The sequence below is a fragment of the Oryza glaberrima genome, chromosome 2, assembly GCF_000147395.1.
Source record: "Oryza glaberrima chromosome 2, OglaRS2, whole genome shotgun sequence".
In the NCBI taxonomy this organism is placed as follows: domain Eukaryota; kingdom Viridiplantae; phylum Streptophyta; class Magnoliopsida; order Poales; family Poaceae; genus Oryza; species Oryza glaberrima.
The window spans coordinates 6,913,510-6,966,281 of NC_068327.1; the positions used below are offsets into that span (position 1 = coordinate 6,913,510).

A 52,772-nucleotide genomic window follows, 5' to 3' on the forward strand; every position below is an offset into this window, starting at 1 on the left:
ATGATTTTTGGGGCCAAAAAATTAATATGATATGATGGCGTGCTCACCGTACATAATCTGGTGCAAGCCGTTCAAATGACAGAGATGTTGTAACCACCTGATGATACATTTTTAATTAATTGTTTCTGTTGCCAGTTCCTTTCTCTCATAACTTGTCTTGTGAATTGTGATGCTACATCAGCTTCACTCTTTCAAAGCTCACACCTTTACTTGATTAAAAAGTTTAAAGAGATTTTGTTGGTTGTTAATCCTACTACTAGCATTATCATATTTCTGTCTCCATGCACCTGTTTTCTGTTTGGTGATCGACCTTCAAAGATTTTGTAGGGCCATTTTGTTGTTCCTCAGTTTACTTCGTTTAGTAATAATTAGTGTTATTTGGGTTGATCGTCGTCTCTTTTGAGCATGCGAGGCACACACATAAGCATTTTTCATATAATTAAAACAAATGAAGGATTATTTTGAACCATATGAGACGTGAGATAAAGTGGTACCGGAAAAAAATATTGAAATACCACTTTCAAAGTTTTTTTTTTTTAAGGTGAGCTTCCTTAGTACTCCCTCCTTTTTAAAATATAAAAAAATTAATTGGATAAGACTCATCAAATACTAACAAGTGTCACATCTAACTAAAATCTGTTATAATAAGTGGCAGTCAATTATCCATTGATCCCAACAGATAGACCTATCTACGTGGCAGTACACGTGTAGTAGGCAACCTACTGCGTAGTGACTCATGCAGCATTCAATTATGTTTGGAGTAGTAGCTACTCCCTTCAGCAACCGTACCATCGTGAAAGGGAACAAAAGTAAACATGGAATAGAAGAGCTTTACCCCCGAAGCTTGACGTCCCGCAATCGATGATGGTCGTGCAAAAGAAAGAGATTCCATTCTAAAATATAGCAATTTTTAGCTATAAATTTAAATTGCTATATTTTAAAACGGAGGAAGTACATGATGGGGCACGTCTTCGCGCGCGGCCTGAAAGACATCAACACAATCAAGGAGACACTAATTATATGAGAACATCCATGTTACCGATCACACAAAATTGAAGCCTACAATTATATACACCTTTGTCTACATGAGCCCAGATTAAAAATAGAATTAGGCTGCAAGCTGCATTTGTCTACAATCTAATGTAAGTTCCTTGTCAACATCTACATTTCTGAGACCTCACCATCCTCTCCTGCTGAAAGCCCTTTGGGTATATGAACGCCGAGTCGACACAAAGACCACCTTTTGTGTGTGTGCAATCAATCTGCGCCATCGAGAACTTCAGCTTGATAGTTCGGTCAGGCTTTGAGACCACAAAATTGCCAGCATGGTAAAGTACCCAGCTCCCGGGCTCACCCAGGGAACACTGAGATAATGAGTGCTGCCCATTAGAGGTGGAGAGCTGGAAGCGAACAGGCTTCTGGTCCCAACCATGGACATGCTCAGTGCTGCAAGCTCGGCGTCCAAATCGCTTGTAGAACCTCCCGAGATGAATCCTGAAGTACAAGCTGTAGGTTAACACAGGGAAGCTGAAATCGATCTCTCCAACCACTTCAAAGCACCGTATTTGCTGAAGGTATGCCACAGAGTGAAATCTGCATGAACAAAACAAGAAAGCGCAGGTAAGGTTGGATCCAGAACATATGACGTTCTCAACCGAATTGAGTTTGAATAGATGAATACATTTGCATGATGTATCCACAGTCAATATCTTCCACTGGCACAGAGTAGATACATACTTCTTATGCCATCACTTGGAAAGACTACAGCTACATTACATTTCGACAGCAGCAATAAGATATATATTATTCAACCATTTGATTTTCATGTCTCGTGTATTAGAGCAACAAACAACATAAGCAAGTTACAATAACACTATCCCGAACAATTGAGAACATGTTCATACAGCCAAACATATCATTATGTTTCAGAACTAAGAGTACATTTTAATTTATAACTTTGGCTTTACAATATTAGTTACTCAGTAATACTCAGTGGAATAAACCATGGAGAAATATGTACTTTGTCATGAGGTGTGCCAAACAAATAATGGAACCCTTACGCAAAGGTGTCATAGCCTTTAAATCGTAAACTATGTTGACTGTATAAACTTTAGATTTTCACTGTACTATATAGAACAACTAAATCCATACAAGCTGTAGAAAATCCAGCAGGCGATGAATTACTGTATGGTGGAAGGATATGGGCTGAATAAAGGTAATTAGCCCGAGAATCCCATGCAAAAAGGAACATAACACATTTAATTTGTCTAGAACAGTAAACTAGACGAAGGATTGAATTAGACAGATTCATTTATATAAACTCGCATGTAACAGGAATAAGGGCCATCATAAATCAACTCAAGTAGTGGTTTTCAACATGAAACAATGGGAGAATAAAATTATCAAACCTGTAGTTCAGTGACCTAATGACCAGGAATACACACCTCTTGATGCGTGAAAAGCCCAATAGTACAACCTTGTGCTTCCCCTTTGGCTTCTTGCATTTACCATCCTGCTGCAATGGGAGAAGGGGGAACACTCAGAACATCCAATATAGTGATTACACAACACCAAACATCCTGTGTAGTATATTGCTGCTTTCTAAGAAAAGCGTGTTACTTTATGTATCTATAAGATGCTTTTTTTTCTTGAATATCTTTATAAGGAGAGATATGGGGTGTTTTCACCCACATTAATAGTATCACTTGCCGGAGAGATAGAAAGTGTTCTAATAAGAAAATTCCACAAGAATATGTTACCATATCCTACCCCTAGCCTACTGAATATATATAAGCACCAGCTCCTTCCTACTGGCAATGATCTTAGCATTTAGCACTGTTTTTTGTTTCTGGCACCGACTTTTTGTGCCTGAATATGTCAGCATTCAGCACTGTTTTTTTTTATATTTTGGACCAGGAGGTCAACAACCTCATAGAATTGATACTTCTGAAGAACATGCCAAACATACCACTTCACTCTGCACGTCTTTGTGTGAAAATCTGATTAAATGACCAAAATTTGAGTAACATGTACAGTCTATATGTAGTAGGCTTGGGAGATATCAGGAATCCCTGTGGTAACTTCTCCTTCCATGCCTCCTGCATGCAGGAGATGTATCCAGTGAAGAAGGGTGGTGCACCCAGGAACAAGGGAAATGCTTACTCCAAACTGAGCTGCAGCTCCCTAGAAGGGTGATGAGACGAGTTTACTGTTTTTCATAGTAGTCACTATGTAACAATCTACCTCTAATAAATCAATTTCCTGGTGAATACATTCAGATAACAAGTGCATCCCCTAAATCAAAAGAAGGATTGGAGGAAAAGATAGTTAACCAAAACAAATCTGTCATCACAAGAACTTTTTTCACGCTCACATAACTATTTTAATCTAATAGTTAATTAAAATAAATAAGTAAAGTCTTATCAAAGCTGATGAGGAAACCAAGATAATTAATTGTAGAATTCCCAGAGGATAATCTAGTATGTTGTGGCAACTCTATGCTGTAGATGTGACCACACCGAAGCACTACATGCACTGATGATCTTGCATAATGCAGTGTCATTTTATTAAGTATGCGCCTGCTTGCAGTGACCTGATCACTACCCAAAACAAATAAAAAGTAAGGTGGTAACAATATTCAATATATCACTGCTTATTTTTCTTGTCAAATACTCCCTCCATTTTTTAATAGATGACGCCGTTGACTTTTTCTCACATGTTTGATCATTCGTCTTATTCAAATATTTTATGCAAATGTATAAGATGTAAATCACACTTAAAGTACTATGAGTGATAAAACAACTCATAACAAAATAAATTATAATTACGTAAATTTTTTGAATAAGACGAATGGTCAAACACGTGAGAAAAAGTCAACGGTGTCATCTATTAAAAAAGGGAGGTAGTATCTGACCACTGCATAGTAACATGAAAGAGGAATAGCTCAAATGTTTTAGTGATCATATTCCTCATGCAGAGCGCCCAAAATAGATATTTTGAGCTGTGTACTGACCCTCAAGCTATATAATCTGCAGATATAACTGTGCCACAACGCCGCTTGTTGCAACTAAATGGACACCCACTTGATTGGAAGTAATCAGTGCCTATCAACAAAGATAATGCAGGTATGAGGTGAATTTACAGTTCTGATTGGCGAGGGCACCCATTGCGGAAGACAAAGGGAAAAAGATTAGACTATCTAGGGTAGTAAAAATCTAGCTAGTGAGAATCTGATTTTCCTAACCTCTGACTTTTAATTTATTTTATTGATTTAACAACTACAACTTCTTGAAATTAGAATAAAAAACTAAATTATCTAAGGGAGCTTCGAATTCTAGGAAAAGTTGTAGCTGGCAAAAATTTCCCCAAGCATGCCAACCTCATGAAAAATCTACTCCAAAATCTCTATGTAGAATTGTCACTTGAGATCAGAAGTTTCGAAATAGAAAATAATATGTAATCTTATGTTTCAAAGTGATCTATAGAATATTCTTTTCTAATGGGTTGGAATCATATAAAACTCCTATAAATTCCATACAAATCGGAACGGGCATAAATTTTTACTCGCTCTGATCTAAAATGTAGTTGTTCTTTTCAAATTTATGGAACAACGTATCAATATTTTACGACGAAGGCAGCATAGTTTTACTTGTGTATAAATATTCAGGAGTACCGTGGCCGCACTCTACTTTTCAATGTAATATCTTCGATAAGGTGACCCATTTCAACTACCACCTTTATTAAAACCTAATAAAATAAACATTTTACACAATGCGGTGCATATTTACTCCATACATTGACTTTTACTGTCTACAATATATAGTTCATATTAGTCCCTAAAATGTAACCAATGAATCCGAAAACCAGAAGTTCCAGAAGGGTATACAAGTGCACAATATTAGACTATCAACTGGAAAATAGCAACGCAATATATTAAGTATAATCAAATATAATTGACCTGAATCCACAAGATGCTGTCAGAAATCACAAATAGGATAATATGACATGAATATGCCAACATAGCAACAACTAAAAAAGAGACAAACGCATTCTGTTTAGTGTTTACTCATAAGTGCTGAAGTGAAAGGAAAGAATGAGGGCAACCTGTCATCACCGCAAAACCACACGAGTCAACAAGCCAAAACGTGATTCGAACATCAAGGAAAACGACCAATGGGGTTGCAGGGAGGTGCGTGTCAGGCATACTCCTGACATAGTCGATGAACAAGCTGAGTTGATCCCTGATGCAAATGACAAGCTACAGGAAGGAGCTGTTACTGAAGATGGCAAGGAAGAAGCAGGAAGACCCAAGCGTAATAGGAAGCCCAATATCAAGGTCCATGGGCCTGAATGGACAGCGTGAGTTGTCGCCTGCGTGCGGCGTGTGCGTAGCTCGTGAAGGAGTTGGTAGGAACAGAGTATAAAAACATGTGTAGCTGTATGTCTGAAACTTGAGTTGGCAATTGGAGGCGAAGGCGGCGGCGGCTCGATCCTGTTGGATCTGAGAGGAATACATATCAAATTGCCACAATCTCTTGTGTTTTTCGCTTGTTCTTGCTAGTATCTAACAATCTGGTATCAGAGCCTCTCGAATCCCCCAAAATTTCTCTTGATCGGGCTGTAAAATTCCAGTGATAGGTGGGATCCCGCTGCTTCGGTGGTGTGGATCCGCAAAAGTTTCGGCTCCCTTGATCTGGTTAGCTAGATTCGGAGAGGGGAGAAGAGAGAGTTCAATACTAGGGCTGTGAGATGGATCTAGAGGCGAAATTCGATCTGTTGCTCAAGACCATTGCGGAGAATGAGAGGAAGAGGGTGGAAGGGGAGGAGCGCACCCGAGCAGATTATCAGGAGCTGAAGAAATCTGTAGAGGCGCGTATTCCAGCCGTGGAGAAGAAGGTGGAAGAGCTCGGGAAATCTATGTCGGAACTTAGTACAAAAGTGGAACATCTGGAGAACAGCATCAGTCGACCTGGTGCAGAGCCCTGGACCAGCCGCACTTCAGTCGGTAATGGAGGAATCGCCAAGGAGGAACCCGTCACACCCCCAGATGGTATGCATAACACTCACTTTCGCTCCCCAATTCCATTTGGTATTGAATCCCCTTTCAATTCTCCTAAGAGTGCTGGTGAATTAGTTAATCTGAGTAGTACTGTCTCCCCCATGACCTGTCCCCAATTCAATGGTGAGAATCCTCAAATGTGGAAGTCTAATTGCGAGCAGTACTTTGATGTGTATGGGATTCATCCAAATCATTGGGTTAAGATTGCTACATTGAATTTCTGTGGTAATGCTGCATTTTGGCTTCAGTCAGTCAGGAAGCAGATGGAGGGTATTACTTGGGTGGCACTATGTGAACTGGTGTGTTCCAGGTTTTCTAGGGATCGTCAGCAGGCATTGATTCGCCAATGGGTGCGTATTAAACAGGAAGGATCAGTGTCTGAATATGTTGAAAAGTTCGACAGTCTTATGCATCAGCTCCTAGCTTACGACAGTTCTTTGCTTCCGGTGTACTTGGTGACTGTTTTCATTGAAGGACTTCGTAGTGATATTCGTACTGTGGTGTTGGTGCAACGCCCCCAAGACTTGGATTCGGCCTGTGCTATTGCTCTTTTGCAGGAAGAAGCTACTGAAGGAATCAAGTCTACTGTTTATCGAAAACCTGACAATCCTGTAGTGTTTAAAACCACTCCAAGAGCTAGTTTGCCTGGGCAGCAACTGGTATCTCCAAAGGCCAATGTTACACCAGCTACTGAAGATAGAAGGGGTTTAGAATCTGCTCGAGCTAGAGAAGACAGACTAGCAGCACTTAAATCATATCGTAGATCTAAAGGACTTTGTTTTGTTTGTGGGGAACGCTGGTCTAAGGATCATAAGTGTGCTACATCTGTTCAATTACATGTAGTACAAGAGCTCCTTGATCATCTTCAGTCAGATGTATTTGCAAGTGGTGCTGAATCTGCTCCGGTATCTGAGGACAGTGATAATAGTGTTTTGATGGCTATATCTCAGCAAGCACTATGGGGTACTGAATCCTCTAAATCCATTAAATTGAGAGGTTGGGTCCAAGATTTTGAGCTCCTCATGCTTGTGGATTCTGGAAGCACACATTCCTTTATGGATGTGCAAGTTGGATCCAAATTAAAGGGGGTCACTCCATTAGCCAAAAGTTTGTCAGTTCAGTTAGCAGATGGTGGATCACTGACTTGCTCTCATGAGTTAGCTAATTGCCGATGGTGGATGCAGGGACACAATTTTGTCAATACTTTCAGATTGTTGTCCTTGGGGGGCTATGATGTAATACTCGGGATGGATTGGTTAGAACAATTTAGTCCTATGCATGTGGACTGGAGCAACAAATGGATGGAAATCACTGTGAACAATCAAGTAGTTAAGTTGCAGGGTATAGTACCAAACTCTGGTCTCTGCACTGCAGTGTCTCTAGATCAGTGTTTGGGCATGGCCAAACAAGGAGCACTCATGTACTTGATTCAACTGGCTGCAGTGGAATCTCTGACTGACAATACTATACCTCCTGTTGTTCAACCCTTAATTCAACAATTCCAGGATGTCTTTGATGCACCAACTGGTTTACCCCCAAAGAGGAACTGTGACCATCATATACCTTTGCTTCCAGGGGCAGCTCCTGTGAATCTCAGACCTTACAGATTCAACCCTGCTTTAAAGAATGAAATTGAGACTCAGGTGACAGAAATGTTAAACTCTGGGATTATCCAACACAGTCAAAGTGCCTTCTCTTCTCCAGCATTACTTGTTAAGAAAAAGGATGGTACATGGAGATTGGTGATTGATTATAGGAAGTTGAATGCTATTACTGTCAAGAGTACCTACCCAATGCCAGTTATCGATGAGCTGCTTGATGAATTGGCTGGTGCTACTTGGTTCTCTAAGTTGGACCTCAGGGCTGGTTATCACCAAATCAGGATGGCACCTGGTGAAGAGTACAAAACTGCGTTTCAAACTCACACTGGCCATTATGAATACAAGGTCATGTCCTTCGGTCTAACAGGAGCTCCAGCTACTTTCCAAAGTGCAATGAATGAGACCCTCAAGCCAGTTCTTAGACAGTTCGCCCTGGTGTTTTTTGACGACATATTGATCTATAGCCCAGATCTGAATTCTCACTTGGACCATTTGCACCAAGTGCTGTCTTTACTTCGAAAGCATCAGTGGCAAGTTAAGCTCAGTAAATGTTCATTTGCTCAAAAACAGTTATCCTATCTAGGGCATACTATCAGTGCTGCTGGAGTACAGACTGACCATTCTAAGGTGCAAGAAGTGCTTAATTGGGAGACTCCCACTTCTCTTAAGAAACTTAGAGGTTTCCTGGGTTTAGCTGGTTATTACAGAAAATTTGTCAAGGGGTTTGGAGTTATCAGTAAGCCTTTAACTAATTTACTCAGAAAGGGGGTTCAGTTTCTGTGGACAGAGGAGGCTGAGGCAGCTTTTCAAGCTCTCAAACAAGCCTTAGTATCGGCTCCTGTTCTAGCCTTGCCTAATTTCCAGAAACCCTTTACTGTTGAGACTGATGCCTCAGACACTGGTATTGGAGCAGTGTTGTCACAGGACAATCATCCGATTGCTTATATCAGTAAGGCCTTAGGTCCTCGTACAAGGGGGTTATCTACCTATGAAAAGGAATACTTGGCTATACTTATGGCTGTGGATCATTGGAGATCATACTTACAAATGGGGGAATTTTGTATTCTTACTGATCACAATAGTTTGATGCACCTCTCGGAGCAGCGCCTTCATACACCCTGGCAACATAAGGCGTTTACCAAGTTATTGGGACTCACTTATAAGATTTGTTACCGTAAGGGGGCTTAAAATGCAGCTGCAGATGCACTCTCTCGAAAATTCCAAGATGATACAGATGAACTTATGTATATTTCCAGCTGCCAGCCTTCTTGGTTGCAGGAAGTAGAGCAAGGGTATCACAATGATCCTTTTTCCACCCAATTACTAACTGAACTAAGTCTGTCACCATCGGCTAGAGAACACTACGCTCTACAGGCTGGAATTCTCAGGTATAAAGGAAAGATTTGGATTGGTAACAACCCTGTTCTCCAAAATAAATTGATTTATGAAATGCATGCTTGTCCTATGGGGGGTCACTCGGGCAGTCCGGTCACTTACAGAAAACTGAAGCAGCTGTTTGCATGGCATGGTATGAAGAAAATGGTTCAGCAGTTTGTGAAGGATTGTCAGATCTGTTTACAGGCTAAACCAGATCGTGTTCGTTATCCTGGACTGCTACAACCTTTGCCAATTCCTGAAGGTGCTTGGCAGACTGTATCCTTAGATTTCATTGAAGGATTGCCCAAATCGAATCATTTCAACTGTATCCTCGTCGTGGTGGATAAATTTTCCAAGTATGCTCATTTTGTCCCTCTAGCTCATCCCTTTTCAGCTCTGGATGTGGCTCAGGCTTTCATGAAGAATATATTCAAGCTGCATGGACTGCCCTTGGTGATAATTTCAGACCGGGATAAAATCTTTACTAGTCACTTGTGGCAGCACCTTTTTGATCTTGCTGGTACTAAACTTCATCTAAGCTCAGCCTATCACCCTCAATCCGATGGTCAAACAGAGCGAGTCAATCAATGCCTTGAGATTTATCTTCGGTGTTTTGTGCACTCAGTTCCTTCTAAATGGTTTGCCTGGCTGCATTTAGCAGAATATTGGTATAACACCTCTTTTCACTCTGCTATTCAGTCCTCTCCTTTTGAGGTTTTATATGGTCATACCCCTAACCACTTTGGCATTAGTTCCAAGGACTGTATTGTTCCTGATCTTGCTAGTTGGTTGTCTGAACGAAAGCTTATGCAGCAGTTAGTACAACAGCATCTTAACAGAGCCAAGCAGCAGATGAAACATTTTGCAGACAAGCATCGCAGTTTCCGGGAGTTTGCTGTGGGAGATTGGGTGTATCTCAAATTACAACCTTATATTCAAACTTCAGTTGCTGCTCGTGCGAATCACAAGCTCTCTTTCAAGTATTTTGGACCATTTCAGATCTTGGAACGTATTGGTGGTGTGGCTTACAAACTTCAATTACCTCCAACTAGTTCTATCCATCCAGTTTTCCATGTGTCCCAGTTGAAATCTGCCACTGGATTCCAAGCCCCTGTTCAACCGCAATTACCTACTTCTCACTCTGTTTTACAATACCCAATTGCTGCTCTGGACAGTCGACTGGCTAAGAAAGGTAATGACACTGTCTCTCAAGTGCTAATTCATTGGTCTGACTCTCTCCCAGCTGAGGCTACCTGGGAAGACTTGGAGGAACTCCGCAACCGTTTTCCTGAAGCTTTGGCTTGGGGACAAGCCAATTTCCTAGGGTGGGGGCTTGTCAGGCATACTCCTGACATAGTCGATGAACAAGCTGAGTTGATCCCTGATGCAAATGACAAGCTACAGGAAGGAGCTGTTACTGAAGATGGCAAGGAAGAAGCAGGAAGACCCAAGCGTAATAGGAAGCCCAATATCAAGGTCCATGGGCCTGAATGGACAGCGTGAGTTGTCGCCTGCGTGCGGCGTGTGCGTAGCTCGTGAAGGAGTTGGTAGGAACAGAGTATAAAAACATGTGTAGCTGTATGTCTGAAACTTGAGTTGGCAATTGGAGGCGAAGGCGGCGGCGGCTCGATCCTGTTGGATCTGAGAGGAATACATATCAAATTGCCACAATCTCTTGTGTTTTTCGCTTGTTCTTGCTAGTACCTAACAGTGCGCTTACGGATTCGAGGAGGCTGGGATCGGAGGCGGGGTTGGCGGCGGCGGTGGAGTCCCTGGACGCGACGGAGAGGGCGCTGAGGTAGAAGTTGGACGGACACCTACCTCGAACGGCCTCGGCACATAGGGCGGCGAAGCGGATCGGATCGGATCGGATCGGATCGGCGGCGCTCGCTCGCACGCACGCACTGGCGCGGCTAGGGCTAGGGTTCCCCCGCGGCCGCGAAAATGGCGTGGGCTTCGAGCTCCAGCAGCAAGCAAGGGCAAGATGGGAGAGAGAGAGAGAGAGAGCAGCGAGGAGAGAGAAGGAGGCGGACGCGGCGGACCAAGGGCGAGATGGGAGGGAGAGAGAGCAGCGAGCGCGGCGGCGGCGGAGCGAGAAGGAGGCGGCCGGCACGACCGAGGTGAACGCGGCGGCGGCGCGAGGGGGAGGCGGCTGCGGCGTGAGAGGGAGAGTGACGGCTATGTTAGTGCGCGGCACTTTTTCTAAAAAGCCCCTCGACTTTCGTTTTCTACAGCGCGATCCTATTTCGCGTTTCTCCCCTCCTGCGCATGCAATATCCGGATTTTAGAAGGGCCCTTACGCACAACATCGCCTCAGGGAGGACACTGTTCGGCAGGGACCTACTCGGAATTACGAACAACCGGAGGGCCTTTTCGCAAAAAACCCACCCCCATCGTCCGCCCCTTCTGCGCCGCATAATATTTTGCCGATATCTCCCGTCTCGTTGTCTCCTCCGCTCCTCAAGAACGAGTCGCGGGCTCGCGGCTGCCGATCTCCATCTGGCGAGGAGAGCAGATCAGAGCAGGTGAGCATCCACATCCTCTCTCTTTCTGATTCATCTCTCTCTCCCACCGGGACTGCTTTTGTCTGGAATTTGCTTGCGTTAACCCTGCTAGCTTCTCTTCTCCTCCTTAATCTGAGAGTCTTAAACCTCTCTTAAGTCTTAATACAACTAGTAACAGTTTGTTTGTTCACCCAAAAGTGCAAGAGGACCAAGTTTTTTATATTATTATAGGGCTGCAGGGCATATATATGTTATTGTCATTTGTCAATGTGTCTACTCTATTAGCTTGGTAGCTTACAGGAATTCATTGCACTGCTTTCTGATTGCGCATGGGTTTTTCAGGTTGGCGCATGTCAAGTGCCGCAGTGAATGGATTGGCTGGTGCCGGTGGTGGCATCATCGCCCAGATCATCACCTACCCCCTCCAGACTGTACAATCATTCTTCCCTTACCATCTTATGTAGCTCTGCTGTTCCCTTATAGTCTGCTCAATCCTTCCACTTCATGATGATGGCCTGAGCAGGTGAACACCCGGCAGCAGACAGAGAGGTCAGCAAAAAAGAAGAAGGCTAATGGCGCAGCCATCGCCAATACTTCCACCCTCTTCCAGATGCTCCAGGTAGTTCCTCCCGGAATTTTAGTTTATTTGGAATTGCCTCTGCTAATGTTCTAATGGCCAAGTGTGTAATCGAGTTACTTCAGCTGTTCCAAACGGAAGGATGGGGAGGGCTGTATAGCGGCCTCAAACCCTCTCTTATTGGCACTGCTGCTTCACAGGTAAATTCCACTGGTTTAGTAAGTTTGGTGCTACTCACATAATTTTTTTTCTCTAACAATTGTGTTGCACTGTTTGTCAATGTGATGATACTTGGATGAGTATGTATGGTGGTATTCAGGATTTATGGTTCATCCTGTTTGTGGTTGTAGGGAATCTATTACTACTTTTACCAGATTCTCAAAAACAAGGTGGGAGATCTAGCAGTTGCTCGCGGTAAGAAGGGTCTAGGGGATGGTACTGTTGGGATGTTCTCCTGGCTTGGTATTGCAGCTGTTGCTGGGTAAGCCATCACTCTTGCACTGAAATTGCTAAACATCATTTATATGTCAAGTCAACCTGGAGCCCCAGCATTCACCCAAAAAAAATTCGAATGCTTGTCTCCATTTAATGCTGGAATGAACAATACAGTTTGGACAACTGGGACATTATCAGTTGCTAGTGGTCCAAGAGGACATTTCTATAGCATCCTGTCAAACGAATAGCAATAGAGTTCTGATGAATTTGACTGAGCTTGCAAAGGCTAACATAGTGTTGAAACCTGAATTGTTTTGGAAAGGGAGATAAGAAAATGTAATTCATGGTAACGTATGGTTGCCATGATTGTTCGTATGGCCTTGCCTCCTTAGAACTGACTGAAGCAGTGATTAACTTTGAATTTGAAGCGTGTAATCCTTTCCAGTTAAGATGGTTTTTGTTCTGGAAAACCATAGCATTGTGAAATAGTCACCAGTACACTTATTCTTTCTAGTCGTTTATGCATCGATCTATCCAAGGCTCCAACCATAACAAATTCATCAGAAACTTCTTGACAAAGGGATCACCCTTCAATGTTTAATGGGATTTGCACTAGATTGTATTGGATGCAGGGAGAAAATTTAAGAAAAACTTTCCTAACAAGACATGAACATAAATTTGACAATACTAAATGATAAGAATACTCAACAAGGTTAACAAGATTCTATTTTCCTAACATTATAAAGCTCAAACTTCATCAACTTGATTGCATTGTTACAATTCTTCATACAGGTTGTAGATCAGTTCTTTTTCCCAGTCATTTTAATTCCACTAGCCAAGATTGCACTTTGAATGTAATATTGCAACATTGATCCTCGGGCATTCTGATGGACACTTTTCTTTTCTGCAGGTCAATCAATGTTCTTCTTACCAATCCAATATGGGTTCTCGTGACTCGTATGCAGGTAAATTTTGTTTGACAGTCTATATTTTAAAATGACATAAACACCAAAAAAGATCATCGATGATGGGGTTAATGAGTTACTACTATACTGTATGTCCTGTCAAAATTCAAAGAAGAGAAAAAAATCTTCTAATGTATTAGAATATTAACATTGGTATTGCACCCATTGAATTTAATTACAGTTGCTTTTGCCCCCACTTTCTGGTAGCATACTTAACTTCTTTGTACCTGCCTGACTCCAAGCATTAGCTTTGTTTTTTATGATGACAACGATCCATGAAACTTCCGGAGGTGCCGAATCACAAGGATTATTGGTCCATGGCATCCTTTGTGAAATTAGTTGGACCATGGTTGGTTGTAACCAAGCTTGTACTAAAAATGCAACTACTATTAAATTGGAACATTCTAATGTTATTCAAAATATCTGAAAGTATTTTATCATCAGTTTGGAAATTAACTTTATTCCATTTTTCAGACACATACGCAAGCAGAAAAGAAGATCATGGAGTCTAAAAAGGAGCTTTTGCTGAAGGATGTTGCTAGGGCCAATTCAATAGAGGTCTCAATTCTTAAGGATAGGTTGTATAAACTTGATTCTGAAAAGCCTCGTCCATATGGGACAATTCAAGCGGTGAGTAATTGAGCACACTCACATTCCTTAAGTTGCTATACATTATTTTGTATATATAATCCATTTCTTAACAATTATGCAACACATAAAATAAGATAGTATGTGAATCCCCACCCCCACACCCCATCCCTCTCTCTATTTTTTGTTGAGAGTTGAGACCACATCTAGATGTTTAGATAGATTTCTCACTTGTACTATTTAGATAGTACAAGAATTCTTGATTTTTTTTTTACCAAATTGCTTTCTTCCTTCTAGGATTAATTGCTGCTCTTACAGATTTTAAAATTCTGTTTGCAAAAACTTGCGCATGTATACATTGAATAGTAGCTGCAATGGCATTTCAAGTTCTGGGCCCTATAAACTTGCTTTTAACTAATCAAATGTATTTGTCACTTGTCAGACATGATTTTTCTTACTTTTATCAGTAGTATGTAGGTCCGGGAGGTCTACTGTGAATCAGGCATAAGAGGATTCTGGAAAGGACTTATTCCGACACTAATTATGGTTAGTTTATGTTTCTCAAAACATTTGAACTGAAATTAGTGGTTATGTAAGTGACTATTGAGAATGAACCATTTAAATTGCTAGGTATGTAATCCATCAATACAATTTATGATCTATGAAACATTGGCAAAGCGTCTCCGGTCAAAGAGATCTGGAAAGGAACTCCCAAAAAAGAACCTTACTGCTATGGAGGTATGGATTTTGTTTTTTCAAGTTAGCTCTGCACTAGAAATTTCCATGTATCTGTGTTTGTGGATATATGAATTTTTAACAGTTAGATGGCATCAGCTATTTGCATGTACTGTCTTCCTAGGAACTTCATGTTTCTTTTTTATTTCTAGAAATTTGAATTGTATCTTTCAATCCTGTAAATCTCTTCATTGTTTATCCGCTTTGATGCAAATGAAGCTATATTGATCATGATCAATAATATTTGGTTCAATGTAAAAGGAATTCATTGTTGGGATTACTTTAATTACTTTCAAATCATTCGTCTATAATTCTTGTATTCCATAAATTATTATATTTAAAGATGCATGCTACAATTATTTTAGCAAACCAGATAATTTGGCCACATAAAGCGCCAGGACAGAGTAATTTCATATATTTACAACTAGTTATGCAGTCACTTTATGATTCTATGAACACACTAAAGAAAATTTCATCATTATTACTTCCCTTTGTTTAATTATGTCCATAGCACAGACCATATATTTGTTTCTTTGTTCTTCAGATCCAGAGCTAAATAACATCTAAAGCTCTTTGAAATTTCCTTTGATATATTTATATGTCCTATTCTTACCATTTTCTCTTTGAGCAGGTATTCTTATTAGGTGCAATAGCAAAGCTCGGAGCTACTGTTGTGACATACCCATTGCTAGTGGTTAAGGTAAACTTAATATTATATACATGTAAATCATCTTATCCTGTGCAAAGTGTTAAAATTGATGCATTTCTCACTTGTGCATCTGTTTAAGCTCAATTTTTTTTAAGAAATGAGGAATTACTGGCCTGTCAGATCAGCCAGTTATGGGCCACTCAGGATTTCCAAAATATGCCTGAATAGAAACCCGGAAGTCCACATCGATGCTAGAGATTTCTTTTCCATTTCTCTACTCTGTTTCTCTGTTATTAAAACAAATGCTTTCAGCAAACAACTACAGTACTAATAGCTGTCCTACATTGTTGCATACAACAACCCATGAATATGCTGCACGGACCACATTTTTGCTCTCCTTCAGAATATAATTTAATCTTGTGAGACTTCACTCAACAGCGAAAAATATCTAGACCTGCCACGGGTGCAAGTAGTTGCAGGAAATGCCAGTCTATCTGGGTTGAGTGTATGAATGGTTTACATTATCAAGATAGTGTCATGTTTGTTCGTGCTGTCCTGATTGTTGTATTGAACTAATGCAGTCTAGGTTGCAAGCAAAACAAGAAATTGGCAGGAATGTAATGTCAAGATACACAGGTAAATCATTTCCTACCATTTTAACTTACTAGCAGAAAACACTGTTTCATTTCCATATTTGTTGGGACCATTGTTTTTCCATGCTGCTCCTATGTCTTGTGTCAGACATTTAGCTATACCCCCTCCTTTCTAAAATGTAACAACTTTTAGCTACAAATCTAAATATTTTGGGATGGAGGGAATATTTTCTATTATGCAAGTAATATTATGCTGACTGCATGTGCTCGCCAGGTACGATTGACGCAATCATAAAGATGATCCGGTACGAAGGATTGCACGGGTTTTACAAAGGAATGGGTACGAAGATTGTACAGAGCGTCTTTGCCGCCTCAGTTCTTTTTATGGTAAAAGAAGAGTTGGTAAAATTCGTAGTTATGTTAATTGCTAGGAGTAGGACTGTGCTCGGTCCTAGCTCTAAGAGACGATAGGCAGTTCATTTATATCGAAACAATTTGTAACGTCCTCTTTGCAATTATTTACAAGATAGGAAATCCAAAATGTCTCCAAATACTAACGCTTCTCTTCTTGATGGCGCGTTGTACTTTCCATCTTCAAAAAGAAAACATTAGCAGCCAATAGCACAAACATCAACCAAAATTTCAACATGCTGAAGAAATTCCTTGTTTTTCACGACAACAATTCAATACTTTTTTGCACTTCTTGTCTGTCTCATTGACACGTGGGGCTAGGACCCACAATTCAGTGACAGAAGGAGAAAAAGTACAAGATTGCCAAAAACTGCAGTAGCGTAGGTGAAATATGTGGGCTCGATTTCGAAACCAGTTTCTCAGATATTACAGTTATCAATTTCTTTTACAAGACAGAATCCAAATGACTCAATGCTAATGCTTCTCTTCTGCTGGTGCACTCCCTTTTCCATCTACAGGGCAAAAAAAAAAAAAAAAAACCTTAACAGCCAATAATAGCACATTAGCCACCCATTTTTTTTTTCAAAAAAAAAAATCAAGACCTTGAAGAAGTACAAGTTTTCTACTCCACTCCCAATATATGTACTCCCTCCATCCCTAAATGTTTAATGCCGTTGACTTTCTTAAACATGTTTGACCGTTCGTCATATTCAAAAAATTTTAAGTAATTATTAATTCTTTTTCTACCATTTGATTTATTGTTAAATATACTTTTACGTATACATATAGTTTTACATATTTCACAAAAGTTTTTGAATAAAACGAATGGTCAAATATGTTTAAAAAAATCAACAGCGTCAAACATTTAGATAAGGAGGAAGTATCTAGTATTGATTGGATCTATATTTGAGGGAGTCATAACGGACTTATTCCATCTGAAGCTAAAAACATTGGGCTACTGGATCGCTCTCACGGCCCGGCCCGGCCCGGACCAACCCATCCATGCGTTTTCCTTTCCTGGTAGGCATCAACTCTAATTAATCCGGAGGCCTAATCACAATCCTACTTAGATTCACGCAGCACGAATCCAACTCCGCCAAGAACCCTAGCTAGCCCCCATCTCTCCCCCATATATACCAACGCACAGATCGACCGATCGAGATAGATAGATACATCGACAAAGAATCAATCAGATCGATCGATCACCTCGTCGAACAGATCATACCATCGCCATGGCCGGCAAAGCGGCGGCGACGACGGCGACGACTGCTAATAACGACAGCGGCAGCGGCGGTGGCGGCGGCGGCGGCGGATACATCAGAACGGTGACGCTGCGCGGGTTCGACGGCATCCGCGTCCGCGTCTCGGCGGGGACGATGGCGGCGGCGTCGGCGACGGCGAGGGCCAGGCTCGACGAGGCGATCCGGCGGACGCCGCGCCACGCCGCCGTCCCCGACGACGTCCTCATCAACGTCCCGGGCGTCGCCCGCCCCGTGCTCGCCCGCGTCGCCGACTACTGCGACCGCCACTACGGCGGCGGCGGCGAGGGCGGCGAGTTCGCGGCGCCGGAGGGGTACGGGTTCGACGACCCGCTGGCGCGGTTCGACGACGAGCTGATGGACGGCGCCGACGTGGGCACGGTGGTGGACCTCCTCCGCGCCGCCACGTTCCTGCGGGTGGAGCGGCTGGCCGACCTGGCGAGCCGCGAGGTGGCGGCGTGCATGCGCGGCAGGACGGTGGAGGGGATCCGCCAGGTGTTCGGCATCGCCAACGACTACACCGACGAGGAAGAACAGGATGTCCGCAAGGAGAATTCTTGGGCCTTCGACGCCTACAACGATTGATTGATTATATATCCATACTCCATGGATTCTCAATTCTAGAGAGAGAACAAGATTCTATGCATGCAGCATGCAAACTTGACCAAGGCTATAATAATTAATTTTCGTTAGTTTTGGAATAAATTAAATCTATATAAATCTACAATCTTTTTTGTGTATAATGTTTGTGATCATGTCATGTATTTGTTTCGAAGGATTTTATTGCGTGCATCCAAAACCGATTTACAAACAAGGTTCGCAAAACCCAAGCGCTCACAAAAAAACCAAACCAGGGTGTTTTTTTTTTTTTGCTTTTTTTGCAAGAACCATTTAAATGGTAACCGTTAAAATCTGTCAATTTTTATAACAATTTAAAATCTAGTTTGTTTTTTTTTGAACTTGACTATGAAACTGATCATTTTGTGTTCCTGAGCGGTTTCATGAACCCTACTATATATGTGCAAACTGGTCAACAGGTGATAAAAGCATTTAAATGGTTCATTATATGTGAAATCTGGTCTACTACTTAATTAATTATATGCTAATCATGTCTCTCATTTTGCAAGCAGCTAATCATCCGTTCCAAAACACACTTGAGAATAGGGTCTTGTAGGATAATTTTCTATGTGATCCTTTGGTGTGTACAATTTAGTTGAAAGGGTTCCATGCAATTTTTTCTTTTCCTCAAATTCTTACTTTCTTAGGATTTGAACCATGAGCTCAAACCTCATGATTTGAATTCCTTTAGAAAGTCCAAGACACCTACTTTATTTCTATTCTCTTAACTCTACTTTAATGATATGTTCCTCCAAATTTTTTGATTTTCGTGTCAAGTATCCATACAACCAATTCGACAAGTTCCCCTGTTTTCAATTCCTGCAAAATATTATATGGCATAATATTTGATTCCTGTTTATTTTTCTTTTCCTATTGTTTCTTATTTCGTACGTTCCAAAGGAGTACTAAGCCTCCAGTAAGAAAACACGAGGGATTTACCCTTCGCTTATATCTTTTTAAAGTGTGCAGTAAGAAAACATACTTGGGAGATGGATTTTTCCAAACATAATTATGGATACGAGTGGTGGATGTGTGTGTGTTTTATGTAATATACTCCCTCTGTTTCAAAATGTTTGACACCGTTGACTTTTCAGCACATGTTTGACTGTTTGTCTTATTAAAAAAATTTGTGAAATATGTAAAACTATATGTGTACATGAAAGTATATTTAACAATAAATCAAATGATATGAAAAGAATAAATAATTACTTAATTTTTTTAATAAGACGAATGGTCAAACAAGTACTAAAAAGTCAACGGTGTCAAACATTTTGAAACGGAGGGAGTACAAAGAAAGAAATGATGACACATAAGGAAAAATAAGTCTATGTTGGTGGTCAAAGAACCAAGGAAACCAATATCCCATAGTACATATACTCCCTCCATGCCTAAATGTTTGACGCTGTTGACTTTTTTAAACATGTTTGACTGTTCGTCTTATTCAAAAATTTTTGTGAAATGTGTAAAACTATATGTATACGTAAAAGTATACTTAACAATAAATCAAATGATAGGAAAAGAATTAATAATTACTTAAATTTTTTGAATAAGATGAACGGTCAAACATTTTTTAAAAAAGTCAACGGCGTCAAACATTTTAGGATGGAGGGAGTATTAAATTGTTCTTCATACATTAAATTAATCTTTTTATATCTCAATGTATTTTTTTATATCTAACATATATATTGGAGGAGTGTTATCAAATTTTTTCGACAATTTTTTATAATTGTTCAGATGGTTTTTAAATAAATAAAATTACATCTACTCGAGAGATAAAAATAGTTTCCCTCCAGCTAGGCTCCTCAGATGGACACTTAGACTATAGCGTGCTATACTATACAGCTAATTAATTAACTAGATTACACTGGATTAATTAACGGATATATCTAGACCAATTTGCCGGCAAATTCCCTGATGTCCTCGTCCTTGACCGCCGGCGAGGCCATCGCCCTGAACTGCCTGAGCTCCGACGTGCTCCGGCCGAGCTGCAGCGCCACCTTCGTCTCGAACACCTCGCCGTTCTCCCTCCGCTCGACGTCGGCCTCCTCCAGGTTCGCCTCGATGTCCTCCTGCATCTTCCGGTAGATGCCGGCCACGTTGCGGCACAGCTCGAACACCATGCCCACCTGCCCGCCGTGCTCGACGGTGTTCACCGCCGCCGCCAGCGCGCCGCCGAGGACGGCCGCGCCGGACGCCCACGCGCCGGCCTCGCCGGCGGAGCCGATGAAAGCCGCGGCGAGCGCGGCGGCGCCGGCCAGCACCGGGCCCGCCACGGCGAGGCGCTTGTTGACGGCGAGGACCAGCTTGCCGACGGACACGTACTCGTTCTCGTCCTTGGCCTTGATGACACGGAGGATGCCGCGCATCTCCTCCTCCAGCTCTTGGGTCCAGCCGTTCCCGGCCATGGAGGTGGCTCGCCGGCACGCGGTGCCATTGGTTGCCGCTACCTTGGTCGGAGAGCGTTGCTGGTGCTTCTTGGTCGGCGGCCACCACCGGGCGGGCTCGACGGCCTTGGGGAACTTGTCGAGCATGACGGGGAGGAGAGGCAGCGGGTAGGCAGCGTCGAGCGCGAGGACCCTGTCCATGGCGTCGTGGACGTCGGCCTTGGTGGTGGTGGTCGCCGGCGCGGCGGCGTGCGCGAGCGTGGCGCGGACGTGGCGCTCCAGCTGCCTCCACAGCCTGGTGGCGTTCCGCTGCTCCTCGGCGAGCTGCGACGGCTGGATCTTGTTGACGGCTGCCATGGTGACGGCGGCGGAGGCCAGGAGGACCCCCGCGGATGTCTTGAGCGCCACGACGGTCGGCGCGGCGGTGGGCGCGAGCGCGGCCATGAGGGAGGCGGCGAGGAGGAGGGAGTTGTTGGAGTGGAGCAGCAGGTGGTTCCAGTTGTCCCGCTGCCTCCCGATGATGTCGTGCATCTCCGCCCGGTCCGCCGCCGCCTCCGCGACGGCCCGGAGCTTCTCCACCTCGCAGCCGCCGACGGGAAGCAGCTGCAGCGCCGCCACGGCGGCGCGTTCGTCGACGAGCCTGAGCTCGTCGATGCCGCTGCCGGCGGCCACCAGCTGAGCCATGCTCGTACTACTCGTAGCTGTACTGGCACTGACGCTTGCCCGGAGGCCGCTCGCCGCCACCCTACTACTACTCCTCCGCCTCAGCGAGCTCGCCGCCGGCGGTGGCGGGAGCATGACGGCGGCGGCGGCGGTGGCCAGCGAGCGCGCGAGTGCACCCTCCATGGCAGCAAGTGTAGCACTAGCTAGCTTGGTTGCTTCTGATGGATGGCTAGGTTTTCTTGGTTTTTTATAAGAGGAGAGGGAGTGGGCTTGCAATGTTGACGAGGGAAAATAATGGGAGACTTGAAGCATTCTGGATTTGGGTGCGTTTGGTTGAAATTAGCACAATATAACGGAAAAATTGAAAGTTTGTATGTATGGAAAAGTTTCGATGTGATGGAAAAGTTAAAATTCTTTAAGAAAAAGTTTATAACTAAACTCGCCTTGGTTACTGGGTCTCCATGTGATGTGAGAGATTGGGAGAATCGTAGGAGCAGGGGCATGCAGCTGCAGCGTATTGAACGGAACGGAAAGGAATGGAATGGCCCAAACTAGGACGGAACAGGTCAAGGAGGGCAGTGGATTCAACTTGGCTTGACCATGACCATGCACCACCCCTAGTTGTCTCTCAGTCGTACGTCCCCTTCTCAACGTACGCTAAGATCGAACGCTTCTTCAATGTGCGTAACCACAGGAACATCAACTACTTTCTTCGTTTCGTAATATACGACGCTATTATTTTCTTAAGATATTTTATCATTCATCTTATTTAAAAATTTATATTCTTATTGTTTATTTTATTATGATTTGATTTATCTTCAAATGTTCTTTAAACATATGATATAAATATTTTTTATTTGAACAAAATTTTTAAATAACACGAATGATCAAACGTTGGTAAAAAAATTAATAGCGTCATATATATTAAAAGCAGAGGTATTACTTTCTTCTTAATCCAATAACCCAACTAATTTTTTATTATATGGGTCCGTCTATGCTTTATCCTTAATCCATCTACACATCTAATCTCTAATTATATATGTCTTACATGTTGCATAGAAAAATCATATTACTAGTTAAACCAAAACTACTACTCCAGTTGATTCTCTCTATAAACAAGGAAAGAAAACAATAATAGTAGTTGATTGGATGGTGAGGGTATAAATAAACCAAAAGGGAGATAAAAACATTCAGTATTTATTTTGTTTTTTTTCTTTTCAGGAACTGTTACAATTAATTTGTGGTGAGGAGATATGAACTAATCAAGAAAAAGTAATGCTTTTCTTATGGAGGTCTACACTACATACTAGTTAGTTACTCTTGAGTTTGTTTTCTAGAGAAGGGAGAGTTTCACTGTCTCACACTATATATTAGCGAGGGGATTGACATTGAAGTTTGCGAAACTGACTTGGTACATCGCACGGTCAGGATGAATTCTGGCATTTATGATCCGAGATTAACTGTGTTGTCTGAGTGGTGATCTGCGGTGCCAAATTTTATTTTTATGCAGTTCCGCATCGATAATATTACACTATTGTAACATTAACATATATGCTTCACGTCAAATTCACTGCTATCGTATACTCGCTCCATATTAAAATATATATAATTATTAACTTTATTCAGTAAAATGTTTAAAACTTTAACTATTGATAACTCACACAATATTTATAATCTGAAAACATATAGATCATTTAGGTAGATTTTTTATAAGTAATTGTACAATATTATAATTTTTTGTTAGATATTATCTTCATATTATAATTAAAAACAGAGTATTTTTTAGAGACCATATAAAATCAATGGTATCATCATATATTTATAAATATGGAGGTAGTAGATGGATAGGTCAGACCTAAAAATAACATGATTTCATTAAACATCAAATATCTATGAACATATTAAAAATGTAGTACAGCTCGGCAAAGGCTAACTTGCAGTTCGGAGCAAGCTAGAATTGCTTGAAGCAGGTGGTGTAAATTAATTAATTGTGTGGTTTTTGTTTCTTCCCATATACCACTATACCGCCTCTTCTTTTTGAAAATATTTGTTCAGGCCTTTCATACAAGAGCACAGAAAACTACAGTAGTATTCAATAGAATCAGAGAAACTTTGATACCATTGCATATATATTGTTTCCTCCGATATTTAATATACGACATTTGTTAACTTTTGAATGCATGTTTGACCATTTGTCTTATTCAAAATTTTTGTTAAAACATATTCTTATATATGCAATGTTTAAAGAATCTTTAATGATAAATTAAGTTACAATAAAATAAATGATAAAATAATAAGTATATCAGGATATGTTTCCCTCTAATGAAGGCTAATATTAATATACAGCAATTTTCTATGCCCCTACATGGCATGGACAAATACTAGAGCGAGTAGTACCGATTAACTGGTTGCTTAATTTGTATATTCTGAAATCTAACGTACCTTAGCTACCATGCTCTCTTCCCAACCAAACCTTTTTTCTTTCAATCGAACCTGGTTTCTTTAATAATTGTAATATATCCTACTAATTGACCACTAACAATCATCCAAGAAGATGATAGAGTACACTTAAACACCAATCAACGAGTCTCCTCTAAACCACTCCTAGCTACCATGTTACAGTACTATAATACTATACATATAGTATATGGATGAGATTTGATCGATTCTTCTAGCTTATTCATATTAATTCATGCCTGCCCTGAAGAATATTCAACCTTTTAGGTATCAATTTATGGATGGATGCATGAATTTTGTCTCAACTAGATCAAGTTGATCCTACTCTTGGCAATTTAAGTAGCAGTACTAATCACTCTGCAGCCACATGTAGTGCCTTGGTTTGGCCGACACTTCATGTACTCTGAAACCCTTGGACACACGGCGACAACTAATGCATATGCTGTACTTAATTTGGCGAGAATTTGTGATTGTAGACGATATCTCTGTCCTCGAACCAAAGGAAACGTTTTGGAGCACAAGAATTGCATAATCACATCTAATTTGATCGTGTTTTGATCTTTTTTGTGGAGGTTTCCCGGCCCACATCTGTGTACATTTTGCCACAACTTGAGTTAGCAAAACAATTATAATATTACCCGCTAGCTTGTGCATTCATTTGGCTCTAGCTATAGTAACAAATACTACTCCCTCCGTATTTTAATGTATGACGCCATTGACTTTTTAACAAACATTTGACCTTTCATCTTATTCAAAAAGTTTATGTAATTATCATTTATTTTATTGTGACTTGATTTATCATCAAATGTTATTTAAGCATGACATAAGTATTTTTGTATTTGCATAAAAAATTTGAATAAGACGAATGGTCAAACTTTGGTTAAAAAGTCAACGGCGTCATACATTAAAATATGGAGGGAGTATATTTGAGTGAGTCAGCGAGGAACATAGGCTTGACTTCCTTTTTTTTTGTGGCACTGGTTTTAAATTTACAGGTTAGCAACATCCTATGGATACATGGATCCTACTTGGGTTAATTTATAAGTTTGATCATTCTGACCAGAACTCAATCTGACTAGAGAACAATTCAAGGCAGCTATTGTGTGTGTACATGTACATGCATGATGCGACACATCACATGACATCGACCCTGTTTTACTACAATTAAGTGGCTAATATTCCTTCCGTCCCAAAATAACTTCACTTTTCATCCTCGTCTGTAAAGAAAGGTTGAAGAAAAGTGACCAAAGTGACTCTCATTAATTAAAAAAAAAACGAGCAGTATTCGTGGGTGGTATTGGTGAGAGCTTCGTAAGGAGTATCAAGAACTCATTGATTTGTAAACCCATGGTAGAGTATGATAATAGAAGTGAAACTTATTTATTTTAGAGCCATTTGAATCGCAGGGTAGAAAAAACGGAGGAATAGGAAACACACAGGATTCTGACAGGAATTGAAGTATAAAACAGAGGATTGCAAAACACAGGAAAAATACAGGAATTGTCATTTGATTGGAGCGCAGGAAAAACACAGGAATTGAATGAGAGAGATAGACTCAAAGGAAATTTTCCAAGAGGTTAGAGCTCTTGCTAAATTTCCTCCAAAATCCACATGCATTGTGCCATTCCATAGGAATTTCATAGGATTTGGAAACCTTTAATCCTTTAAATCAAAGGGCCAAATAGGAAAATTTCCTATAAAATTTAAATCCTATGAAATTCCTATATAAATCTTTTGATTCAAAGGATATATAAGATAGGCTAAATATAAAATTGTTTTGAGACGGAGTGAGTAGTTGGCAAAGATTGATTTGAACATTATAGGGGCAAGTCATTCAAACATACATAAACCTTAATCGTACTGCTAATATATCGAGCATTTGGCACAAATCAGTTGACAACCCAGCTGGCAAATTAATTAATATATCGACTGATAACGCCGTGTAATATATTATCCTGATCAGACAGATTGTGCACTGGCATAGAACATCGACAAAACTAAAGATAATTACATTTTCATCCCATCGCGGACTCCACAAATAACTCCTCCTGATGTGACCCCTCGGATCACTTATCGGCTACATTTACAACATGTTTCTCATCATTCGTATTGTTCACTTCAGATCAGAAGGTAAAAACTTCAGTCGTATCCTCATTAAAACTGACTATTGAAACCAAAACAGATGTCTACTGAACTTTCTTTGGTCTTGGAACAGAAGTGGCCAATTCTTTACTAGATGATCTGATGATGAAAAGAACCGTTTCCATCAGCATGCCACCGACTAATCCTAAGATGCCTCCAGCAGCATTCTGGAAAGTCATAAATAAGGTTGTTATTATAACACAACTCACAAGGTTTGGAGAAAGTCCTGTTTTAAATGGTTTGGACAAACACACAAAAAACTTGTCAACATTCAAAACCAGGAAGTCTTCCCTGTGCCTTTACCCACTAATGTTTACCAGAAACACCACTAAGATAGATAATGCAACTTTACTAGCCTGCTTAGTCATAGAGTTTTGCAGGAAAGAAATATTATGCCAACTTGCCAAGCCAACACAATATGATGCCAAAGATGGTGCAAGAGGACAAGAGAAATAGTGGATGCACCATGTAGTGTGTTTCTTGCGGACTTACCATTACAGGACTGTTGTTGAACAGAGCTCTGAAAGCAACAAATCCAACCAAATAACCCGTGAACATTATAAGAACAACATGAAGACCTGAAAATAGAAGCACAGCAATCAATTGTACAGTGGAATACCATACAAGCTGATATTAGCAGCCCTAGCTCCAGGCTGAAGGTACATTAAGTAGTGAGATTTAAAGAGGATTAAGTGTGCTATAATTGGCATGCTGGTTCACCTATCTACAGCAAAGGAAGGGTCTAACCCTGTTGTACATGAAAATGCTATACTAAAAGAGTTATACACAGTGAAATATTATCCTCACAGTGGAAAGAAACTAATTTTATTGGATCCATCAATTGTAACACTTTTCAAGAATGTGTACTGAATAGATGCCTCTAGGTGATTGAAGTGACCAACAAGTGCGAGAACTTGGAAGTAATTAGTCCAACACAATTGTATGCATGTGTGTGCAAGCTTTGAAATATGCAATTTACTCTAAACCTAGTTAGAAGCAAGCTGACAGGAATTCTGATTATCGTAGTGCAATAACATTATAAGAACAACATGAACACCTGAAATAGAGGCAAAACAATCATTGGCCAGTGAAAGCCATACAAGTAAATATTAGCAGTCCAAGTTCAGAGCAAAAGGTACACTAACTAGTAAGATTTAAAGAGGATTAAGTGTACTAAAATTAACACGCAGATTCATTCACTTGTCTAGTTGTCTTACCGCAAGGAAAGTTTGAACTTCATTGTTCATGAAAATACTACTCCCTCCGGTCAATATTAGCAAATTCTACTAAGCGCAAGTCAATTCCACTGTCTGAAACATCATATATTTCGGTCCCGAGGGAGTAATAGAGTTGTATGCAGCGAAATAGTATTATTCCTTATATAGTTAAAAGTAACTAATTTTGTTAGAACTAACTAGTCAAACATATTTGCGCGACTGAACAGACAATTACGCACACATATGTGAGCGAGCTTTAAAGTGTGCATTTTACTGTAAACCAAGTCAGAAACTAAGATAGTAAAGGAAGTTGTTAATGGCAATGTCATGGGAATATGATGATCTTGGCACAAAGATAATGGTACCAAATCCAATCTGGTCCTTGTAGGAGGAGAAGAGCTCGGGGCTGTCCTCCTTCGCCGGCGGCGCGACATCCCTGACGAGTTCGGCGTACTCCTTCCTCTCCTGCATCTCCCTGAGCTTGTCCAGCCTCGCCTTCAGCTCATCGCTCTGCACAGCCAGATCAAACCACAGATTAAAACAAAAACAGAAACACTAGAATTTTCTTTTCGTTGCTCGATGAGTGACCGACCTTGTCGCGTGGCTTGGGGCTGGAGAGCAGGAAGTCGGCGCCGTGGAGGAGGCGGCGGAGGGGCGGGCGGGCGCCGGGGGAGGCGGCGCACCAGATGTCGCGGAGGGAGCGGTAGGGGACGGCGGAGCGGGCGGCGAGGGAGGAGGCGAGGTCGCGGAGGTCAGCGGGGAGGTCGTGGGAGGCGGCGGCGGAGGCGAGGAAGGCGCGGAGGGGGTCGGTGGCGGCGACGACAAGGCCCGACGCCATGGCCGGCAATCTCGATCTGAAAATCTCCTACGGAGTGTAGTTAAGTCAGCTGATGGAGGAGACGGGAGGGAGCAAGGCAGGGGTGGAGAAAGGGGTCCGCCGCCGCCGGCGCCGCCGAATCGCCGGTGACTTTCCGGCCGCCGGAGCCACTTCTGCGCCTGGGTGGGAAGACTTGGGAAGGAGAGGAAGGATGGCGAGGGGAGATAATTTTTTACAAAGGTAATTTAGGCAAATAAACTTATAATTAATATTGTAAATTTCACAAAATCACATGTAATTTGATCAAATTATCAGGAAACTACAGATTAAACACAAAATTTCTCACACAACTATAAATTTAAGATTGAATATCACAAATCTACGGATTTACAAGTCATCACAAAACTATAATTTTAATGTCAATTTTAATCACAAAATTTGGGTATTTTATAACTCAAACATAATATTTAAACCCCAATATCTATAGTTTTGTGATAATTTTGTTATTTATACGTAGTTTTGCCATACTTAGCCTCAAACTTAATCTATAGTTCTATAATAAAATTATTGTTAAGTCTGTAGTTCTATTATATATCAGCTTAAATCTATAGTTTTGTGATAATTGACAAAAGTATTCTAACTTAATCTATATTTCTATGATAAAATTATTGTTAAGTCTGTAGTTCTATTATATATCAGCTTAAATCTGTAGTTTTGTGATAATTGACAAAAGTATACGTAGTTTTGTGAAATTTACTCAACTTAATTTGAAATTCTCAACGTTAAGCAAATAAAAAACAGAACGTGACATAATCCACTGTTAGGCTTAGCTGCTAATGCTCTTGGAATTTTTGGCCAATGGTTAATACTTTTATATGCCGAAGTATTTTTTTCTCATGAAGATATAACCATTAAGAAAGTGACATAATAATCCATTGTGGTTTAAACTTTTTTGGTGGACGGTTCTCGGCCCACATCTATAAATATTGTGCCACACTTAGCAACTTAGCAGTTGAGTTGGCAAGAGTAATATATTTACTACCAAAGCGGTTGTAGCTATACTACAATATTTGAGTGAGTCGTCTGCTAGAAACATAGGTTTTAATTAAATTTACAAGTTAGCAACCCTAGTACCGATCTAGGGATGTAACTTGGATTAATAATTTACTACGTTTGATCATTTTGATCAGAATTTAAGCTTGGAGTCTTGTGTATTCGAGTGTGGTCATGTACATGCATGGTGTGACGCATCGCATGACATCAACCCCTGTTGTATGCGTCTGATCTGATTGATCTGGGAGAACATTAATTATTAATTAATTAATTGTAGAGGGTATGCGAATTGAGTGCTAAAAAAGTTGAGGCACGCGAATTTGATGGTAAATACTCTAAATTCTCATGGATCCACACAAGCCTTCTTGCTTGTTTCCTAGTAATTTCCTTCTGTTATTATTCCAAGTTCGCTTTGAGTTTTTATTTGCAATGTTTGATCATTCGTATTATCTAAAAAGATAAAATTATTATTTGTTTTGTTTGTGACTTGCTTTATTATCAAAAGTACCTTAAGGCTGCGTTCGGCAGCATGACATTGTGAGTTTGTGTGTTTCATTTTCTGCGCGCACGTTTCCTGAACTACTAAACGGTATGTTTTTTACAAAAATTTTCTATAGGAAAGTTGCTTTAAAAATCATATTAATTTATTTTTGAAATTTAAAATAGTTATACTCAATTAATTATACGCTAATGGCTCACCTCGTTTTACGTATCTTCCTAATCTTCTCAATCATCTTCTCCTTAAACTCAGCTAAGTATGACTTATCCTTTTTTATGTTTGCACTAATTTTTTTAAATAAAACAAATAGTCAAATGTTGCAAGTAAAAAGTCAAAGTGACATCTATTATGGGATGGAGGTAGTAATTTTTAAGCTCCTATATTCCTATTTGCTTGCTTGCACTGTACCTACACTTGAGCTGCATGGATGCCTGGATAGACTATTATATGTACTCCCTCCGTCCTAAAATATATATAGTTTTGGATCCTGACACGGTTTCCGAGATACTACCTTGACTATCAATATCTATAAAAGTAAAATGTTTTAAATAAAAAGAGTTATATATTATAATAGTTTGTTTAATGATAAATCTAGTAACATCAATTTGACATGATTGATCTTTTTTATTCTTTCTATTAATGGTCAAAGTTAAAAATATTTGACTTATCAATATGCTAAAAATACTTATATTTTAGAACGGAGGGAGTACTTGTCACCAGTGGATAAGGGGAAGGCTCGTGCTTATACAAATGAAATTGAATATAATTCTAAATGGTTTAGTTCAAATTTGAAAACAGGAAAAATCCTCAGCCCAACCATCTCCTCCCATCAATCTTTGCACCACCTCGCCTAGTGGGATTTTTACATACATGGCGGATATCGAGCTAGTTCTACCCGGCTTGGCTCGTTTAGCCCGTGAGCTAGATATGGGCGGAAGACAAGCATGGGCACGGGTGATCAAGTTGGGTTAGCGGCGCGAAGCTGAGTAGGGTGACCGCACAGTTGGCGCCACATGCGGCGTTGGTCGGACCTGTGCAGAGTCAAATGGTGAAGAGGATTGTATGATCAGGGTTGTTCTTGTCCATCACCTATAGGAGCAATCACCAGTACAGAGGATGATGACTAGATAAGGTCCCTGGCGAATGGGGCGTCGACATTGCGACCTTATGTAGCGGGAGCTTTGTGCACCACCTCCCTACCAAAACAAACGCCTTGTTGTTGCATCCAAGTACTTTTAAAGCACAGATAAAGTTGATGACCGCCCGATCTACACCAAACAGAACCTCTCCAACCGAACCGACGTCTCCCGCACTTGCCATGGAGCTCCCCATGACCAAAGTCTGAAGTAGAATAGTCAAAAGAAGGGGAAGAGCTCTAGGGAATGGGAGAGAACTTAGCCGGTAAAAGGAATCCCCCGATGTCGAGCAGGGCTCCATCCAAAGTGCTATTCATTATGTCCCGCGGCTTTCCATATGAACAGACGAGTAAATTTCATCTTGAACCACCTATATTGACCAATGTAGCATAATGGGCTAGGGATAAGTTTCTCTTTTCACTTAACACCACCTAATTTTACCATCTTTTTCAGGTTGGACCAGGTTTACGGCATGGGCTGCGCTTTGGCCTAATCCACGCGAGCAGATGGTGTTTGCTCATGGTGGCGGTGGTACGCGATACCAGGAGAGTGTGCGACGCGTCGGGGTGGTCATCGGCGAGGGCGAGCATGTCATCGTCTAGTGGATGCGGACCCTGTGGTGATCATGCTCAGCCCCGTCGCGCTCAAAACAATACTACGACACTTCTTATTACGTTGACAGGATCCGAGACCATACCAGAAGTCCAGAACTATCCCATTCAGATCATGCATGAGAAGCAAAAAAAAAAAAGGCTATTCCATTTAGCAGTAATCAAGATCCGATCTTCTCTTTTCTTGAGAAAATTTGACATGTTTCCGGTTACCAATCGAGGAACACGTACGGATTAATTACTCTAGTTTTTTCGAAGAGCAGAAGAGAAATATTGATTACCCCACAAAACCCAAATCTCATAGGAATTACTGAATACATTGCTTTGTTTCACTCTCCAACTCCCAGGGTCAAAACTTTTCTCCATGGATTGCTCCATGATCGAATAGCAGACGCATACCTGTCTGCCTCATAAACCCAAGAAGCATGCTAGCAACGAGCCAGCCAACAACCCCAGCGATTCCATCCTTAGGAAGCCATCGATCGAGGTGGCATGGGTGTCCAACAGGCAGAGGTCCTTTGCCCTGACGCTGGCGACACGGCCGGGTGACGAGACTTGCTCCACCTTGGCGCCGACGACCACCTTTTCACCCCAGCCGTATGCAACGAGGGTCTTCAGCTGGTGGACGGTGGCGTTTGTGTGTCGATTGTTGAGTTCATGTTGCTGCATAACAGTCGCGTGTCAAGGGAGACTTTTTTGGGTTGGGAGGGAAGTACTCGTACGGTCGTACCAGAGAGGGAGACGGAACCGCCGTCGAGGGAGCCCTCGACGGTGCCCGGAGACGGGGACTGCCGGCCGCTAGTAAACGCACACCTTCTTGCGTGGGTCGAAGCCTAGTCTAGTGGCACAATCAGTAAACCTGGTCCAACTTGCAAAGGATGGTAAAAATAGGTGGTGTAAAGTGAAAAAAGTGACCCACCCCTAGCCCAATGTGCAACTTAGGTCAATATAAGTGGTCTAAAGTGAAATTTACTCCAAACAAAAATTCAACGACCTCTCCAAGCGACAACTCTACTAACCACCTACCAACATCTGTTCCACCCCACTGACCACCTCACCAGCCATCACCGGATAGTACGAGGCACTAGAAACCTGGTCTCCTGCATGGCTACATCACTACAGCAGAAACAGCCTGTAGAGACGGGTTTTATATGCGGTAGAGACGGCTATACCCGTCTCTAGTAGAGGTAGAGACGGTTTTAGTACCCGTCTCAGAGGCGTTGCCATAGCTCCCGTGTCAAACGATTAGAGACGGTTTAAATATCCGTGTGTATAATCTAGAGACGGTCAATAGATACGGTTGGAACCGTCGCTACACACATAACTCGAAATTCAAATCAAATTTGTAGACACATGGAAAACCGTCTCTAATTTAAATTATGACCGTGTCAAATTTGAAATACAAATTTTTGGATTGATCATGTAGAGACACTTGATGATCTTAGCCACGGTTGTTTCCGTGTCTAGCTTATAGTAGATACATCTACGTTTTCTCTAGAAACAGTCACAACCGTCTCTATTCATAATGAATTTATTACTTATTTCTTTCCTAGAGACAATTTCTGCTTCTATAGACACGGTTGTGCCTGTATCTACACTTATTATTTATAGCCCCGCTATTGGTCACATGCCAACAATCAATACATCTTTCATTCAGAAAACCCATAAACAAAACAATACCAACAGATTGAATTACCATCAGACCACATTAACTAGACTTTTAACGCCAGTAGCTTGTCATTAAAATCAAAAGCAATATCTATACATTGTTCACAATGAAAATACTTCAATGTCTTTTCTGATATAACAATGAAACAATAGGTTCAAACAAATTAACACAAAAAATAATTATATTCTAATGCAGCAAGTAGCACGGAATGGTACAATTGCTATTGTAAATCACTCTTCTTCACTGCAAGACTGAGATGATGCTCTAGCACTAGAGGATGGAGTAGTATTTGGTAGCTGATTTTCATGGTTCTGATCAAATGGAAGAGAGGATGTAGCAGTATTTGGTGGCTGACTTCCTTCGTTCTGATCAACCTGAAGATACATGCATGAATTTGTTATTCTGGAAGCTTATGACTATATAAGTTACAACATTTAAAATTAGTAATTTTGTGGCCATACCTCTTGTCTTGGAATGACCCTAGCAACTGATGGTGGCAACCTAGAAATCAAATTATCCTCTGGATATTTCTCAGCCAAATATGATACTATAAAACTAATGAAACCATTTACATTACTGGAGCTACTCCCTTCACTGCTTCCTGATATATTCGAAAATCTTCCACCATAATAGTTTGTTGGAGTAATGGTTGGACCCATGCCTCTAACTCTACCCCTATGATCCTTTCCAAACACTTCTAACATAGCTTGTTCAAAATCAGCTTCAGTGAGTTCTTGGCCATCCACTCTTTTCTCAGCCAATTTCATATATACTTCATTCTACGTTGGAAAAAATTGTAGACTCTTAATGTAGTGTATTTTGTTTTACAAAGAGTTTATATAAGAACATCAATATGGCATACCATTTTTTCTTCAGTAGCATCGTTAACATATCTGCCATCTTTCGTCTTATGGCATTCATCAAAGAAGGTTGCTCGGTCCACCTCTACTCCATTAACTTCCTGCAGATTATACATCTCTAGTGCATGAGGAATTGAAGCAATAGTGAATTAATATATGAAAATTGCTTAAAATCTTACCAGCTCTTTCCTCTTTCTTGCAAAACTCTTTCTTCCTAATATGTGTGGATGCTTAATATTCTATGCATTCTCTTTGTTTTTGTCACTGATTTTCTAATGATACAACATATAGCATCAATGAGCTGATATAAATCAAAATGATGGTCATTCAGTCACTAAAAAGTCCCAACATATATTTACCTTAGAGTCCTCTGAGTACCAGTAAGAAACTAGGGTGGCCCTTTGAGATTCAGCAACAGTTTTGGGCACGGTTTGCAATACTCGTTCCATAGGTAAGTTAGGCTTGTAATAGCCCTTTTTCAGTTTTGACTTGTACTGCCTCCATTTGCCATCTAACTGGTGGAGAATCCAATTATTAGCTCTTCCATCAATTGCAAACTTTCTCTAGTGCATATGAAAAATAAAGAGTGAATGGAATTATATTGGAATCACCATAAGAATATGATTTAAAAAGCTGTGAAAATTAAAGAGCAATACCTCTACTTCAGAAATCATTTTTGGATGATATACTCTCTTATAAAGTTTATGATTCCATTGAAGAATGTTCAGTGGAGCTAGATGTGGTTTCCTGACAAGTGTTCCTAAATAGGATCCAAGAACTATAGCAGATTGGGAGCAAGGTACATTGAAACGATCCAGTTTGACAATAATCTTAACACCCTCTGGAAGATTTCCAACATTTGCCAATTTAGTTGGTCCTCGACGTCTTTTAATGCGGCCATCAGGATCTGTAAAATTTTAAAAGTTAGTCTGTAAGCAAAAGTTTTGAAGCGAATAAACAAATACATCTTACAATACTCATAGCAATTTGTGCGCCAATCTGTGTTTGTTATGTTCTGTTCTTCAACATAATGATCATTTGGGACCAGTTCTTGATTTTGTACTCCATTCTCCAAAAGCTCCAAGCCTTGTAATCTTTGGGACCTTGTTGCTATTTGCACTATATTTAAAAAAATGGATTATAATGTTATTAATAACAAAACCTTTGCATATCAGTTAAAATGCCAAAATGAGAACATGCAAATCTTCATATCTCAAGTTGATAAATGGAAAATTTACCCTTCATAACAAATTCTCATCTTTGTTTTTTTTTCTTCTTTGTTAAGTCATATCCTTTCTATGGTTTAGTGCAAATTAATCCTATTATAAATATGAACAGGAACTCACAATCTGTGTCTATGAATAACTTTAGCCAACCAAAATATCTATGAATAGTTTTGCTTAAGTCTTTACTACTTCAAGAAAACAACTTTGATCACAAAAGCATATGCAGTATACAATTTCCATATAATAGTCACACGAGCAGTGGTAAATCACCTCGATAGTACTCCCTCCGTTTCAAAATGTTTGACACCGTTGACTTTTTAGCACATGTTTGACCGTTCGTCTTATTAAAAAAATCGTGAAATATGTAAAACTATATGTGTGCATGAAAAGATATTTAACAATGAATCAAATGATATAAAAAGAATAAATAATTACTTAAATTTTTTGAATAAGACGAATGGTTAAACACGTACTAAAAAGTCAACGGTGTCAAACATTTTGAAACGGAGGGAGTAGTTGACTGGGATCAAATTGCCCAAATCCACAAAAGCAAAGACCTGTACACATACGAAATGAGAGATGTTGAAATACACCGCCATCTCTGTAAAATGAAATGATCATTTACGTAGAATGTGATTAACAGCAAGATTACGTTACTAATTTAAATTAGATCTACATGATTAGTGCCCAGGTTAACGAGAATGTGTTTGGCAACCAAATTTTGGATGCTAGCATACCAATGCATCAATGCCGTTCACATCTAAATTGATCAAAACTTGATTTACAATAATTAAAAAACAGTGCGTTAACCTCTTTCTGGACTTGCTTGTGTAGAACAATCATTGTGCAGCCATTAAAAAACAAAGTGGTAGCCGATTAAACAACAAAGTGGTAGCCTCGCCTGCTTGCTACTAACAAATCAAACAAGTGATGATGCCGGCGGATGCAGCTTGCGAAGCGGTAATTACCTTGGACAGCTTCAGCAGGATACGATCTGGACAATCGCTACCAGGACGCACTGCCTGACGGCTGTAGGGATGTCCACGCGACGGAGGTGGAGCAAATGTGATCTGGACGACCACTGAGGGACGCGCTGGGCAACGGCTGCACGAATATGCGCGCCGGAGCTGGCGGTAGGATGCACGTGCCGGACCGACGCCGGGGCGCGGCAACGCTGCAAGCGCACGGCAGGCTGGAGCCCTGCCGGTGGGCGGTGGCTGGGCGGCGTTCCTAGGAATTGGGTATTGAAAGATTGAAAGAAGTGGATAATAGATTGGTTTTGTACCTCAGTTGGATCGTAACCACCTCCGACTTTCCGAGTGAACGAAAAATATCCCGCGAACTTCATCAGAAAACGCGCGTAGATTAAAAAAATTTAGCGAACGGGCGCCAAAAACAAATCTTTTCACACGCGTTTGACGCGGTTTTTCTACACCCGTCAGAAGGACCGTGTCTACGGATTTTAACCCCCGTCCTATCAAATTTTCATCAAACGGATTAATTTAACTATAGAGACGGTTCATTCATCTGTCTCTTCCATCTGTATCTAGTAATAGGGTGGGATAGGAGGTGGGCTTTGGTAAAGACGGTTTCCCAAGCCGTTGCTTTGAAAACGTCTCTACAGGAGTGCATCTTTCATATCTAACCTGTCGACCCCCTCTACCTCCACCTCCCCCAACCACTAACATCTCGCCAGCCAACTATACCTTCACCTGCATCTCCTCCCCTACCGGCCATATCGCCAGCCACCTGAAAGTCCTCCTCCATGCGCCAACTCTACCTCCAACTGTATCTCTTCAACTTGACAGTCAATTCCACCTGGACTGCTAGATCCAAGATAGGGGTGGCCTGAGAGGCCAATTTTGCTATAGCCCCCCACCCCTCAACTTTGACCGATGATGACCATCGCTGAAGCACCTCACCGTTGGGTTACCACCGCGCGTCAGCTCCTTCCCCCCACGTAGATTTGGGCCAACCGCCATGGCCGTCTGCCCACCATAGTTGTCCTTGCTCGCAACCACCAGAGTGAGCAACTGGGCTACAGCGCGGCAAGAGGGAGAATGTGACAATGTTAGTGTGCACACGGGGAGCAACTCGGGCACACCTCTCGATCGATCCATGTATTCTTCCATTCTTACAGAGCTATGCATTCTTCGATTCTCACAATGCTTTGCTAGTCATTTGACTTTTATCCTTTAAGTTTAACTAAGTTTATTGAAAAATAAAATAGTATTTTTAATATAAAGCAAACACATTATCAAAATATATTCAATGTTAATTTCAATGCTAATTTTTTATAAACTTGGTCAAATCTAACGAACTTTAATTAGAAAAAAAGTCAAACGACTTATAATATGAAACGAAAGGAGTAGCTTCGAGTTATAAATGAGGTATTTAATCCTTTGCAATTCATCTCAAGAATTAAATACGCTACTTTACGATCTGAGAGATGGTCGATTGTATAGTAAAATCGTAACGCCTATTCATATATACTTCCTCCGTCTCAGGTTACAAAACTTTTTAACTTTGGTAAAAGTCAAATTATTTTAAATTTAACTAAGTTTATAGACAGATATAGTAATATTTATAATACCAAATTAGTTTATTAAATTAATAATTAAATATATTTTCATAATAAATTAGGTTGAAAATGTTATTATTTTTTCTATAAACTAAGTTAAATTTGAAGTAGTTTAACTTCGATCAAAGTCAAAAACATCTCATAACCTGCTGCGACGGAGGCAGTACAGGACTTTATTTTGAGGTTGCCTGACAGTGCCAGCTACTCCAGCTAGCTATTGTCTGCTTTCGTATTGACTTGGGGTAGAAAAGCAAACTGACTATTTTTTTCATTGTTGCTCTTTATCGAGGTGATCATACTCCCTCTGTATTCGTTGACTTTTTCTCACATGTTTGACCATTCGTCTTATTCAAAAATTTTATACAAATATATAAGATATAAATCACACTTTAAAGTATTATGAGTGATAAAACAACTCATAACAAAATAAATTATAATTCCGTAAATTTTTTGAATAAGATGAATGGTCAAACATGTGAGAAAAAATCAACGACGTCATCTATTAAAAACCGGAGGCAGTACTTCTTTGTTTTACTTCCATCGATGGATCTCGCTCACAATGTCAACCGTATATTTTTCGCAGTTTGCACACACCACTTTGCGCTACTTGTCAATTTGTCAGCTGGCTTGTCAACCGCTTTGTGCCAAATTAGATGTACATTGCCCAAGATTTTCAGCGAGTGAATGCAGCGATGGCAACGATGGTGAGATGGCCGTCCCTCGGCGGCGGCGCGTGGACAGCAGCACTTTCCGTTGTCTCATTTGCTCAGCCACGTCATTTTCTAGCCGATTGAGGGCACAGTGTGTGAAACTTGGAATGAACTCAAACTAATGAAATAAAGAATTTTAACTAATTCGGATCTTTACAAAAGAATCAATGGAATCCCTAACCTATATATGCACATCTCGCTCAAATTCGAGCCTCTGAATTAACCATCTACCATTTTCAAATGAGGTAGATGTCTAATAAGTGAGTGATTAGAATTTTCTTTTGTTTTAGAAGAGTTTCCCGGCAAAATCCTTGACGTCGTCGTCCTTGAACGACGGCGACGCCAACCTCCTGAACTGTTTCAGCTCCGACGTGCTCCGCCCGAGCTGCAGCGCCACCTTCGTCTCCAACACCTCGCCGTCCTCCCTCCTCTCGACGTCGGCCTCGCCCAGGTTCGCCTCGATCTCCTCCTGCATCTTCCGGTAGAACCCGGCGCAGTTGCGGAGCAGCTCGAACACCATGCCCAGCTGCCCGCCGTGCTCCACGGTGTTCGCCGCCGCCGCCAGCGCCCCGCCGAGGACGGCGGCGCCGGACGCCCACGCGCCGGCCTCGCCGGAGCCGATGAAGGCCGCGGCCACCGCGGCCGTGCCGGCGAGCGCTGGCCCCGCCACGGCGAGGCCCTTGTTGAGGCCGAGGACCATCTTGCCGACCGTGATGTACTGGTGCTCGTCCTTGGCCTTGATGACGCGGAGGATGCCGCGCATCTCCTCCTCCAGCTCCGGCGTCCAGCCGTTGCCGCGTGCGCCGCGGCGGCGGCTGCTGCTGCCGAAGCTGTTCGACTTGTTCACCGGAGCGCGCTGCTGCTGTTGCTTCTTCTTCGGCCACCACCGGGTGGGCTCGACGGTCTTGGGGAACTTGTCGAGCATGCCGGGGAGGAGGGGGAGCGGGTACGCGGCGTCGAGCGCGAGGATCCTGTCCATGGCGTCGTGGACGTCGGCCCTGGTCACCGGCGCGGCGAGCGCTAGCGTGACGCGGACGTCGCGCTCCAGCTGCCTCCACAGCCTGGTGGCGTTCCGCTGCTCCTCGGCGAGCTGCGACGGCTGGATCTTGTTGACGGCGGCCATGGTGACGGCGGCGGAGGCCAGGAGGACCCCCGCGGATGCCTTGAGCGCCACGACGGTCGGCGCGGCGGGCGCGAGCGCGGCCATGACGGAGGCGGCGAGGGCGAGGGAGTTGTTGGAGTGGAGCAGCAGGTGGTTCCAGTTGTCCCGCTGCCTCCCGATGATGTCGTGCATCTCCGCCCTGTCCGCCGCCGCCTCCGCGATGGCCCTGAGCTTCTCCACCTCCACCTGAGCTCCCGGAGACGACGTCGGGACGGCGACGACGCGCGGGTCGACCCAGTCAAGGTTAAGCCTGAGGCTACTGGGGCTCCCGCTCCCCGACGACGACGACGACGGGCTCTGCGCCGTGCGCACGCCGCCGCTGACCGCCGCGCGGCAGGGCGCGGCGATCCGGCTCGGCCTCAGCCGCCGCCGCTGCTGGCCGGCGCAGGTAGATGCCAAGAAGAGGCGGTGGTGAGCCTGGACGGCCGCCATGGATGTACCGAGTGACGACAGAGTGATCACCGACAAGTGAAGCCGGCGTCGACGTCGATCGACGGCGAAGTGGATCGGTTGCGGATGATCAGGTGGAGTTCGCCGGAGCTGAAGTTGATGTGTGAGGAGAGGAGAGGAGATGGAGGAAGCGAGAGAGAGAGCGAGGTGGTATTTATAGGGAGGTTTGGTTTGGTTTGGTTTGGTTTGACCGGGGTTGGGTTTAAGTGGGGGGCTTGGTCAAATTTCAATTCAGGGAAACCGTGGTTAGATGGAGGATCGCGTCCAAAGGAGACCTTTTCCGGCTAAAGTGTGTGTGATCAGCTTGACGGGGTTTTGATTTGGGGACAAAGAATGGTACGTCCGTACACCCTCCTCCGTGGTCACTGGATCCACACTAGCCTTCTTGCTTGTTTCCTTCTATTATTTTATACTCTTGTTTGCTTGCACTGTTATGTACGCTTGAGCTGGATAGAGTATTATATACTCTCCTCTAAATGCTTATCGTTTTAAGCTTTTGTTTATAACGTTGGCACATTCTTCTTATTCAAAAGATTATAAAAGTATTATTTAATTTTGTTTGTAACCTACTTTATTATAAAAAGTACTTTAAGTATGACTTATACTTTTATATTTACACTAATTTTTTAAATAAGACGAATGATCAAACGTTATAAGAAAAGTCAAAACAACATTTAATTTGGGATGGAGGTAGTACTTATTTCATCTAAAAGTCTAGGATATATTTCTTTTGGCACCACAATTAAAAAGGAATTAACCCATCTCTTATGTAATAAAACCAAGTAACTATGGGTACACATACAACCAATTAATGAGTATTAAGTCTATTTTGCTTCTGATCAATAATTCAATTTAGCACATGAAAACTACTAATATAGCCATCTTATTTGAAAAAAAAAACAAAAAAAAGGAATATGCTAAGACTTTTGGATAGAGAGTATTTTGGGGAGGGGGGAATGCAATTAACTGAATTCTTTACATCACTTTCCTAACTCATCTCTCTCGTTTTCCGCGCGTATATTTTTTAAACTATTAAACTGTGTGTGTTTTACAAAAATTTTCTATACGAAAGTTGCTTTAAAAAATATATTAATCCATTTTATTCAAAAAAATTAACTAATACTTAATTAATCATGTGTTAATGTGTACATCGTTTTACGTGCCAGAGAACCCCTCCTCCGAACACAGCCTAAGGCTGTGCTCTTCCCCTAGTTTTTCCAACTTACCTCTCTCGTTTTCCGCACGCACGCTTTTCAATCTGCTAAACGGTGTGTTTTTTGAAAAAAAATCTATATGAAAATTGTTTAAAAAACATATTAATCCATTTTTTTAAAAAAAAGTTAATACTTAATTAATTATGCAATAATACGTATTTCGCTTTGCGTGCTGGGGCAACCCTCCTCTTGAACGCAACCTAAGTTGAGTCAAGTGAGCTAACAAGCTATCGATACTTTTTATCCGGGCCTACTTACTTACATGTACCACTTTTCTGGTGTATAGGAGCATGAATAGAATATTTAATTCTAACTGATTTATATCATATTAGTTAGTATATTAGTCAGCAATCAAATCAGTGGTATATAGTAATTCTTTTCTCGGTCGGACTCCATGGCTAACAGCCTCATCTTTTCGCTTATGCTTATATTTATTAGTCAAAATTGAATTTTCAACCTTAAATATGGAGTTGATTTTAAGGTTTTTATTGAAGTTTATTTTTCAACCATTGCTTTTAGATCACTAAGAACATGTATATAAAAGTTTTATTTATAAATTATTTTTCGTTTGCAAATATGCCATTTCGCTTATTCCGAATAAGCGAAATGATAGGTCCGTCAGCCTCTTCGCTCCAACACAAATACACAGATGTTAACATGAAAACCGGAAAGGGAAAAAAAATCATGTACTACCCATTTTGCGTATGAGTTGCACATTAGCATTTTGACGGCTGCTCTTTCCAATGAGCTAGTTGTAGCATCTCCAATAGAGTAGCTATCCCGCTCTCCAAGCTTGGCCAAGCCATCTGGCTGCCAAACTGGCTCCCTCAATGACCAAACTTGGCCAGTACAAATTGGCTTGCCAATCGTCGGCCCCACGCGAGATGCTCTCTCCCTCCTCTCTCTTTCTCTCTCTCCATCCACACTCTCTTCCTGCCCCATCCGCTCCGGGCACCAACACCGACGTATGGTGTGTCGCCGCGGTGACCCACTCCGGCCTCCACCACCACCAGCTCCGACCGCCGCTGCCGTCGTTTAGGCCGCCATCCGCCGCAACTACCATGGTCGTCGTGTGGCGCCGGCCTTCGCCCATCATTGGAGCCTAGCCACCGCCGTCGCGGATTTGTCCACGAAACGGTGCCGCCACCGCCGACTTCGCATCCACATGCCGCCTCGCCTCAAGCAGCCACCGCCACCTCCTCCGGGGCCATCGTATTAGGCCGGTGGCTGACCGAGGTCGCCGTCGCCAGCCACCGTCCGTACAAGGGCTGGGAGAAGATCAGAAGAGGAAGAGAGGAAGAAATGTTGAAGGGAAGAAAGAGGAAGAAGAAGGGGTAGTAGATGCTGACATATGGGTCCCAATGTCATAGAATCAGAATGGAAAGTGTAGATGGAGAGTCGGTTGAAGTTAGCAATGAGTTTGGCTTGCCAAATCAATTGGGTAGTTGGTTATATAGGTGTTTGGAGAGTCTATTTTAGACAATATGTTGAAGATGCTCTGAGATGCATGTGCAGCCAACAGGTTTCACTTTGGTAGTAATTAAGATACTACATAGAAATTGACGTTCCATACAACATTTATATGACAGATAGCTCAAACGAGACAGATCATAGATTCAGAATATATAGCGCTTACTAGTGCAAATGCATGTGAAGGCGAAAAGATCTGCCGGCTTACGAGCTATCAACCCACTATAGTTTGTTTGGGCTTAGCCAGATCTAAGCTACCTGCCGGTGCAAATAGGATACACGGTTATATTAGTTGGACCGACAGGCAAGATATGCCCTCTCCAGTATGGCAATGGCACTGGCTGACTGGCATACTGCATGCCCTACTGTATATTAATTTTTAAGAGCGGAGCGGCAGTACTGTGTATATTATTTAGTACTCTCTCCGTGTATTAATGTATGACGCCATTAATTTTTTAACAACGTTTGATCATTCGTCTTATTCAAATTTTTTTTGCAAATATAAAAATATTTATGTTATACTTGAAGAATATTTGATGATAAATCAAGCCACAATAAAATAAATGATAATTACATAAATTTTTTGAATAAGACGAATGGTCAAACGTTGATTAAAAAATCAACGGCGTCATACATTAAAATATGGAGGGAGTACTATCTAAAATAAGTATTCGGTACGGCTCTAGCTTTATGGAAAAAGATTGTTTAGATAACATTTCCTAAGTCATTCATTTATAGATTCATAATATGCAATATTTAATTCATCTTTCTAAGCAAGCAGTTATGGACTTATGGTTAATATGTCAAATTATCCGGTTAATTACTCTCTCCATCCATAAATATATACAAACGTTATTAGATTACTTAGCAAATGCTAAGGCTAAGGAGAAAAAACTTTCATGCCCTATAACTATAAGAGATGGACTTTGCTAAGGCTAAGGGAGAAAAAAACTTTCATGCCATATAATAAGAGATGGATAAGAGAGGATGTTTGGAGTAAGATGGGAAAAGAAATAATAATAGGTAATTGATTGGACAAGCAATACTTAGAATATTTATATTTATAAGTAATTTTTTTCGGGGATTTATAAGTAAATTGTAAAGACGTTACATTCTTATATTTGTGGACAGATCGAGTGAAGCCCCGTTTAGTTCCCCAAAAGTTTTTCCTAAAAACATTACATTGAATCCTTGGACACATGCATGAAGCATTAAATAGATTAAAAGAAAAACTAATTACCACTACTAGAAAACTCATTTTCGGCGTTGTAGGGGATCGATTTTCGTAGGCGGGCATGTAATTCGGAGCCAAAACCCCGCCGGCAAAAAAAGTACCCGGGGTGGAGGGGGCGGTCCGCTTACGAAGATTGATCTTTGTAGGCGGTCCATATAAGCGTCGCCTGCGAAGATCGATCTTTGCAAGCGGCAGACGTCGTGCGCCTGCGAAGATAGATCTTCGCAGGCGACGCTTATATGGTCCGCCTGCGAAGATCGATCTTCGCAGGCGACGCTTATATGGCCCGCCTACAAAGATGCCCCTATATAGTTTTCTTCCTCCCCGAGCCTTGTTCATTCTCCCCGACGTTTCTCTCTCCTAAAGTGACTTAAATATGGGGGGGAGGTTTTGAACTTCAAATCTTCGGGGGATTTTTCTACGGTAATTAGATCTACTCATTTCCACGCTAGGTATGCAATCTTTTAAGCTTTTAGACCTTAATTTGTGATGGATTTATGCATTCAAAATTGTGAAGGAAGAGCTCCAAGTTTTTTAATTTTATTTCTTTTCATATGTTGATGTTAGATGTATGTGTAATACTTGATGCCTATTGTTGTAGTGGTTTAATGTGGTAACATAAATTCTCATTTTTTTTTATTTTTGCTATCACATCCACCACCTAGTTCTAGATCTAGATCTAGATCTTGTCATATATACAGAGAGAATAAAATTTTAAATGTCTATTTATTCGGTGCAATCAAAAAATAGTTATAGTATTTTGTAATATGCCGATGATATGATTTTGTTAGATTTTCCTAATGTACTAATTTGGCATGTCTGTGTTAAAAAAATTGAAATAAACTTTGATTTTTTTTATTACTTTACACTTAAACTTTAGTTAATTAGTTTTGAATAGCGATAAGTTTATTCAGTAAACCCTACAAATTTGATATTAATTATGCAAATATTTTACGTGTATTTTTTTAGAGATATGGAAAGTCGGGAATGGATGTATCATTGGCCGAGGTTTTTGTCTCCATATAGAAACGAAGTGGCTAAATTTATTGGTATTGCCAAGGCACACGCTGAGAAGAACAATATAAGGAAGATAACTTGTCCATGTGCTGACTGTAAGAATGAAATAGCCTGGGACTTTGACGATGCTTTTAAAGTGAAGGAGCACTTAGTAACTCGTGGATTTATGGACAAGTATGAAATATAGACACGTCATGGCGAAGAACAAGTGGACGGGCCTGAAAATATAGTTCCGACACAAGTTGAAGACATGGTGCATGACGATGGTTCTGTTGAGGACAAAATCGACCTAGAGGAAATGTTACGTCATGCAGAACTCGAGGTGCTGATGGGGTCGGCTAGAGGGTTAAATAACTTTGAAGCTTTACATAAGGCAGCAAAGAAAGTTTTGTACGATGAGTCAAAGGGCTATGACAGTGAGTTCACAACACTCCGGTCAGTTCTTGAACTTATGAGGTTAAAGGCGAGACATGGATGGTCTGATACCAGTTTCAACAGTCTGTTAGAACTTCTGCAGAAAATGCTACCGAGGCCTAACTCACTACCATCCAGCACATATCAAGCAAAGAAACTCATATGCCCCCTTTCACTTGGTATGGAAAAGATTCATGCGTGCGTAAATCACTGCATACTGTACAGGAAAGAGTACGCTTCTATAGATGAATGTCCAACATGCGGTGCAAGCCGGTACAAGTCGAATAGCAATACTGGCCTAGAACCCTCTGAAGCAACTGAGGGACGACAGAGAAAAATCCCGCAGCTTGTGATGTAGTACCTTCTTGTCAAAAACCGCATTAAACGGATATACTCAAACCCGCGAGATGCAGAACTAATGCGCTGGCATGAAGAAGGGCGCAAGAAAGATGGGATGATTCGACACCCGGCAAATGCTCGTCAGTGGATAAACTTTGATGCTTAGTATAGAGAGTTTGCTAAAGACCCACGGAACATTAGATTTGCCCTGAGTACTGATGGAGTTAATCCTTTTGGAGACATGAGCAGTTCACATAGTACTTGGCCAGTGCTTCTCACCATGTATAATCTTCCTACATGGCTTTGTCAAAAGCGAAAATACGTACTACTCTGTATCCTCATACAGGGACCCCGTTAGCCTGGTATTGATATAGACGTATTTCTTGAACCATTGTTGGAAGATATGGCTGATTTATGGAAAGAGGGATTGAAAGTGTGAAGCATCTAGGCCCCCGGTGTTAATTTTGGTAATTAATGACAAGCTCTAATTGTGGACTAACCGTTGTCTTTGAGCTATACATTTTAAGTCAGGTCCACGTCATATGTGCGCATGGATGATTATCGATGGATTAAAATTGACGGCGCAAAGCAAAGAGAAAGAAGACGGTAAAACTAGTGCTTTAATTTAGAATTGATCGAGGTGTAGGGCGATCAAAATTGTTAGTTTATTTTCTAGTTTCGCCGTACTATTAAGAGGGGTAATGACCTAGCAAAGAGATGATTGAATTGCCACATTAGGTCATTGCATTTTCATTTGTGCTCTCTTTTTCATCACACACACATTCACTTGCAAATTCACTGGGTTCGGCCTGACCTGCGTGCGGTCTGACCGGCGCATAAGGCCGGTCTGACCGGCGGCACTTGCCCGGTCAGACCGGCCCCCTGGAGGCCGAGATGATGCTGCTCGGGATGGCCGATACAGAGCCGACGGAGCTGTAGTCGGTCAGACCGAGCCGATGGCGGTCTGACCGAGCCGAGGCCGGTCTGACCGCCCACTCAACGTCGGTCTGACCGGCCAGGCCGATGGGGCCCTCTGACAGCACTTCAACAGCTAGTTTTCTAGCCGTTGCAGAGTAGCACGGTCTGACTGGCCACATACCTCCGGTCAGACAGGCAGAGCACAAAGTTGGGGGATTTCGCCCCCAACGGCTAGTTTTGGTGGGTGGGAGTATAAATACTCCCCCATCAGCAGCAAGGGGACTCTCTTGGCACCCAATTCAATTGCATACATCCCTTGCACCTCTCTCACACCCACTTGAGCTTTGTGTTCATCCATCTAGTGTGTTAGAGGGTTGATTAGCCAAGAGTCAAGTGCATTGCTTCCATTTGTAGAGCTAGTGTGGCACTTGATTGATCATCTCCACGCCGGGTCATTGCTTGTTACTCTTGGAGGTTGCCGCCTCCTAGACGGCTTGTGGAGGAGTTGCCCGGTGACCTCTCCGAGAAGATTGTGGAGGAGGCTCGGCGCCGGTTTGTGAGTAGTTTGGAGTTCACCACCTTCGGAGTGAAGGAAGAACTAACCTAGTGATCGAGGCTTGGGTAGTCCTCTCCGTGGGCCGGCTCCCGCCTTGTCCACCCCTTGACGAAGGGGGCGTGCGGTGGCTTCGTGGTTGAGCGGTGGAGTTGGGCTCGCCTCAACGGGGAGTAGGAAACCGGCGAGTTTCTGAACCTCGGTGAAAAATCTCTTATCTCCTTGTCTCATTTGATTGTCGCATTTACATTTGTGCAAATTTACTTTTCTAGAAACAAACTAGAGATCATATCACCCTAGGATTGCTAAACATTGACATAGGAGTATGATTTACTTTCCTAGAGATATAATTGAGCCACAATCACCCTAGGTTTGCAAAACATAACTTAGTTGCTTAGTTAGAGTTGACCCTCACCAAGCCTAGCAACTTAGGTTAGTTTTAATTAGGTGTCATTTAGTTTTAAATCGCCTATTCACCACCCCCCTCTAGTCGACATCTCGATCCTACAAAGTGTGGGACGAGTACTTAAGGGAATACTTCACAGTGAAGGCCATCATCTTCGTGACCATTAACGATTATCCAGCAATGTTTTCAGTTTCAGGTCAAATTAAAGGTAAAATAGGATGTGTGATCTGCTTGAATGGAACGTACTATAGGTATCTCCCGGGTTCCAACAAGCTTGTGTACATGCGGCACCGGCGGTTCCTACACACAAATCACAAGTACCGCAAGATGAAGGCGGAGTTCGATGGTACTGAAGAGACTGATCCTACACCAAAACCTACATCGGGAGAAAAGGTGTGTGCAATGACAGAGAAAATTGTTTGCGAGTTTGGAAAAATGACTAAGAAACCATCAAAGGGGACAAAGTGCAAGAAACCCGAGAAGAATACGAAGGGAGGGGATAGTAAGAAGCAAGATGACAGTTCGAAGCTAGATGATAAACTCCCTCCCCCATTCAAGAAGCATTCCATATTTTTTAAGTACCTCCCGTACTGGAAAGATCTGGAGGTTCGTCATGCCATAGACGTCATGCATCTAGAGAAGAATGTGTTTGACAACATAGTTGGAACATTGTTGGACATGCCGAAGAAGACTAAAGATGGTCTGCAATCAAGGATGGACCTAGTCGAGATGGGAATCAGGGAAGAGTTACACCCTTAAGAAGGAGAAAAGAATGGCAAAGTATATCTTCCACCAGCCTGTTTCACACTGACACCTGCGGAGAAGAAGTCATTTTGCAACTCACTCCGTGATGTCAGAGTGCCCATAGGTTTCTCATCAAACATCAGTCGACTAGTTTCAATGAAAGATTTGTCGGTATCTGGTTATAATTCACATGACTGCCATGTCTTGCTCACCGTGTTTCTTGCAATTGCAATAAGAGCCATAAAACCGGAGCATTTAAAGGTTGCTATCACAAGGTTATGCTACTTTTTCAACGCAGTGTCACAGAAGGTCATTAGTCTCGAAGAGTTAGGAAATCTCCGTACATTCGCACATGAGACCCAGTGCCAACTTGAGATGTATTTCCCTCCGTCATTTTTTGATAGGATGGAGCACCTCATTGTTCACATTGTGCCGCAGATGGTTGCGCTTGGCCCATTGTACCTCCATCAAATGTGGTCATACGAGCATTACATGGCGGTTCTGAAGGGTTACGTCCGAAATCGTGCACATCCAGAGGGATCAATGGTTGAGGGTTATAGTACTGAAGAGGTTGTCGAGTGCTGTATCGATTACCTCAAAGATGGATATGCAATTGGAGTACCTGTGCCCCGACACGAGGGCAGATTGAGTGGCAGGGGAACGATAGGAAAGAAGAGATTCATCACCCATGATCACAAATCATTCCAAGAAGCTCACTTCAGCGTGCTTCATCAGTTTGCTATCGTCGAGCCGTACATCGATCAACATATCGAACTAATACGAGCTAACAATAAGGGTCACTCCACCGAGTGGATAATGAAAGAACACAAGCGTCTCTTCGTAGATTGGTTGCGAGATCTAGACTTACCTGAGGGAGAAACTACCGATGAAATAACTATGAAGTGGTTGGCTTGTGGTCCATCAACTACAGTAAATTCTTGGCAGGGATATGACATTAATGGATATTCGTTTAGCACAAGAGCCCGAGATAATAAGACCTGTATGCAAAACAGCGGTGTCCGTGTGGAGGCAATTGATGAAGTCGGGGAAAAACAATCATACTTCAGGTTTATTGTAGAAATATGGGAAATTGACTATGGGCACACAATGCTATTCCCCATATTTAAGTGTCAGTGGATAAAATACCTGAACGGGGTCAATGTTGATAAGTTCGGTCCTACTGTTGTTGACCTTGCGAGTGTGGGTCACAAGGATGACCCTTGGGTACTCGCCAATCGCGTGGCACAAGTGTTTTATGTGAAAGACCCTTCAAATTTGAAGAAAGATATAGTGCTACCAGGGAAACAAAAGATATTGGGAGTGGATGGGGTTGAAGATATCGAAGATTACAACCAATACGATAGTATGTCACTTTATAGTCAGTTTCTACAGAAGATTAAGAATGTCGAGACATCTACTCAGAAGACCATGAAGCCTTACATGCGCACGGACGGTGTGGGCAAAAATGTTAAAGGGTAATGATTGTTGAGTGGCATGTAAGCATCTAAGAAGTTAGTAGTTCTGTAATGGTCGTATGTAAGGTGATGTGTGATCATATCGCAAATTGACGAACAATTGTACTCAACATTTTGCATATTAATTAGTTCGTACTAATTTTTATGTACAATTACCATTTGAAGTGTAAAAATTTAGCTAAAAAATTTAAAATTAGTAATATTTGAAAAGTGTAATTATTTTTATGTGCAATTACCAGTTTGTTAAAAAGATCTTCGCAGGCGAACGGCCCGCTTGCGAAGATAGTAAAAAAGATCTTCGCAGGCGGACCGTCCGCGTGCGAAGATGATCTTCGCAGGCGGACCGCCCACCTGCAACCCGCCTGCGAAGATCTTTGCCCTATATAAGGGCAAGCCCGCGGAGCCAAAATTTCTAAGTCCAGGCGGGAACCCTAGAAATTTTGGCGCCGTCAGGCTGCCGAAATTTTTCACCGCCGCACGCCTCCGCCGTCCTCCGCCGCCGCCCGCCTGCGACCTTCACTCTCCGACCGTCGTCCTCCGCTGCCGCCGACCGTCGTCGTCCACGCGCTGCTACCGAGACCGTCGTCCTCCGCCGCCGCCGACCGTCATCGAGCACTCTGCCGCCGCCGCCGCCAACCCCTCCACCGCGCACCCGCTCCACCGCCGCCGGCTCCTCCACCGCCACCGGCCCCTCCACTGCCACCGGCTCCTCCACCGCGCGCGCGGCCGCCGGTGGCCCCTCCACCGCCGCCGGCCCCTCCACCGCGCGCACGGCCGCCGCTGGCCCCTCCACCGCCGTCGGCCACCCCTCCACCGGCGCTGGCCGTCGGCCCCTCCACCGCCGTCGGCCACCCCTCCGTGCAAAGGCGAACGGCTTCATCGGTCGATCGTCGTCCACGAGCGAAGACGTCCTCGGCCGAACGACGTCTTCGGCCGGTCGTCGTCCACGGCCGAACCTCTTCGTCGGCCGGTCGTCGTCCACGGCCGAACCTCTTCGTCGGCCGTTCGTCGTCGACGGCCGAAGCCGGTCGTCGTTCACGACCGAAGCTCGTCGTCGGCCGTTCGTCGAACACGGACGTGCGTGCATGTGGGTGTTTCCTTTTATATGTGTGTGCATCTGGGTGTGAGGGGGTATATATGTGTGTGCATGTGGGTGTGAATGGGCATGAGGGGTGGGTGATATGTGAATGAGGGGTTATATGTTGATTGTGAATGTGAATTTGGGAATGTGGGTGATATGTGAATGAAATTGGGAGGGTATGTTCAATTTTGCAGGATATGTAAATTTAAATTTGTTCATACGACATATTGTTAATATACAATTTATTTTTGTACTAATTAGTTTGTACTAATTTGAGTAATTTAAAATGTGGACGATAACTCTTTTTTTTATATTAGAGGTTTGAAACGATGGCCGATAGTACTAAAGGGACTGAAGAGAAGGGTTTAGGGGAGCAGGAGCAGTCCCTTGCTGTTGTGGTTGCTCCGGAACCAACGGTCCCACCGGAAGGTAGTTCCGACAGCGATGTAGGTGACGAAGACGAGGAGTACTCGTCGCCAAGCGATCCTTGTCCAAGCCCAAGCCCAAAGAGAAGGAAAAAGGGCGACGGTGAAGAAGGCGACAAGGACTACATTCCCCCTAAAGAAGGGGTAAGTAAACTTAATATGTAAAATGTTCACCATGATAACTATTAGCCCGAGCTAATTCGAAACTTCCATGCATACCTTCTCGTAGGAAACGGCGCCACGGCGATCAAAACGGCAGCCGAAGAAAAAAGTTCCGTCGAAAGACGATGACGTACCAGCTAACACAACCGGCACAAAGAAAAGCGAATGGTCAGCAAAGGCGAAGAAAAGGAAGGGCGAGAGAAGCGTGAATAGAAAGGATGAAGGGTTCCATGTTGTTACCCATGTTTCGCCTAAAGGAGAGCCGCTCGCCCCTAAGATGGCACGTGCGAAATTCAGTTCACAGTGTGGCATAATAGTAAGGGAAAATATCTCCATCACGGTCAAGGACTGGGATCATGTATCGGATGGGGATAAGGAAGTCCTATGGAAAGAGTTGAAGAAAATCTTCCAGTTCCCGGATGGATCAGAGGCAGCAGTGAGAAATTGTGCACTGCAAACAATGGCCAAGTCTTGGCGTGGTTGGAAAACCACCTTGAACAAGAAATTTGTGAAGACAGGACGCACACCATTTTCGACGTATGCCAACATAACCCCCAATCAGTGGGACGACTTACTGACCTTGAAGAACTCCCCGGAAGAAATTAAAAGGAGCCAAAAGTATGCAGAGTTGGCCAAGAAGAACAAATTTCCTCATCGCTTAGGCTCCGCGGGATACGCACCAAAGGTGGAGCAGTGAACAAAAGAGGAGGAGGAAATGAGGAAGAAGGGGCAACCGGTACCAATGGAGGAGTGGACACAGAGATCAAGGAACTGGGTAAGAGCTAGAACTCCGAAGATCACGGATGAAGGAAAAGTATCGTTTGAAAATCCGGAGCTGCAGAGCATTGCTGATAAAATAGAAAATTTATCCAATTCACAAAAGAAAGGATATTTCAAGCCTAAAAGGGAGAAAGATGTGCTAAGTACGGCACTGGGTACTCTTGAGCATAGGGGGAAGGGTTAGAGGTGTGTCGAGCAAGATGAGTTGGAAGGAAGGGTTCAAAAATGACCCCCACAAGAAGTGTGAAGCGTACAAGGATAAACTTAGAGACAAAGGGGCTGCGGAGTTTGAAAGGCAAATGATGGATTCTGCGTCAAGCACATGATTTTGCCTCGCCCCGAAACCAAAGAAACTGAGCCAGATTACCCCTTCGATGACCTCAAGGAGAATACACCCTGCAGATTACACGTTCCCATTGGACGCTCCGGTAAAACTCTTGAGGCCGCTACAGCCATTGCTATCCCTGGGAGAACATACAATGAATAGTTCATACCCGATGCGTATGCCAAGGTGCAGCCACAAGTGGTCCACA

The 52,772-nt window shown here is 42.4% G+C and overlaps 6 protein-coding genes across 6 annotated transcripts; 3 read left to right on the forward strand and 3 right to left on the reverse strand.

Moving 5' to 3' along the window:
• Nucleotides 1-1,154: 1,154 nt before the first annotated feature.
• Nucleotides 1,155-4,166, reverse strand: LOC127761787 (F-box protein PP2-A12-like). Its single transcript, XM_052286116.1, has 3 exons — nt 4,142-4,166; nt 2,445-2,538; nt 1,155-1,593 (listed from the first exon to the last, which is right to left on the reverse strand). Exons 1-3 carry the CDS (start codon nt 4,164-4,166, stop codon nt 1,155-1,157), a joined length of 558 nt encoding a protein of 185 aa, XP_052142076.1.
• A 941-nt stretch (nt 4,167-5,107) lies between these two features.
• LOC127761790 (uncharacterized) lies at nt 5,108-10,539 on the forward strand. Its single transcript, XM_052286118.1, has 4 exons — nt 5,108-8,801; nt 8,916-9,047; nt 9,144-9,489; nt 9,736-10,539. Exons 1-4 carry the CDS (start codon nt 5,749-5,751, stop codon nt 10,537-10,539), a joined length of 4,335 nt encoding a protein of 1,444 aa, XP_052142078.1. The 5' UTR covers nt 5,108-5,748.
• Nucleotides 10,540-11,434: 895 nt separating this feature from the next.
• Nucleotides 11,435-16,995, forward strand: LOC127763738 (peroxisomal nicotinamide adenine dinucleotide carrier-like). Its single transcript, XM_052288530.1, has 12 exons — nt 11,435-11,561; nt 11,883-11,971; nt 12,064-12,159; nt 12,243-12,317; nt 12,468-12,598; nt 13,463-13,517; nt 13,992-14,147; nt 14,583-14,651; nt 14,736-14,843; nt 15,472-15,540; nt 16,071-16,125; nt 16,357-16,995. The coding sequence occupies exons 2-12, from the start codon at nt 11,891-11,893 to the stop codon at nt 16,551-16,553; spliced, it is 1,092 nt and encodes a 363-aa protein (XP_052144490.1). The 5' UTR covers nt 11,435-11,561; nt 11,883-11,890; the 3' UTR covers nt 16,554-16,995.
• A 730-nt stretch (nt 16,996-17,725) lies between these two features.
• On the forward strand, nt 17,726-18,459 carry LOC127761793 (SKP1-like protein 1A). Its single transcript, XM_052286122.1, has one exon. The coding sequence runs from the start codon at nt 17,726-17,728 to the stop codon at nt 18,335-18,337; it is 612 nt and encodes a 203-aa protein (XP_052142082.1). The 3' UTR covers nt 18,338-18,459.
• A 1,651-nt stretch (nt 18,460-20,110) lies between these two features.
• Nucleotides 20,111-21,619, reverse strand: LOC127764007 (probable F-box protein At4g22030). Its single transcript, XM_052288812.1, has one exon. It carries the CDS (start codon nt 21,598-21,600, stop codon nt 20,257-20,259), a length of 1,344 nt encoding a protein of 447 aa, XP_052144772.1. The 5' UTR covers nt 21,601-21,619; the 3' UTR covers nt 20,111-20,256.
• A 4,026-nt stretch (nt 21,620-25,645) lies between these two features.
• LOC127761367 (uncharacterized) lies at nt 25,646-28,278 on the reverse strand. Its single transcript, XM_052285648.1, has 4 exons — nt 27,826-28,278; nt 27,599-27,743; nt 26,509-26,594; nt 25,646-26,183 (listed from the first exon to the last, which is right to left on the reverse strand). The coding sequence occupies exons 1-4, from the start codon at nt 28,069-28,071 to the stop codon at nt 26,061-26,063; spliced, it is 600 nt and encodes a 199-aa protein (XP_052141608.1). The 5' UTR covers nt 28,072-28,278; the 3' UTR covers nt 25,646-26,060.
• Between the last annotated feature and the right edge of the window lie 24,494 nt (nt 28,279-52,772).

What these genes read in the sequence shown, in the direction of transcription:
- LOC127761787 (XM_052286116.1), bottom strand. Translation starts at nt 4,166, where the DNA reads ATGGGTGCCCTCGCCAATCAGAACT. An exon ending in TGCCCTCGCCAATCAGAACT is followed by an intron (nt 2,539 to 4,141) that starts GTAAATTCACCT and finishes GGATGTTCTGAG; the next exon opens with TGTTCCCCCTTCTCCCATTG. An exon ending in GGCTTTTCACGCATCAAGAG is followed by an intron (nt 1,594 to 2,444) that starts GTGTGTATTCCT and finishes TTGTTCATGCAG; the next exon opens with ATTTCACTCTGTGGCATACC.
- LOC127761790 (XM_052286118.1), top strand. Translation starts at nt 5,749, where the DNA reads ATGGATCTAGAGGCGAAATTCGATCTGTTGCTCAAGACCATTGCGGAG. An exon ending in CAACATAAGGCGTTTACCAA is followed by an intron (nt 8,802 to 8,915) that starts GTTATTGGGACT and finishes GTATATTTCCAG; the next exon opens with CTGCCAGCCTTCTTGGTTGC. An exon ending in CTACAGGCTGGAATTCTCAG is followed by an intron (nt 9,048 to 9,143) that starts GTATAAAGGAAA and finishes TCACTCGGGCAG; the next exon opens with TCCGGTCACTTACAGAAAAC.
- LOC127763738 (XM_052288530.1), top strand. Translation starts at nt 11,891, where the DNA reads ATGTCAAGTGCCGCAGTGAATGGATTGGCTGGTGCCGGTGGTGGCATC. An exon ending in CCCTCTTCCAGATGCTCCAG is followed by an intron (nt 12,160 to 12,242) that starts GTAGTTCCTCCC and finishes GAGTTACTTCAG; the next exon opens with CTGTTCCAAACGGAAGGATG. An exon ending in ACCCATTGCTAGTGGTTAAG is followed by an intron (nt 15,541 to 16,070) that starts GTAAACTTAATA and finishes GAACTAATGCAG; the next exon opens with TCTAGGTTGCAAGCAAAACA.
- LOC127761793 (XM_052286122.1), top strand. Translation starts at nt 17,726, where the DNA reads ATGGCCGGCAAAGCGGCGGCGACGACGGCGACGACTGCTAATAACGAC.
- LOC127764007 (XM_052288812.1), bottom strand. Translation starts at nt 21,600, where the DNA reads ATGGAGGGTGCACTCGCGCGCTCGCTGGCCACCGCCGCCGCCGCCGTC.
- LOC127761367 (XM_052285648.1), bottom strand. Translation starts at nt 28,071, where the DNA reads ATGGCGTCGGGCCTTGTCGTCGCCGCCACCGACCCCCTCCGCGCCTTC. An exon ending in GCCCCAAGCCACGCGACAAG is followed by an intron (nt 27,744 to 27,825) that starts GTCGGTCACTCA and finishes CTGGCTGTGCAG; the next exon opens with AGCGATGAGCTGAAGGCGAG. An exon ending in TCAACAACAGTCCTGTAATG is followed by an intron (nt 26,184 to 26,508) that starts GTAAGTCCGCAA and finishes ATGACTTTCCAG; the next exon opens with AATGCTGCTGGAGGCATCTT.